The 69,778-nt window shown below is 58.5% G+C and overlaps 1 protein-coding gene across 2 annotated transcripts; it reads right to left on the bottom strand.

Annotated features, from left to right (window-relative positions):
* Window positions 1–5,954: 5,954 nt before the first annotated feature.
* On the bottom strand, window positions 5,955–58,525 carry ZNF469 (zinc finger protein 469). 2 transcript variants are annotated; one of them, XM_063109028.1, is made up of 3 exons: window positions 58,445–58,506; window positions 21,316–21,378; window positions 5,955–18,950 (listed from the first exon to the last, which is right to left on the bottom strand). In XM_063109028.1, the coding sequence occupies exon 3, from the start codon at window positions 18,821–18,823 to the stop codon at window positions 7,280–7,282; it is 11,544 nt and encodes a 3,847-aa protein (XP_062965098.1). In that variant the 5' UTR covers window positions 18,824–18,950; window positions 21,316–21,378; window positions 58,445–58,506; the 3' UTR covers window positions 5,955–7,279. The 2 variants fall into 2 exon arrangements, 1 of the variants encoding a protein (XP_062965098.1); XR_010024560.1 differs by lacking the exons at window positions 5,955–18,950; window positions 21,316–21,378 and adding exons at window positions 27,815–30,483; window positions 32,196–32,354 and having other exon boundaries at window positions 58,445–58,525.
* Between the last annotated feature and the right edge of the window lie 11,253 nt (window positions 58,526–69,778).

Below are 69,778 nucleotides of genomic sequence, written 5' to 3' on the forward strand. Positions count from 1 at the left end.
GGCTGGAAGATAAAACTGCCCCATGTGTCCAGTCTTTAGTCAGAAGAAGGTTCTCCAGAGGAGACATGACTTCAGCACAAAGACTAAGTCCAGGGTGTGGCAGTAAGCCCCTTCGTTAAGTTCTCAGAAAAAGGGTGGCCGAGAACCCTGTCGGCTGCAGGTACACAGAGGCCTCCTGGGATCCGCAGAGCTGTCGCCAGCATCGGCCAGCACCATGCAGAGGAAGACCTGTCTGTAAAGTTTTCAAGTGAATTGGTGCAACAGAAGCACCGTCGGATGACACAGAAGGCATGGGGGCTGCTGCTGCCTGCAGAGGAGCCCTTGACCAGCTCTGCGGAAGGAGGGGGACAGGGGCCCCGAGAACTAGAACTGCACTGCACCTGTGACTGCGCAGGCTGCTCTTCCTCTGCTTCCCGAGCAGGAGCATCAACAGTGCTGGTCCTGCGCCATGTGTCCTGCCCTCTCGAGAAGTCACCTGAGGGGCGTCCATCATCCACTCCTGCCCTCATCTGGAGGGGTGGGTGTGTTTTGCATGTAGGAGGAATATACATTTAAAACACGGTTTTAAAACACGGCCCCAGATTCCTTGCCACTCCTCTGGTAGAGAGGGGAAGCCCAGGTCCCTTCCTGAATCTGGGCTCTGTGACTGCAGTGCTGTGCTGCGCCCAGCCCAGCTCTCATGGGACCATGGCTGCCACATCCTGTCTCCTGAGACTCTTGCTTTTGGAACTTGTGCACCATGCTGCAAGGAAGCTCACGTCTGGCGAGGCCATGTGGGGGTCCTTGCCGACAGCCCCACTGATACTATGTGGGCAGATGAGTTGTCCCCCAAGCCCTGCCCACATTGTACATTCATGAGCAAGAGGTCTGACTGTGGTTTCAACCTACTGAGTGTTGGGGTGGTCTGTTATGCAGCATGGTGACCGGGACAGCAGGGCAGGAGACAGTGGCAACAGGACCCCGGTCACACCAGGTCATGGAGGATGGTGGGAGCATGTGTGGCTTTCACTCTGAGAGGCCTGGCAGTAGGGTCCAGGTCCGTGTGGAATGTACCAGCCCACTGCCATCTGCCCTCTCTCCTGGAGATAAAAGCGCCCGTTGCCAGCAGCTCACAGACCCCCTCTTATTCCATCTCTTAACAGTCCATGAGATCTATGGAACCCATTTACAGATGGGGAAACTGAGGCTGGGGGTGGTGGGGGAGGTGTGGAATCCAGCCTGGTCCAGCGAACACAGCGCGTTGCCTGGAGTTGCACCTTGAGGGGTTGTGGGTGTCAGGGACAGAGGATTTTTGGTGATTGTTGAGCCCATTTAATGGGCTGGAAAATGAGACCCAGAGGGACGGTGATTGGCCAGGAGTCTCCTGCCCCCCAGCGCAGAGCTCTGCCCTCCTGCGATGTCTCATCATGCCGGCAGAATGCACTGCCCTTCTCCCTGGGCCCCAGGAACACTTCTGGGCTCCCAGGCAGTGCAGTCTCTTCACCGCTAGCCAAACCCTGGCCTTGGGAAGGGCCTGCTCCTGCCTCCTCTCTCTGCCTGGGGGCCCTGGGGGGCGGGGAAGGCCAGTGGCCTTGAGCTGCAGTCCACAAGGCCATGCCACTGGTCAGCAAACCAGATACTGTGGAAAAGGGGCTGTGGCCTTGGGCACCCAGGCCTAGAGCAGGCCAGGGAAAGACGGCCCATGGGTATTGTCATGGCTACCCCTGGGGCTATGGTCCCTCAGCGATCGGGGACTGCAGCCCTGAGGGCCGACGCTGGCCATCTCTCTCACCTCTGCTTCCTGGCTGGAACCTGGAATGGCCTGTGCACTGCCCACCTCCTGGAAGGGCACAAACAGGAATGTAGGGACCTGGCCTCAGCGGGATCTCCATGGCACACATAGCATGTGGGCAGGTGCTGGAGGCCTCTATGTCCCATCACCTGATGGGAGCCCTTCCAGGAACCCTGATGTCAGAGTGACAGGGCACAGCCCCTTCTCCACTGGTTCCCCGAGGCCATCTCCTCGGGACCCTTCCCACTGGCTCTTCCTGCTGTGTGAGCGTAGCTGTCCTCACGCTCTCCTGGGGAGACAGATGGTCTGAGGTGCCTGTGGTCCAGGAGCCTAGGAAAGCCTGCTTTAAATGATGAACTCTCCAGCAGATCCTCCGCAAGTCAGCTCCCTGAGGAAGACGTGCCTGGAAGTCTCTGTCGGGGCTGCCGTGCACACCACCAGCTGTTCGGCCCACAGGCTGGAAGCTGGGAACCCCGCCGCGCACTCCCCCAGCCTGCATGTCCCCATGCCGTCTCTCCTACCTGTCTGCTTGGCAGGGCTGGGGTCAGGCTGTGGGCTCTGGCAGTGAATACTCTAGAACAACACAGCCATTTGTGTGACCTTTCTATAGACACACTGACTCCTCTATCCAACCCTGCCTGCCTTGGAGCAGTGCTGGCAGCCAGGAGGGACCCTTTAGTCTTGGGGGCAGAAGGGTCTCAGAGCCCTAGGGTGGGAGAAGTGGCCCTGCCTGAGGACAAGACCCCCCAGGAGGAGAGGGTTTGTGTGGACAGTGACCTTGACTGTCCATGGGATGAGACTTGGGGTCAGTCTCTCTGCAAGGAGCCCTCTCCCACCCTGCCCAGCTCAAGCCCACTGTCCCTGGCTCTCTGTGCAAAGGTGTGGCCTTCAGGGAAGCCTGCTAAGGACCCCTTGAGGGCCAGGCCACGACACCCAGACCAGATATGTTTTCTCATGGGTGTGTGTCCAGCTGTGGGCACTGCATGTGGGGCCTTGTGCCCTGGGTGTCCGAGAGGGTGAGTGTGCACGTGTGTGCAGCTGGGGTGCCCATGTGTCTGCATATGTGTGGCTGGGGCCGCAGGTGGAGGCCGTAGGTCTGCCCTGCCCAGGTACAAGGCCAGGTCCCCTGGCCTGGTGAATGCTGCCACCTGGTGGCCAGGCAGGGACTGTCCACACCGTGGGTCTGCCGGCTGCAGGGTGGTCTTAGGGTCACCAGGGAGGAGGGTGTGCGGGCAGAAGGCAGAGTGAACTTATCCCAGTGCCTGAGCGGGGGATGGCTTGGAGCAGCGGTCCTCAAATGCCAGCTCCCGATGACGTTTGGGAGCGCAGAATGCCTGCCCACCCCGAGCACCTGACCAGACCAGGTCTGGGGCAGGGCCTGCAACTCCCATCCCATTACCAGTGATGCAGGTGTGGCTGGCCTGGGGCAGAGCTGGATGGGGTGCACCCAGGACTGCAGACCCTGCAGGTCTCCACCTCAAAAGCCCACTAGACACTTCCTCAAACGTTGCTCAGATGCATCACTTCTCTGACCCACCCCAACCCCAAACCCTAACACACAGTTCCAGGCCCTGCCATCCCCTTTCCTGTTCCTGCTCTCAGCTATTCCCACCCCCGTATGAGGCCTTCCCATGGAGCCCCCCAAGATCCTGCACTGGAGACCAAAGGTCCCTAATCATGGCCCCAGACTCAAGCCCTCTACTCCATGCTCCAGAACAGACTCTGTTTGGAAGACCCCTGGGCAGGTGCCCGTCTGGCTCGGCTCCCAGTGCCAGCCTACAGCAGCTATGTGGACATGAGTGAACAGGCAGCTTGGTTGGGGCTGGTCACCCTGCAGGTGTGTGGACGTGAGTGAATGGGAGACCTGATCGGGGCTGGTCACCCTTGTGGAGTTCACTGCCGGGCTGAGATGACAGGTGACAGTGGCCTGTGATTTGTGCCAGGAGCGAAGGGGTGGCCCATGGCCAGCAGGGAGCAGCTGAGACGGGGGGGAAGAGGAGGCCTGCATGGGACTTGGGCAGGGCACTCCTGGCAGAAGGGACTGCCTGGGCAAGATCCTGGTGGGTGAGCAGGTGTGGGGTGTTGTAGTGGATTGAATTATGTCCCCCCAAAACTCACTGAAGCTTGAATCGTGTCCCCCAAGTTTTACGTATTAGAAAATTAGCCCTCACAGTGACTTTTGAGGGTGGGAAATCCTATTATGGTAATTGAAAGGTGGGACCTTGAAGAGGTGATTGGATTGTAGGGACCATGCAGTAGTGAATGGATTAAAAATGGTGGCCAGGGGAGAGGTTCTGAGGGCTTTAAAAGAAAAGAGAGGAAAGTCTCTCTCTTTCTCTGCTCTCTCTGCTTCTACCATCTTGCAATGTGAGATCCCTGGGTCACTGTCGCCACCACCAGATGGACTTTGGATTCCCCAGCCTCAGAAATTGTAAGCAATAAATTTCATTTTGTTTATAAATCACCCACTTCCAGGTATTTTGTCATAAGCAACAGGAACAGACTAATACAGGTGTGGAAGTGGTGGGTGGGGCGTGCCAGGTGCACTGCCATCCCAGGAAGAGGGCTCTGCGGGCTTGCATAGAAATGGGGACTCCAGTTATGGTCTCATGTTTAGGACCTCTCATCCCTAGAAAAGGGGAGGAAACTAAGGCTGGCGAGGCTCCCCTCCCCCAGCCCTGGGCAGCCCCCGCATCTGCCTAGGATGAGGCAGCCACTCAGGGGTCTGCTCTGACTTGCCCACTGTGGAGAGGGCCCTTTGTACCCGGACACTGGAGTCTTTGAGGGGTCTGAGTCTGGTGGGGGAGAGTCTCCTGGCTCCACCCCTCACATTGCCTAGGCCCCCTTCCCTATGGTCCCCTGGATTGAGCCATGCTAATTATTTCCTGACAGTTCACCTTTTCCTGCTCTGTTCCCCAAGGGCCACCACCCAGAGCTGGGAAGCTTCAGAAGGGAGCCGGGGCTGAGACTGAGGTTTCTGCTATGTGAACCAGCCTGGAGCGGCTGGTGGGACGTGGGTGTCTCAGCAGGGCCAGGTGGGCAGGGTGGGGGACTGAGCCAGTGGGTGGACTGCCCAGTGCTGCTCCCTGGGGAGGGGCCCAGAAGCAAGTCCCTGCTATGCCATCGTCCATATGCAGCCCTTTCCAGACTCTTCTCTGCCCAGGCCTCGGCTTCCCCACCTGCAAATGGGGGATGTACCAGAGCTTGGTTTCACAGGAGCATGTTAAAAACTCTAGTCCAGCCCCATCATTGCATCCAACAGGTGTCTGGTAAGTGGGGGTGTCGGCTGCCCCTGCTGGAACTCATTGTGAGACACGCCCCGCCAGCGTGCGTCTCGGTGTCTGAAAGTCCACCCTGCGGGCAGAACTTGGAGGCCCAGCATTGGCCCCTTCACAGGCGCCCTCCCGAGTGTGTTTTCCCAGCAGTGGAGGTCGCAGGTGGGTGGGTGGCAACGGGGAGGGAAGCTCAGCAGCTGCCTGGGGGGAGGTGGCTGAGAAGCCACAGTGAGCAGTAGCAAGTGCTTCTGCAGAATGTTCTGGATGATAGTGGTCTCACAAGAGGGTACAGTGAGTGTGCACAAGAGCAGTGCTCTGAGGTGTGGACATTCAGGCACTGCAGGGTGGGGAGCGGGTGTCCGGTGAGGCGGTCTGGGACAGCTGTGTCCAGGGCACCTTCGTTGGGGGGAGGCTGGCACAAGTGGCAGAGTTAGAGCGCCAAGAGCAGGACCCCTCCCCCATAGTCCGCCCTCCCTCTCCCCTCCCCTGTTCTCTCCACCTCCTTCCCTCCCTTCCTTTGCTTTTCCATGGATAAAGGCAAGCACCCCACCACTCCCTGGATCGCCAGAGCTGCTCCTGAAGGGGGCCAAATGCAGGTCTGGAGGAGTCTCCCCTCTTTTGCTGCATTCTCCCTCCTCCTCCTGGGGAGTTGGGTTGGGGGCTGCCAGCATGGACAGCCGGGAAACTGGCTGCTTTCTTGGAAACCTTCCCCATCTTCCCCCGCCGAGGGGGATTTTCTCAGGACCACACCACGGCCGTGCACTGGTGCTGCAGGTGACCCTGGCATGGCACCGGGCACACAGTGGCCCAGAAGTGACGGCCCAACTGGATGCCGATGAGCCAAGCCCAGGCTCTGGCAGGAGCCAGCGAGAGGCTGGCAGGAGCACAGATGCCACACAGCCATGAGGTTTTCTGCGAAAATAGTGGGAATATATTTGGAAAGATGAGTTAGCTATGACTTTTACAGTACAGCCTCAGGGTCCCTGCGATATACTGTGCACACGGCAGAGGCATTCCGAATGGCCCACAGCGCCTTCTAGACAGGCGATTTGGGCCCGATTTGGTCTCTTTGGAAACAGCAAAATAAAAACTTTAAACATACACATTGCACCCAAGGTAAAAACTATAAAACGGAACAAAATGAACTATGACTCTTGCAATACCTATGGAGAGAACGAAACCTCGCCCACCCTCCTGTCTCTCTGCGAGACGTGAGTCTGCAAACTTGAGCACTGGCCCCGGCCCGGAGTGTCCCTGTCTGGACCTCAGGCTGGAGCTGGCAGGGGAGGCTGGTGAGAGGCTCCCTTCGATGCTGGATCCTGTGACCTTGATGCAGCAAGCCTGACACCGTCTCCTCATCCAATGCCCCCGTTAAAAAAAAAAAATCAAGGAAGCTTGCATTCACATTACAATGTGGAGATAGCACCAGAAACTTCAGAGTAAAATTGCTGATACTTGGAGCTGGGAGGAAGGCCCCGGGGTGGTGATCGTAGAGGCTGGGGGGGTGGGGCTGGGGTTCTGGGGAGGGAGAGCGGGTGAGGGCCGGCAGATGAGCAGTTTTCTCCATGTTCCATATGGGAACCTGGTCCCGGGGGGTCAAGGTGTGCTAGAGATGGGCATGTCCACGGGCAGCGTGGACAGCGTGGGCACGACCCTGTGGTCAGAGGGAGAAGGCCCATTGTGCTCTTGGGACCAGGCGGCTCAGAAATGGCTCTTCTGAGTGGAGAGCCCTGCCCTACCCCCGTGATTTCTAAGGTCACTTTGGAATTCCAGCAACAGCAGCAACAAGACTAAGGAGGGAAACTGTCGCCGTCTGATCGGCTGCCTCAACTTACTTCCCTGCTAGATGGGAGGGGGGGGTCTGTGCAAATCTTCAGTTGTTGGGCTCTGCAGTGTATGGCACCATGCCAACAGGGCACACGGGGCTGGGGCAGGGGTGAGCTGTTCTCTCTTCAAGTACTTGGTACTGAGAAAACAGCTGGGTGGTCTCAGAGGGGCTGCAGCTGGCCTGACCCTCATGTGCAGTTTTCCAGCAAGAAAGAGAGTACTGTCCACCCCAGGCCCTGCTCAGAGTGCCACAGTCTCGGCTCTGACACCAAAGTCTGAGCACGTGCATGATAAGTCAGGGGAACTAAAGCAGGTGGATGGCCACACAGTGAGCCATCTCAGAGAACGGGAGCCCCCACTGGCTGGATTTGAACTGGCTCCGCTCACAGGCACTTGCTTGTATAAATTACTCAGCAGCGTCTTTCTTCAAAGGGATCTTGAAGCTAGTTAGTCTCTGCCCGAAGAGCTGGCTGAGGACGTCACTCTGGGACTCGGCGGTCCGGTAGTCGCGGGGGTCGGCAGGCTCAGCACCACGGACAGCGCTGCCCCTCTTAGGGGGCCTGAGCAGGGGTCTCGCCAAGGGGAAGGCCTTGCCCAGCCCCTCCTTCCTGTGTGTGTGGTTGGTCTCCCCCTTCCGCTGCTCTGAGGGCTGCAGCCTGGTCTTGCTGCTGTAGCTGCTGGGTCTGGGCTTGGCAGGTAGCAGGCGGCTGGGGGTCGCCTGCTTCCGAGGGGTCCGGGGGGGTTTCTCAGGGGCCAAGGGGGCATTCCCCAAGCTCCCCACAACCTCACTCCTGGCTGGGCCCAAGGCCTGGCCCCTTCTCCTCTTCTCACTGGTCTGTCCCTTTTCCCTGGGACCTGGGCTCCCTTGGAACTCCTTGGTGCAGACCCTGGCCTGGGCTTGAGGGGGGGGCTTGTCTGCTGCAGGGCTCCGTCTGGGGCAGCTGGGCTTGGCCAGGGTGGTGGCCATTTCACTCTGCAGCTGCCCGCTGGCTGGCTGGGGCTGGCTGCCTCCACCCATCTTGACACTGGTGCGTGAGCCCCCACTACCCTGGGAGCTGGGGCCTGGTGTGGCTTTGGGGGTGGTGGGCTTCATCCTGTCCTCAGTGCCATGGGGTGGCTTTCTGGGTGCCGGGCTCCCCACAGACTTCCTCGGGTGCACTGGGAACTTGGGCACTTTGTTGGGGGTGGATTCAGCTGACCTGTCCTTCCATGAACTCCGGCAGCCCCCGGGCTTGGTGGCATGGCCCTTGTGGGAGGGGCCCCTTGTGCCTCCCTCAGACAGCACGTGACATGTGGACACGAGCAGGGAGGAGCCTTCCGGGGAATGGTCAGGCGCACATTTGCCATGGGCGCTTGGGGTCCTGTGTTTCCCTGAGAACAGGTGAGGAGCCCTCTTTCCCTCTGCATCTTGGCCCCTGGTGCCTGACTGGGCCAGGGACGCCCGCGAAGGGAGAGCTTGTTGGAGAAGAGGCTCAGGGCTGCCTGGGGAGGCTGTGACTTCAGGCCTCTCCAAGGCTCCATCTGGCTGGTGGCCGCCTTCGCCATCAGCCAAAGCAGCTGGGAAAGAAGACAGAGACAGTGGAGGGAGCTCCTGGTGGTCAGCCGGTGGATTGGCCTCCCTGGCTGGGTGGTCCACTGGCTCCACGGGCTTCTCCTGGGTCTCAGGCCATCCCTGGGAGGTGCTGGGAGCCACCTCCAGGCAGAGCTGGAGCAGGGCTGGGAGGGACCCCTGGCCCAGGGCGGGGCTGCTGGGCATGGCCACCCTGCGCCGTTTGCGGGGCAGCACGCCCTCAAGGGCCGGGGCCTTCTGCCGGGGGGCTCCGGGCCTGCGCACGCCACGGAAGGGGAAGGGCTGCTGCCCCCTCCTCAGGTGTTTGTCCATGTGCCGGTCGAATTGCTCCTTCTTGGCGAAGGTGTAGTTGCAGGTGCTGCATATGAAGGACCTCCTGATGACACGCATGACGTTGGCGCAGAGCTCGCAGGTGTACAGCGGGGTGTGCGGCAGCTCCCGCTCCTCCTGCACCCGGTGCACTCTGCTCAGGTGTGCGCGCAGCTCGTGGGGCTCCGGGTAGACCCCGGGGCAGTGGGGGCACAGGTAGACGCGCTGCGGGCTGTGCACCGACAGGTGGCGCTGCAGCTTGAAGGGCTTGGGGAACTGCTTCCCGCAATGGTGGCAGTCGCGGGAGGGGTCCTTGCAGTCCTCATGCACCGGGATGGCTTGGAGGACGGGCTCGCTGCTACACCAGCGGTCTGGGGACAGGCTGGGGGATGTCTTGGTGGAGCCCGGGAGGGTGGCAGAGCCACTGGTTGGAGTGGGGTTCTCGCAGGGGGACAGGCTGCTGCAGTCGGCCAGGATGCTGTCTGGCGTCCAGGAGCCATCCTGGTTTGAGGACTCGGCCCACGCCCTGGGCTTGGCTCTCTCCCTGGCAGTCTCTCTCCCGGAACCCCTATCTTGCTTCCGTGTCTCTTCGGGGCTCCCTCCGGCCCTGCCTCTTGAGTGCTTGGCCCTGTGGGGTTTGGAGGCTTGCTCCACTATGCTGTTGAGGAAGTGCGTGACGGAGCTGTCCCCCTCCAAGCCCCCGGGCAGGTCCCCCAGGGATCTCCGTGCCTGCCCCTTGCGGGCAAACTGGACAGCGTGCTCTCGCAGGTGCTCATTGTACATCCAGATGTCGGCAACCTCCTTCAGGCACATGCCGCAGGCCCACGGCCCCGCCTTGCCTGGCAGGTGCTTCTCCTGCAGGTGCTCCCGGAGCAGCTCGCGCGAGCCGAACCTGCGCTCCACGCACAGGTGGCAGGTGGGCGGTGGCGAGGCGCTGTGGGCCAGCTTGTGCAGGTCCAGCTCGCCCAGGCCGTGGAAACGCTGGAAACATACCTTGCACTTATAGGGGGCCTGCCTGCCTTTAGCAGGCCGGTCTCTGCCCTGGGCCCTTCTTGCCTTGGCTGCCTCCTCTGTCCTTTTGTTTTGTGGCTCCTGTGCATTCATCGTGGCCTTGAAGTCTGAGAAGCTCTTGCTGGAGAGATCCACGAGGTCGTCACAGCGTCCCAGAAAGCACAAGTCTTGCACCTCAAACTTGGTGCTGAGCAGCTCAAAGTCCACAGCATGAAGCGGCAGCAGACCCGCATTCCCAGAGAGCCCACCATCATACCGTTCTCTCTCCAGGTTGGGGGGCTCTGGGCTCATGTCTCCAAGAGAAGAGGATGTCTCATCAGCAGGTGCCCGCAGCTCCAGACCTCGCCAAGCTGCCGGGACCATGTGCAGTTCAGGGATGGTCTCTGACCGATCGTCCTCGGAGCAGCAGGAGACTGCCTCCTCGGTTCCATCGGCTTCCCTGTTGGGCTCCAGGGTCCACAGGCACAGGCTGGGGGCCCAGGGGTCAATGCCCGGCACCTTGCTGTTGAGAAACCCATCCAGGAGGAAGGACTCTGGCAGTCCCGTGGCCTCGTCGTCCCACAGGTCCTCGTGGGAGAGGCAGAGGGAGCCAGAGTCACTGAGGTCTGTGGGCAGGCGGGTGGGGCACAGCGGGGGGCCACCCCCAACCCCCCTGCTTGGCTGGGGGGGCGGTCGCTTTGGCTCTTGACAGCGCTTCCCGTAGACGCGGAGGTTCTTCTTCTGAGTCAGGCGGCCGCTCAGAGGGAAGAGCTGGGAAAAGGAGGTCTCATCATCAAACAAGCCCAGAGGGTCCCTGGAACCCGGGCTGGGGGATTCAGGAGCAGTGCCTTCAGGCCCCTGGAGGCAGCTGCCTGCTTCAGAACTGGGAGTTTCAGGAGGATCCGGGGGGCCCGAGCGGGGCTCGTGCCCCTCCCAAATGCCTTCCCCTGACCCACTCTCAGCTCCTCTGCTGTCCTCTGTGGGCTTGCTCCCGGCTGCCTGCGATGGCTCTTTGCAAATGCCTGATGCCCTGTCCCCAGGAGATGCTCCCTCCATCCTCCCTGGACGGATCATCCAGCCTCTGGGCGACATCTCCATGGCATCCTCCACCACCCTGGGCCCCGGCATGGCTGAGCCAGGGGGCTGCCCCACATTGGCCTCACGCTCCCCCGCTGCTGGGAGGCAGCAGCTCGGAGGGGCCGTATAATTGGCAATTGCAGTTGATGGATTTGAGCAGCGCCTGTCTGAAATCACATCAGGAGAGGCCTGGGGAGTGCTCTGTTCCCGGAACCTTCTCACTCCCAGCTTTGCCACTTTCTTGTTTGATTTCCTGTTGCTGGGGGAGGTCGTGGGCACTCTGCTCTGCCTTTGACCTTCTCTGTTCTCTGCCTGTTTGGGATGGAGAGTATCCTCTTCTGCCTGGTCTGGTCTCCTGGGCTCTAAGCCTGTGGGCTTCACACATACCCCTTGCTGCATCAGGCCTGGGGGATGCAGTTGCTGGTTGGGTGGAGAGTCTGGGGTCCCGAGAATGCCAAGCGCCTGCTGACCCTCCTTTGAAGGCTCAGGACCCAGGGTGTCTCCAGGAGCTGCAGAGCCCTGGATGGGAGGGGGCCCAGTGGCACGGCTGGGGCCTGCTAGCCTGGGTCTCTCCTTCCCAGGCCCCTTGTGGCTTTTCTTCCCTGGGGGCTGGCACGTTTGGACTGTGGGTTCTGGGGGCTGGACTGGTGGGCTCGGCTTGGAGGTGGCCCTTCTGTGCGGTTGATGCTTTCTGGCTTTGTGCCGGCTGAGTCCTGGCCCAGAGCGGAAGGAGGCTGCACAGACCTCACAGGTGACAGGAGGCCCTCCCGGAGCACGACCCTTCCAGTGGCCATTCTCCATGGACACAGGCTTCTTTTTAAAGCCACAGGGCCTCTGTTTGAGATCTTGGGGACTGATGGGGTCCCCCTTGGGTGTCTGTTGGGGGACATTTTTGTGGCTTTGGGGGGAGTTGCACCTGAAGTCTCTTGCTGTGCTGCTTGGAGAGGTGGCTCTGCTCAAGTGGAGCTCTGCAGAAGGGCAGGGGACTATTGAGCCTGTGGAACCACCTCTGGTCACCTTTGTGATACCAGAGTGCCCGGCCTCAGGTGTCCCTGGGTCCTCCAGTCCTTTGCAGCCAGCCTCTGCCTCACTTTCCAGGCAGGCATGGGACTCTGGCCCTGCTGTCCCCAGTGTGGTAGGGTCAGTGGGCACTGTTGTGACCTTCTGGCCTTCCCTGTGGTCAAGGTTGGCAGTTTTGCTTGGGGGGTCTGAAGAGGGGCCCTTGGGCATCCTGCCTGGGCTAGAGTGGGGTGGGGCTCCCCTGCAGGGGGTGTCTGGTACCCGAGACCCTCTGACCGCCTCTGTCTCATCTTTGGCAGGAATGCTGGATGGGCCAGCAGTCTTGACGGCCACTTGTGGGGAGACGGCCCTCACTGAGGGAGGAGGGGCAGCACAGGCAGGAGACCCCCTCGGTCTCTCTTTTCTGGAATCTTCTGTAGTTCTTAACGTGCTCTCTTTAGGGCCATCCCCCCAACAGATGGAGGTTAAGACATTGACGAAGCGAGGCTGGCATGCAGGAGGATCTCCCAGCAGGCTGCTGTCCCCCAGGAGAGGGTGGCAAGCCAGGACAGCCACTGAAGGCCCCCAAACCACAGCATCTGGGGGGGCTTGGACACAGTTGGCCTCCTCCAGAGGTTCCCAGGCAGGGGAGCAGACTGGCAGATGCTGGGGGCTGGAGGCATCATTGCAGGATGGAGAAGCTGGCAGTTGCCCCCTCCGCTCACCTTTGGCATCCCTGGCACCGGAAGGTGGGATGGGAGGGTCTTCCTGGGGCAAGTGCTCGAGGCTGCAGAAAATGGGGGTGGCTGAAGAGGAGGGTAAGGGGGCACAGGCAGCCAGGTCCCCAGCAAGCAGCAGCTGCATGTTATGGCCTGTGCTGGACGCCTTCTGTGGACTCTGGTCCTTGGGCCCATTTTGGGAGGAGGCTGCTGTCAAGGCTGGCTCCGAGGATTCTCCATCAGGGGAGGTGGGGTTTGGGGTGGGCCGTGCCTCATTCTGAAGGCCCCGGGCCTCCCTGCCTTCCCCCAGTTCATGCTCACCCTCAGCGGGCCTGGCCCCTGCAGTCTCAGGATCAGCGCTGACTGAGGTGAAGTTGTCTTGCCCCCCTGGGCTCCCCCAGGTATCTGGCCGGAGCCCACTGGCTTTGCTGTAATCCTTGGGCTTCTCGGTTTGGCCAGGCGAGCCCATGTGTCCATCTGTCTCAGGCCCCAACTGACGTCCGGCCACTGCAGGGACAGCTGTCACCTGTGTACTTCCCTGGGAGCCCCGGCCAGGGCTGCCAGCCACCTTCCCACCATCTACACTCTCCTTTTCTGGGTCTGAGAGGTCTCCTTGCTGCAGGCCTTGGGTGTTGGCAGGTGGTGGCCCCTGCAAGTCTTGGGTGTCTTCTTTGCTCTCAGTTGCTCTGGCCCCCAGGAGCTGGGGTTGATCTAAGGGGCTCGAGGCTGGGTCCTGGAGCCTCCTGCCAGGGCCAGCGTCGGGCACGCAGGCAGGACTCAGCATGGGGACAAACCTTGCCTCCCCACCCTGGAGGGCGGTCAGTGGGGAGGCTCCTCCTGGTGAAAACCCTTTACACTCAAAGCCAGGCCCCTCTACCATGTGGTGGGGGAGCCTAGCTCCCCTGGGCCCACCTGCTCTACCTACAGAGCATCCCTGGGCAGCACCACTGTTGCTGAAACCAGGAGGTGGTGTGGCAGCCGGAGGCAGAGGCACATCACCCTGAAGCACCAAGCCAGGTGCCAGGGGGCCCACAGGGTTGCCGAAGGCTTCCAGTGCAGGGGAGTCTTGGCAGGGCCCATCTGCCTTGCGGGGTTCTGGGGAAAGCCCTCCTCTCTGTTCATAGGGCGGTGGCCACAGCGGGCTGTCCTGGCTTCCTTGTGCTCCGGCAGTCTCTTTACTTCTAGGAAGTAGAAGCTCACAGTTTGGGCTGCACTTTGCTGAACTCCCAGCATCCCGCAGGGGCTCTGGTGGCTTCCCAGGGTCAGGGAAACAGACACCTAGGGGGACCCTAGAGTCTCTTCCTGCCTTGGAGACTCTGAGGCTGGTCCCCAAGTGGCTGAAAGGAGCCCCAGAAGCCAGGTCTTCGTGGGTGCTGGGGGGCAGGGCTGCTTCTCCTGGGTGGAGTGAGGCTGGGCAGGGCCACTCTCCAGGGGGGCTCCCCAGAGTCCCTTCCGTGGTGGCCATAGCTGCTCCTGCACCTTCCTGATGTGGACTTGATTCCCCCAGACCCGTAAGGTTGACTGCTGAGAACGCATGCTCGTGGGGAGGGGTGGCCCGGGGGGCGGGCAGCGGGGAAGATGGTTCTGTGCCCATGTGCACCCTGCCCACGCTCTCAGTCCCTCCAGGCTCTCGTGGGGCCCCATGGCTGCTATGGCTGCTTTGCAGTTGACTTTCTAATTCAGTGACCAACCTTTTGATCTCTAATTCGTCCTCGGACAGATTGCTCACAAAAGGGACGTTACATTCACTTCCCTTTCCAGGGCCAGGGGGAGGGCTGGGGACTGCTGTCCCTTCGCGGGGACCCTTCTCACGGAATGCCTTTCCCCCTGCGAGGTCAGGAAAGTGGCTGGGCAGCATGGAGGATGCTTCCTCCAGCAGCAGAAACGAGGGGTACGGTGGCTCTGATGGGGGTTTCTTCGGGGGAAGGTTGGCACATGCCAAGGGCACGTGGGTGTCCCTGTTAGCAGACAGGCTGTCGTAGAGAGGCGGATCGAATCCGTCCGCGGGCAGCCCTGAAAAGAGGGACGTGGACTCCAAGGTCAGTGGTGATTCGGCTTTGCCTGGGTCTGCTTCAGCTGGGTAAGGTGGATTCTTAGGTGGTTTTGGCTCAAGGGCACTGGCATCCACACCATCCTGGCAAACGTAGGAGCTGCTGGCTGGCAGTGTGTCCACGGCTGAGGATTTGGAGTGCAAGTCCTCAGGGAAACAGCCAGCCAGGACTTTGGGTCCAAGGAACAATTCGCTGGGGGAGCTGCTATAGGACTGGGACCCTTTTTCGTCAAGAGGAACCTGCACAGAGTCTCCACTAAAACATGCAGGGTCACAGCTGAGATCAGAGTTCTTCAGAAACAGGAGGCTGGGTTCAGGGTAGGCAGCATCGGTGCTGTGAGCAGCGGGTGCCAGGAGTTCTCCTGGCTGGGAGGCAGGGAGATCCTCTCTGTCGCAGGACACCGGGAGCACTGTGGGTCTGCCAGAGTCCTCTGTGCCAGGCCGTGGCTGCTCTGAAGTTGGGAACCTGGGGCTTTCTGTCACACTCAGGGCTGGAGAAAGACTCAAACCCTGTCTGAGTTTTGTGGTGTTGGGGGGTGACTCTTCAGCAATTTCAGGCTTCTTGGTCTCTTGGGGGATGTCCAGCAACGGGTGGTTTTCCTCAGGGGTCTTGGTGTTGGTGGGAGCCTCTGGGGGATGCTGGGATGCCTCTGTGGGGTGATTGGCAGGTGTGGGGACTCTTTCCGTGGGGGTCACTCTAGCCTCTGGTCTTCGCGAAGGGCTGTGGGCCTCCGGACTCTTGCTGGGGTCTGGGCCAGGCCTGTGTGGCTCCCTGGTTTGCTGCCTCACTACTGTCCTGGGTTTCTGCTGTCCCTCATCCACTCGGGGACCCCGGGTCAAGTCTGCTTCCTTCCTCTTCTCGCTGCGGCACCACCGCCGGCACCCATGGCGGGGCCGGCCTCTGAAGCCAGGGCCCCGCTGCCGCGGACGCTCGTCCTCCTCGGACTCAGAGGCATAGTCGTACTCCTGGAATCTGGTGTCCTTGGCGCTGGGCAGGGGCCTTTCGGCTGCCAGGGAGCCATGTGGGCCGAGGCCAGGCTGCACCTGCCGTTTGTACAGCTGGTTCTTCTGCTGCACGATTTTGTGGATGAGCTCTTTGCTCCAGGTGCCACCCTGAGCCCTCCTCTTCCTGCCGTCCTTCCTGGGGGGCAGTCGGGGGCGCCTGGAGCTCTTGGTCTCCTTGGCGAGGGGGGTGGCTCTCAGGGCCCGGTTCTCAGGGTCCGCTTGGCTCTTGGGAGCCTGAGCTCTGAGGTCCCGGGGGCGGGGCGGGGGCCGCTGTGCCCGGGTGCCCTTCCTCCGTGGCCTCAGGCAGGCAGCTCTGGTGCCCCTGCTGGGCCCCTTGGCAGGACTGGCTGTGTCCAGCTCTTTCCGGAACAATTTAAACTGCTTCCCACGCCTCTGCCGCCTGACCAGGCTAGTTGGATCTGCCTCCGCTGGTGCCAGACCCAGGGAGCGGGTTTTGGGTCTGCTTTGGGCTGGGTAGCCCCTGTCCCCAGGGCAGGGGGCTTGGGGCTCTGGTGTGGCAGCCACGGCTGGGGGTGGGAGCTGGGCTTTGTCTTCTGGAGTCACCCCCACCCTGGTCTTGAGGGGCTGCCCAGCGCTGGGGCCTCTGGGGCCGGAGGGCTCCTCATCGGCGAAGACGTCAATGAAGCTGCTGTCGATCTCCGGGTTGTCTGACTGGTACTCCATGCCGTTGAGCGCCTCGGTGATGAGGCTGTCCAGCTTGGCGTCGTCCTCCATGTCCAGGTCTGAGGCAGGGAGCGGGAAGGGGGTGGCAGCCAGGCCGGGCAGGAAACTTGTCCTCAGGGGGTCGTCTTTGCCCTCTGCCTGGACGTCCCCGGCTAACAGGAAGGGGACAGGCTTGGTGTGGTTGAGCATGCCTGGGTGCACGTTAGTGGGTGCCATGGGGGTGGTGGTGGGTGCAGGGAGCCCTGGGGGGTTGGGGGGCTGTGGGGGGCCATCCTTGGCCCTGGCCAGGAGCAGGCTGCAGAACTGCCGGTGTGCCAGGAAGGCCGCCAGGCTGCTGTAGGTGCGGTCGCACTGCTTGCAGGTGAGCAGCACGTCCAGCTGGTCCAGGCTGGCACTGCTCAGGGAGAAGTGCTGGTCCGAGTATGGGGGAGGCTCCTGGGGGAAGCCCGACAGCCGCCCCCTGCCCGCCTCTGGGCCCTCTCCGGGGAACGGGGCCTCCTCCAGGCACTTGAAGGCACCCTCGGCCGCCAGCCTGTCTGCAGGGAAAGGGAAGGCCTTGGCCGGCTCTGGCTGGTAGTGGGTGGGGAGGGCGTGTGGGGGTTCGGGGGATGGGAAAGGGCTGCCGGTCTCCTGGGGATGAGTCGGGGGGTGGAAGAAGGCTGAAGGCCCGAGTGGGCCGGGGAGCTGGCTCTCCTCGGAGCTGGGGTTGGCTGGGCTGCTGGACAGCGGCGAGAGGGATGAGCAGGTGCTGCTGCCCGCGGTGTTGGTGGCGGGTGACGGCAGTGGAGACTCGCTGGGGGATGCTCCCATTGCCCTGGGTGGGGGCAGGCTGGGGGTCCCGCGGGGCGAAACCTGGGGCTGGGCCACCCCAAAGAACAGGGGCTGGGTTCCAGGGTCCTTCAGTCCGTTGTAGGAGAACAGACCAGGAGAGCTGCCCGGCTGGCTGGGGCTGCTTCTCATGACCGCCAGCTTCTCCCCAGGCGCGAGTGTCTTGCCGGCAGCAGCACTCGGGGCTCCCTGGCTGCCTCCAGGCCACTCAGGGACTCCCACGGGGAAAGGCAGCCGGCTCAGCATTTCCACTTGATGGGGGCTTGGTGTGGTGGGTGGGATCACATGGGGCCAAGGCAGGGGGGGACTTGGCGGGAGGCAGAGCCTTTGGCTGGGGCTGGTCTGGTCACCAAAGAACGTGGCCCTGGCGGCAGCCGCTGGAGGGCCCAGGGGAGGTATGGGGTAAGGGGCTGCTGTGGGGTCCCACAGCAGGGGCAGTCTGGTGGGTGGGGGCCCTGGGGGGGCCAGCTCGGTGTCCAGAGGCCCTGGGCTGGTGCCCACCCCACTGGTTCTGTACACCTGCCCTGCAAAGTGCCTCTGGGGTAGGGAGTTTGGGCTCCCCAGCCTATCAGGGGCTGAAGGTGGTCTTTCAGGAAGGGTGTTGGTCAGGCTCTTGTGCAAACCATCCGGGAAGGGGCTCGGGGCCGGGTGAGCAGCACCAGGTGGAGAGAGGGCACTGGTGAGGTCGCTGGGGGAGTTGAGGCTGCCCGGCTGGCCTGGGTAGCAGTGAGTGGGCCGGGTGGGCAGTGAGTAGGCTGGGCTGGCACCCACGGTGCCCTCCGGCCACGCTCCTGGGGGCCGGTGGAAGGCAAACGCCAGCGCCCCGTTGCCGTACTCCTGTCCAGCCGTGTCTGCAGGGAAGGACTTTGGGCCGGCCCTGGGCAGAGCCGGGAAGGGGTACTGGAAAGAGACCACACCAGGGCTGCTGGGTCTGCTGCCTTCAGGAAAGGGCTCTGGCTTAGTGGGGGGGACCCCGAAATTAGCACCTGGGAAGCTGTTCTCAGTAGCGGGAGGCCAGGAGTTGGTCCTGTCGGCCTGGAATTCTGGATAGGAGGCTGGCCTGCAGGGGCTGGCCCCGCTGCTCTGGGGGGCCCTCAGGGGTGGGGGCCCAGGGGTGGCATTTGGTGAGGTATAGTTGGTAGAGGTAAAGCTGGAGGGGGTCTCCTGGAAGCACCTTTGGAAACTGAGCTCTTCAGGGGTAGGAGGGGCCCCGACCTGTGGGAGGCTGGGCCTGAGGTGAGCTCCAGTCCCGTGGCCCTGGGGGGCTTCTGCCTCTGGGGCCTCGGGGGCCTTGAGCTGCGGGCTCTCAGGGGTCTCGTCTGGGGTGGGCTTGGCCCTTGAGCTGGCAATACTCAGACCGTAGAGCTGCTGGGCGCTGCTGTCGGCCCTGCCTGCCAGCCGCGTGTGACCCTGTGCCTGGCTTCTCCCTGGCGGGGCCCGGGGGCTGCCCTCCTTCCCAGGGGGGCTGATCAGGGCCTGGGTTCTCAGGAGTGAGGCCGTAGGCTTCCCCTCCCTGGTCTGCCTTGGCTGGGCTTCAGGGGACTCCACTGCTTGGGCCCCGCTGCCAGCCTCTCTCGTGCCCTTGGTGGCCCTGTTGGCTGGGGCGTGGTCCTCGTGGGGGGGCTGGGAGGGGCGCCCCAGGCCTCTGGCGACTTGGCAGGGCTGCAGGTCTCCCGTCATGGTTGGGGGTGGCGCTCCTCGGGGCTGCTCCCCAGGCATGGCCCCTCCGTCCTGGGTGCTAGGAGGAGGCAGAGGTCCGAGGGGGGCGGCGGGGCGTGGGCCGGGCAGCCATCCTCACCCCTTGGGGGGCCCCAGGGAAGCCTGCTCTCATGGTCCTGAGTGGAGCCTGCAAGGGAAGGGTGGAAGTGAGTAGGGGTATTGGGGGCTGGGACGGCCCCGCCCGGGCAGGGAGCCCACACTGGCTTTGTGGCCCTGGCCATAGGGGCCCGGCCGGGCTGGAAGCCGGAGCGGCTGGTGTGGCCATCACAGAAACTGCTGCACTTAGGAGAGGGAGATGCTCGGCTCAGACAACGCCTTGGAGAAACGAGAAGGGAGAGGAACTCCTGCCTGACTGTGCCAGGGGTTTTGCAGGGCAGGGAGAGGAGAGAGGAAGGGAGAGAGGCTCTAGCTAGGCTCTCAGGGTCTGGGAAGACTGCCCTGGCAGAGCTGCCCTGCTAGGAGAGGAGAGGCCCCAGGGGTGGTGGGCAAACTCCAGCCCTGCAGCTAGCACATGGGGCAGGATCAGGGAGGGGCAGAGGTGGACGCACACACCTGCTGGGGGAGGGCCCTGCATCAGAAGCCGAGCTGCTGGGCGTAAGGGAAGACATCCAGTGCACACTGAGTCCAGCCTGAGGTTCACACCCTCAGCCGCCAGATGGGGCCTCCCTGCCTCTGGCATTACACAGGAGGGGCTAAAGCCCCTTGCTCTGGGGAGCCCCCAGGCTCCAGAAGGTGCCAGCTCCTCACTTGGGCCTCTGGGCTGGGCTCCTGTTCTGGCCTGTCCTGTGACCCAGGCCTCTGGGGAAAAGCACCTGCCTGTGAACACTGGTGGCATGGCCTCTCCTGTCTGTGCAGCCCACTGCGCCCCCCCAGCAGCTCTGTTCTCATCTAGAGGCTGGAGAGGGGTCTCGGTCACAGTGACTCCTTTCCTAAGAGCAATCTTTGGGCCAGCTGTTATGATTTGCTCACTTTCCTGGTTGCTCCCAGATGAAGTTCAGAGCACTGAGCCCCAAGCCCAGGCCACACAGCTTGGATGTGGCAGGGGCCACCTGCCTGGGGAGCCTGGCTGAGGTGGGGGCTCCTCCTGGTCTTTGCTGGGCATCTGTCCTGAGGAGAAGCTGGGTGTCTTCTGACACAGGGAAAGAGGCAGGACTCAGCCTTCTGGGGTGTCATCCCTTCCACTGACCCCTGGGTCCTCATGACGGGCCCAGAGAGGCTGAGTGACTTGCCTGCAGTCACACAGCTAGCAGGCAGAGTAGCCGGAACTGAAAAGATCAGCCTCAAGCTCTTTTAGGGAGACCCTGCTGCCTCCTCAGGTGACGGGACCCTTGAGGGGGTCTGAACCAGCACTGGGTGTTTTTCACACATCCCCAGTGCTCCAAGGACTTCCCACACCATGGCCACCTGGGAGCTTGGAACGCAGGGATCCCAGGGCCCTCAGGGCGAACCCTACACCTGCACATCTACCTGGGGCTGCCTGCCTGTGGGGACCTGCCTCAGAACCACCCCCATGGAGAAGGGTGTTCTGCCTGATTGGGGGCACGATCGTCCCAGTAGTCTTGATTGGGGAGGCGCAGTTCCAGCATTCGCCAGCAGAGGGCACCACCACGCTCCACCCCCGCGGCCCAAGGAGATATGAGCTGGGTGGGGTGGGGCCCTTCCTCCTCTGCCGCCACCACCGAGTCCCTCCCCCGTCCCATCAGCCTGGGGGCCCCACTGCCAGGGAAGCAGAGGACTGGGAGTCCTTGGGGCAAGAGCTCGTGGGTAAAGTTTGCCGGGTGGATAAAGGATGATGCTGAGCTTCTGGGCACTCCTGGCGGCACCTGCCTTGTCCACACAGTGGCTCACGAGGTCAGAACTGTCACTGGCACCCTTAATTTGTGGGTGGGAATTGAGGCACAGAGAGGTGAGTGCGTCCCCAAGGCCTCACAGGGAGGGGAGTGGGACCCCTGGAGAAGGGGCGCCTCCTGGCCCCACAAGGCCTGTCTCTTGCCCTGTGCCAGGCGTGGCCATGTCACTCCCACTCCAGATACCCACTCAGGGCCAGGCTACTGGGTGTGGGGGCAGCAACAGCCAGAACCCACCACGAAGCCTCCACCTATCTCGTGGGTGAGACCCACTTTCCAAGGCCTTCAGCTGGGAGGCCTGAGAAAGGCTTCCTGGAGGAGATGTTCCACTGTGTCCTGGCTGGTAGAAAGGAGCGTTATTTTGAAAACAAGGAAAGGTGGTGGGACAATCTGAGGAGGGCTCCCAGCTTGGTGACACACTGCCGTGCCCACCACCCACCCCGGCTCAGAGCTATGGTTTAAGGTCTGAAGCCCCACATCGGCCCCTGACAGCCCAGGTCTTGGAGATGGCTCTTGGGGAGGCAGAACCCTCCCAAGCGAGAGGTGGAAGGCCGGGTGTGTGGGGTGGAGGGACTTTCGGGACAAGGGCATCTCTGGCCGAGTGGTGGCCTGCCAACTCCATGCTGGCTGCCTCCCTCTACGTACCTGGGGAGTCGGGGCCCTCAGCGGGGTCGCCGCACCACTTCCTGAGCAACGAGGATTTCTTGGCTGCAAAGAAAACAGAAAGCGCTTCAGAAGCGATGTGGTGCTTGGCTCTGGGTGACAGCCCCTGGGGGATCTGGACAGGAGGGGGTGGCTGTGGCACAGCAAGATGGACGAGGTCCCTTCAGGGCACCAGGAAGCCAACCTGGGGGCTGAGGGGATGTGGCTGAGCTTGCGGGTGCCAGGAGGCCGCTCAGCCTTGCCTGGGGGGCCTGAAGTGCTTGGGGTCAGCCCACAGGTTTGATGGTTATTTTACATTTCTTTTCATTTAGTTTTTATTTATGAATAGATTATGCATTCAGTGTTTCCAGAACTTAAGACACTATTAAAAGGTCACTCCTTCCACTGAGCGGCCGTCTCTGCAGTGCTGCTGGGAGCTCTCTGTGTTTCCTTCATGTCTCTGATGCAAACACAGATGGCTCTTCCCACTTGTCTCCTTTCCTGAGCAAGACAGTCACCTGCCCTCACCGTTCCACACCTTCTTTCATTTAACAATGCATCCTACAGATGATCCCACAGCAACCCACAAAAAAGGTCCATTTGTCCACCCACACATGGCTGCAGAAAGCCCCAACTACGTCTGTATGCATTCAGGTCCCTGTGGATGAACATAGGCCACTTCCCGTGTTGGCCCTCTACAAATAACACCACGAATGCCCGTGCTAACCAAACCTGTAGGATGAATGCCGGGAAGGGGTGGCCACATTGGAGGAGTGGCAGCCCAGGGAGAGAACACCAGGCAAGGAACCGAGGCCCCATTCATTCATTCATTCACATTTACAAATCTCTACATGTGTGCCAGATGCTGTGCTGGGCACTGGGCATGCAGTGGCGTGTGACTGATTCACAGCCTCAAACTCATCAGAAAGGACAGTGAGTCAACAATCTGCTGCAGATGAGAAAACTGAGGTTCAGAGAGGTGGTGTGACTTGTCCAAGGTCACACAGCAGGCACGTGGCTAAGCTGGGATTTGTGGGCAGCCTTGATTGTATCCATGCTTCTCCCACCCTGGACAAAGAAGGGCCCAGCCCCGTGGCCCCGTCCCTCTGTCCTTCCCACCCCCAACGACTGGTCCCAGGTTTCCTGGGGTGGCCCCACCTCCACCTGCCCAGCCGAGGACACAACCATCCATCCATCTCCCTTTGTCCTGGCCCCAGGCCTGCAGCACCCCAGGGTGCTCGGGTGCCGGCTGCGGCTCCCTGTCTAGGGGTGTGAGGACCTGTCTTTGGTGCTCAGACCATGGGGTGGGTGTGGGGGCAGGTGTGCCCCAGGTTTCGGGTTCCGGCCCCTGCCCAGGCCCTTGGCAAAGCTCCTTGTTGCCCCCTCATCGGTGTGAGTTTCAGCAGGCTGGGGGCCCCTTTGAAGTCGGGAGGTCCAATCCCTCAGACCCCAGGCTGCCCCAGGAGCCCCCAGGAGTGTGAGCGTCTCCTTCATCCTCAGAAACCCTAACAGCCCTCTAGTAACTGGCCCAGCCTGAGCACGCCGAGTAACTCAAGACCCCCACTGGGCTGGGCTGACTGGCTCTGGTGTGGGGTTGGCTGGCAGCGCCTGGCCTCTGCTCCCGACCCCTTCCCCTCTCCTCTGCCATCCACCTGTGCTGTGTCAGCTGTGGCCTCTCTGTCTTCCGGGAGGTGGGCTCTCCTCTCCCTTCCTCCCTGTCACCTTCCAAGCAGGCTCTGCTCAGGCCATCCCTTCCTGAGCCCCTCCCCAAGCCCCTCCTCAGGGCTTTGCTTGAACAGTTCCCCTGTGTGGGATGCCTCCTCCATCTCTTCCATCTTCCTGATCCCACTTGCTCGTGGGAGACCACGCAGGGTGGGCTTTGGGGCCAGCTACACCCAGGCTCCAGTCCTGGCTCTGGGCCAGCCCCAAGCCTGTAAAATGGGGCCTGTTTCTTCATCTGTAAAATGGGGACAAAATCCTGACCTTATAGGGCATCATCGGAAGATTAGACAGAACAACGCACCTAAGTCATTTCATGCAGACTGGCACACAGTGGGTGCCAGCTGGTGTTTGCTCTGAAGGTGGCCATAGCCCTTCCAGGCGCCTCTCGAGGCCCACCTCTTCTGAGAAGCCCTCCTGGACTGCCTGTAGTGTGAACTCCTCCTGTGCACATGTCCACCGTTTGGTGATTCACCCAGCAGTTATTGATGATCCCATAACCCTCGAGAGATAGACTATCCTTTCACATCCTGGTGGCTGTCCCCTGAGCACCTGACCTGGGGCAGCCCTGCACACTTGGCAATACTGTCCAATCAGAGCTGCATGCACGACCTTGGGCACCCTGGCCTCAGTTTCCCTAGCTGGGTCTGGTAAGTCCCTGGGCTTGACTGTGACATGCTGACATCAAAGCGACGTATGAAACTTCCCTCAGTGTGGGACTGCGGGAGACCAGCTCCTCTGCCCTGCACGCCCCTCGCCTCTCTCACTGCAGACCTCGCTGCACACCCCTTGCCTTTCCCCTGCAGACCTCCCTGCGCATCCCCCACCTCTCCTCTGCAGACCTCCCATCCTGGGGCCTTAATGTTCCTCTTGCTGTTTCTTTTCTCCTTGGGGCTCAGCTGTATCTTCTGAAGAAGCAGAGGCCGGGTTCTGTTTCCCACCCTCTCCCTCTGCCAGGGAGCACAGCGCTGGGCTCATGTGTGGTGCAGGGAGACGTGCTGGCCCTTCTTGCCTTGTCCTGGCTGAGCCCCTCACCCCAACCGGCCCCTACTGTTGCACACGTGCGTGATGTGTGCTTGGTGCACACATCCTGCCCCTCCTCTCCCCAGGGCTCCTGCGTGTGGCCCCGCCTTCCAGCGTGCAAGTCCTCTGGACCTGCAGCTGGGGTCTTTGTCTCCACCGCACCTGCCACCATGCGCTGTGTGGCCACAGATGAGCCCCTTCCCCTCTGTGTCTCCCTCCCCTCGGCAGAGGCGGTACTGGGCGAGGCCACACAGTCCCCTCCAGCCCTGCCCTGCTGCACGCTGAGCACAGAGAGGGAAATCAGGTGTGGCAGGTGGGCCGGGGAAAGCAGGTGAGGCACGGCCGCGTGTGCTCTGAGCCCACTCTGCGCTAGGAGACAGGCAGGAGTAAACCACCAGAACGAGGACCAGTGGCAGCTGGGATGTTACCCTCCCTGCTGCCGCCTGTCCACACACCTCAAGCTCATTCACTCACTAATCTCCACCACCACCCTACAGGGTCAAAGCCATTCTCCCTGTTTACAGACGAGGAAACTGAGGCACAGTGGGGAGAGGTCACCCACCCAGGTGTGCGTCCTGAGAGGGGCGGGGCTGGGAGGCAGCTGGCCCTTGACCACACCCACCCTCATTGGGCCTTCCAGGGGTGACCCGAGAGGCCACTCTAACAGTGTGACCCTCTAGTCACGGCTTGGCCTAGGGCAAGGGTCTCTCAGGCACAGGGCTGGGGGCTGGGGGTTCCTGGTTGCTGGAGGAACGTCAAGGTGGGGAGCTGTGGAGAGGGGCGGGCAGTGCTGGTGAGGGTCTGGGGCCAGTTTGGGTTTTACAGGCAGGTAACAAGAAGCCATGGAGGGTCAGGGATGCTGTGGACATCCATGGGGCCCTGTCCACACCCCACCCAGAGCCCGGATCCCTGGCCTCTCCCTTGGGTCCAACCTGTCCCCATCCTGGACCACAAACAGGAGGAAAGAAATATGTGCCTTTGGCGGACCCGGGCTGGGAAGGGCGGCTGGGGAAACTGAGGCTCAGAGAAGAACATGGTTTGTTCAAGACCACAGTGTGAGTTTGGAAAGCAGAGCTCAGAACAGAACGCTGCACCCCTTGCCCGACTCATCTTCCCTGGGACATCTGGGAGGCAGCAGCCCCGTCCTGGCCCTGCTTGGTCCACTTTGATGGTTGACTTCCTGCTCTGGCTCTGGCTGCCCACCCTGGCTGAGCCCATGTGAGTTGTGCTGCCCTGGCAACATCCTCTGCCATCAGCTCCCCTTAACCTGCACCACGACCGGCCGTCCGTGGCTTGTTATGGCCCCTCTGGCCGGCCAGCTGCTCCCTGGTAGGCATGGTGGGTGAAGCCACATGTCCTCTGCACCAGATCTGCCAGGCAGGGGCCTCTAGTCCCTGGTCCTCCTTGACGAGTGAGGAGCTCGGCCATGCCCACCGGCCTCCATTCCCGTCTCTGCCCAACACCCATCTCAGGACAAGCAGCCCAGGAGAAAAAGGCCGGGGTCTCTGGCTGCAGCCCCTGCTGTAAGGGGCTGTGGTCATGGTGCATTCTGACATTTATTTTATAAATACTCTCCTTTCCTTCTGTTTCAAAGGCTGCGGCTTTGCTTAAAAACTATCTGTTACCTGAGTGCTCAGATAAACCTTTGCAGGTAAAATTATATCTGAGATAGGGCCCAGAGGGTACGTTTAAGAATACGGTGCAATTATCAGCTGCATTTATCTTAATTACTTTGGGGGAAAGAGGAGGCTGGCTTGGAAGGGGCTGGGAAATGGCGTTTGTCCCACCTTATCGGGGTGCATATTTGAGATCCTTTAACAGGAGGGAGATAAGGGGGGAGCGGGGGAGAAAATGATGTCTTCAAAAATGACAGGGAGGCGGCTGGCGGGGTGGGGAGGATATGTGCTTAAAAACAGAGCCCTATCGCCCACCAAAACCACCGGGAGGTGGCACAGGCAAGGGGCAGGCGCCGGCCACTGCTCCTAAGTCCCTTTGAGCTACACAGACCAATATTCAGCTCTTGACATGATGGAAGCTGTTTGCTCACCCAGATTTCAGGTATCAACCATCCAGAAGAACACCAGAACCTCAATCAATGGCCCAACGATCCTAATGGAGCCCTGCCCAGGCTCCTCCTGAAACAATTCCCCACAGGCTCGCTGGGTCAGTCTTCAGATCTAGCTCCAGTGCCACTTCCTCCAGGAAGCCCTCCCTGACCATAGAGCTAGTGTAGATGCTGCCTGAGGACACTGGCCTCTCCAGGGCCTGTGGTCAGTCCTGGCTCTGTGCGTTGGTGTCTGTGTGTTTCCCACTTGCCGTCCACCCAGGCCTGGCATGGAGCTGGCACTCAGGCACATCTGCTTAGGCCCTGTCTACACTCCTTCCCCAGGCTGGAGGGGCTCTGAGTCTGCCCAGCCCTGCTGCCAACCTCTCTGGGTGCCCTGGGGAGCTCTGCAGGCCTCACGTTGCCTGTCAGTGAGGTGGGCATGCCCCCACTGCAACATCCCTTATAGAACAGGAGAAAATATCTTGGAACATTCTGGAACAGGAGCAGGCGATAAGGCCAGGCCCCTGCAGATGTTGTTACCTCCTGGGACTGCTCCCCAGTCCTGGGGCTCCAAGTTAGGGTCGGGGGCCAGCAGAAGTGGTGTGCAGGGCAGAGGATAGGTTTCCCTCCTAGTGCACATACCTGTGTGCATTTGCATGTGTGGGCACAAGCACGCACCTGCACATGCCCATCTGTGTGCACACACATACATATCTGTACACAGCACACAATGCACACCGCCCTGTGTGCACATTCATATACACATACGTGGGCACACACATGTGCACTCCCTCCACCAGGCTGCGGCAGGCTGCAGTGGCCTGCCACTGGGCCTCACTTCTAAAGGAAGCCTTCGTGATGCTGCTGTGCACAAGCCGCAGGCGGAGGCGCTGCCCTGCAGAGGTGGCCCTTGGCTTCCTCACCTCTCCACTGTAGCACCCGCCCCAGAAACATCTGAGGGAAGGCCCAGGCACATACTTTTGGAAACACAGTTTACCCCCTATATGTTAACACTGTACCATCTCGGCTCCAGCAAACGCTGGCTGCCTCTGTCACCCACATGTGTTTGAAACAAGGGGCTGTGGGGAGGTGGGGGATGCAGTTAGGGCCCTCTCTCCAAGGTGGGACCTGGCTATTGGAACATGTAACAGTGCCCACAGCAGCAGAACCCTGGGGTTCCGTGCAATCCACTTTGAAAACCAAAGACTGTGGTGCATTTTCCAGAATTCTAGAACTAGGATCTTTGGGGGTGCCTTGTTCAGTGTGCTCACTTGATGGGAACAGTGGCTCAGAGAGGGTGCTGGCCCGCCTGAGGCCACACAGTGGCAGAGCCCAGGTTCTCGTGCTCCTGGCATAGGTGCATCACGGTGGTGTTTGAGGCAGCTGTGAGCAAAAGCTGGGGGCTGGTGATCAGGGGCACAGGCCTGCCTTTCTTTCAGAGCTGCCAACTAGATAAGCCCCCAAGAGACGCAGAGAGGCCCCGGGAGAAAGCCCTGGGGAAGTGGGTGGAGCCCGAGCGCCCAGCAGAGGAGCAGGCAGAGCCCGCAGCCACGAGCCAGCGCAACTCTGTGGCTCGTGGTCACACTGAGAAAGCCCCCAGGGGGTGAAGGGTGTTTGAGGCTTTGTGTGATTCTGATTTTGTGGGAAAGACTGTTACCACCCCTCCCCTTAAACAGCCAATTGACATGTGACTGTTCATTACGGAAACCATAGTTATTTTCCATCACTTTAATCTTTCAGAGTGAAGCCCAAGTGCACTTTTTCATGAGAACGCTGGCCTCCTTTGAAGTGGTTCTTCCATGGCCTTTTCTGGGGCCCACCCTGACTCTCTGGGTCAGAAGCCCCGGCTGGGAATCCTGTGTGGTGTCACAGGCCACCCCGTGATCTCGACGTGTGACCGAGTGAGAGGCTGGCAGGATGGGAGGCTGGATGGGAAGGTGGAGGGGGTGAGAGGGGGCTGAGGCCTGGCTAGCCCTGGGGGGTTGTGTCAGACCCATTTCACAGATGAGGAAGCTGAGGCTGGAGGGTAAATTAACCTGGATTCAGCACCTGGACTCTCCCGTGCGTCCCGCGACGCCCTGAGAAGCAGCCCACCTCCTCTAGCTTTTGGAAAATGAGTTCATCTAGCCTCTGGTTAAGACTTGGGGACTGACGGGGCCCATGTGGAGGTCACTTGAGGCCTCTTGCTTCCTGAGCTCGGCAGCGGCAGTGGGGTTTAATGAGCTGTCTCTGAATAACAAGATTAATGAGCTTCCTGGAGGCCTGGTGGCTGTGTTAATTACTCTCCTGCACTGTTGGTTTCAGAATCACATCAGCCGTCTTTTTCAATTAAAAGTGATTATCATTAGGCTTCCTAAGGACAGGGGATTAGTAAGAGGCCTGGGGGTTGGGGGGGTGTGCTATCACCATTCTGCTGAGCTGGGGAGTGAGCCATCACATAGGGGCCGGGCTGCGCACCTGCTGCCCCGGCTTGAGTAAAGACCCTGAGCACCGATTGTGTGCTAGGGGAGGCATTCCCAGGCAGTCGGTCTGATGAGCATGTATGAGGTGCCTGCTGTACACCAGGCTTAGGGCTACACTCCCAGGGGCAGGCACTTGGCCCCAGTTTACAGATGAGGAAACCAAGGCTTGGAGAGTGTAGGTGCTAGGTACCAGGTCAAGTGGCCCGTGTGTGGCGGCTGGGACTTGCACCCAGCTCTGGCTACTGCCCAGCTCTGTCCATCCTTCTAATGCCTCTCATCAGCTCATAGGCAAGCTGAGTCTGTGTCCTCCTGTCCCCAGAAGACTGTCCTGGGTGGCAGTCCTGGAATGCTGGCTGTGATCCCGCAGATGCCCTGCAGAGGGAGCCCGAGGAGCCGGAATTCCCACTGCTGGTCAGTAGGGGGGTGGGGGCCCTGAGGAGGGTCAGGGGCTGCTTTGGGCTCCACCCCAGCTCTGGCCCTGGCTGGACCCCCAAGGGCCTGACTACATCCCGTGTGGACCCCCCTCTCCAATGGCAGTGGCCTCACAGGGAGGTGGAGGTTCCATGGTGCCCTCCCTAGTGAGCGTTCTCAGCCTCAGTGTGCTCAGCTGTGAAATGGGCACAGCAGCCCCTCCACAGTACGCGGCCTGTGAGGATGCCCTGAGCAGATGTGGCATCTCCCGGACACATGATGGATGCAGGCGCCATCCTTCCCTGCTCTGGGGCGGTGGGGCTGGAGTCTTGCTGAGGTTTGAGGAGGGGGTGGGAAAGGGCCCTGGCTCCTGAGTGGGGGTGGGGAGTGGGCTACAGGCTGGGGGTGTGGGTGGTCCCTGTCTCCCTCTGAGGCCCCTGCTCAGCTGTAACCAGCACTGGCCTGGCTGAGTCTGGGAGGGTCTCCGACTTCCAGGGCTCACTTGGTTGGCGCTGCCTCGTGAATCCTCTCAAGGCCCCGTGAAGTGGTTCGGTTGTTCCCCATGGCTCAGAAGAGAAACTAAGGCTCAGAGAGGAGAAGCGACTTTTCCAAGGCCACACAGCCTGGCGCCTGGTGACAGGAGTCTCCTCATGGGTGGCGACCTTCCCAATAGTGAGCGACTGTCTTGTGCAGGGCTGCCCGGGGTCATGGGGCGGCTGGCCCTGCTGTGATCACTCGCAGTATGGCCTCGGCCAGTCTCTGGGCAGCTGGACTCAGAGGCCTGGCAATGCTCCCCTTGGACCTGCCCTCATCTGGCTGACCCATCTCCTCTGAGAAGTGTCACAAGGACGCCCTTTCCTGTGGCCGGGCGACCCTGGCTGGGGAGGGCCAGGCTGGGTGGTGCGTGGACCTCTGGCCGCAGCAGCCAGGCCAGGGGTGGCCCTGCACCACTCTGGCTCTGAAGAGCCAGGTTCCTGGTGAGGGGGCCGCTTCCCTGCCGCTGGGGCGTCCTCCTGGGTTTGGCCTATTCTTGAGGGCAGGAGGCCACTGCCTGGGAGGGCAGAGGAGGTTTTTACAGAGCCCAGCCCAAGGCTGCAGGAGCCTGGCGGCTCACAGCCCTGCAGGCTCGCCTTTTCCTCTCCCTCTGGCCTCCTTGGCGTTGGATCCTGCTTCCAGTCACATGGGCCTTGTTCCCAGCCCTCGAAGGGTGCACTGCTCCGACTGGCCACAGGGTCTTTGCCCCACTGTCCTCTTCCTTGAAGCTGCACCTTTTAGATCCTGGCTCTTGTGGCTGCTCCCGTGGCCCCTCCGCAGCCTCCCTGGGTCTCTGGCAACTGGAGTCGGTGGCCCCTGGCTTTTCTGTGCAGAGGTGACGAGTGCTGCACTCCCTGCCAGGCTGTCCGCTGGCAACGTGTGTCTGTGCTCTGACCCTGTGCGCTCCCAGCTCCTGGTGCACAGCAGGTGCTGACGGTGGGGGAGCGGGGGCACCCGACGTCTTGGAGGTGAAGCCTGTAGGTAACGGGGAGCCGTGGTGGGTGTCAGATCTCAGAGGCCCCTGTGGCCTGGGGAGAGGTGGGTGGGTGTGGAGAGGCTGGACCAGGGCAGCTTGGACACAGGCAGGGCCTTCTGGCCCCTGAGCCAGCCCCTCTCTGTCTTCCTGGGGCTTCAGGATCTAGGCCCTGAGGGGTGCCGGGGTGTGGACTAGCTGCAGGGTGCTCATCCCAAGGGGCTGGCAGCCTCCCCCTGGCCTTGTCCTTTAGGGAGGCCCTGACCCGAGGGTGCAGCAACTGCCAGAAGGCTGAGGGGTCCCAGGACATCTCCACAGCACCATCTCCCGGGGGTTTCACTGACCACGTGGTGGCAGCAGCTGCACGGCTCCCCCCACCCCTGGTCTGCCCCTGTTTGGCCGAGGCTTGGGGTCTCCATGTCCAGAGATGAACACAATCCCCGGGGCAGGTCTGGCCTCCCTCCCTACTGTCCCCAGAGCCTGCCCAGGCCCTTGCTGCTGCTGAGCACTGATGCACAGAGCCAAGCAGGTGGGGCCACTGGTTCCCACCCCTCCCGAACACATTGCAGCTGGCACCTCCACCGTCACCCCATTTCACAGATGAGAACACTGAACTCCGGCCCACAGCCAGAGGCAGTGGTGGGCCAGACTGAACCCACATCTACAAAGACCCCCCCACCTCTGCAGGACACCCTGTTCGTGACCTCGCCTCTGGACAGAACCACTTTTCCAGAGGCCAGGGTCCCCCAGGCAGACAGGACAGGCAGCTAGTGCATCTCTCCTCCTGGGACCTGGGGCAGGGGTGCCCATTCAGCCCGGGGCTCCTCGTTTCATAAAAAACCAGAAAACATGTCCGTGGAAAGCACAGGCTGCCAGGGCCCGGGGCCTGCTGCGATAGCCCTGTTCCAGTGCCACGCCTGTCTGTTTACTTGGGTGTCTGCCCGCCCTCTCCGCCACCTCGGCCTCTGCTGCCAAAAGCCACAGATGGCTTTTTTGGGGGTATGGGGGAGCGGAAGGGAGAGGTTGCAGGGGAGGCAAGGTGGGTCTGCGCAGACGCGGTCCTGCCTCCTACCTCCCACGCCTGCAGGCAGCACCCCCCACCTGCCCACGAGGCCCACCTGGTCCCTCCACCTGGCTGCACCTCCCACGGCGCCAGCCTTCTCCTGGCTTGAGTACCATCCTTGGTCCCCTCCTCTTGGAATTACCACAGTTTACCTATTTACCCTGTTTACCACTCGTACTCCCAAGGATGGAGCTTTGATGAGTTTCATGAGTGCTGTGTCACTGGGCCAAGAACCGTGCCTGGGTGAGGCTGGGGACACCATGCTGCTGAGGCCTGGCCTGCGACAGCCTTGGTGTCTCTGTGTCCTCCCCTCTCACCTGGGGGTCGTGGGACCACTGTGCCCACAGCTGGGTAAGTGGGCACTGTGGCCTGGGCCCGGCTGACGGGCAGATGCTCCGAGCCTCGGCCGAGGCTGCCAGAACGTGCAGCACAGCAGCAAGCTTTCTGATTCCTCGGACACAGCCAGAGTCCAGGTTTTAAAGTGAAATCTCATTTCCAAACATTGGGAACGAGTTCACAGAACAAAATAACTGCTGTGTGGGCTGAAGTTGTCGGGCTGGATCCCGCCTCTGGTCTGTGGTGTGTGACCTTCCCCTGGGTGGTACACATTCCAAGCTGTTCCGCCCGACAAAATCCCCCCCCCTCACTCACTCATTCATTCAGTGAATATTGACCGAATGCTGAGACATCGCTGTGGATGAGGCGCACAGACGCCACCTCGCAGGACAGATGTCCCGGTGGGCCCAGTTTGGGCAACTTCAGGATGTGACCAAGGCTGCTCCCAGGAAGTTCTAGAGATTTCCAAAACCCCTATGGGAACAGGAAAATCATTCATGGCAAAGGGCCCTGTGAGCTCCCTGTGCAGCAGGGCTCAGAGAGGTTAAGCAACACACCAAGGTCACACAGTGGGCTATGGAGAGGGCACGAGAACGCGTGTGCTGGGGAGGCCAAGCGAAGCTGGGGCAAAGAGACCCATGTGGCCGTGGGGGCCGTGCAGATGCACTGTGCTCTGGGCCTGGGGACTGGATAGGGGCCAGTGGGGTAGTGTGGGCCCAGGTAGGGAAACTGGCTGGTTCCCAACGGAGGGCAGTTGGGTGTCCCAGGCCCCCACCTGGGTGCCTCCCTGGTCTCAGGCTAAAGTTGTTTTCAGCAGGGGACAGAAGCGAGACCCCAAGGGGAACAGGAAGTCCAGCATGGAGGCCGGGTCCCTAGCTCTCTCCCAAACCCCTTGACCTCTCCCCTGGGTGGTGGAGGCCGGAGGATGTGCAGTCACCCTGACTGTCCACACAGGCACGCAGACCTGCCCCTGGCTGACCCACTGTCACCTGCACGAGCTTGCAAGGGTTTCACAAGCACAGAGTTGAGTCTCTCTCCAGGGAAGGAGGGGAAGGCTGGTAGCTGGGCCCTGAGAAGTTCCCAGGACACTGGAAGGGGTGGAGGGGGCCCAAAACTCTAGATGACACTGGGGTCCCATCCAGCTGTGCAACAGGGAGGGAAACTTCAGGTGGGGATGTCACATGCACTCCACAGATAAGAAAACCGAGCTCAGAGAGTTTGATACACTTGCCATAAACACACAGCAAACAGGCCATAGGCCTGTCCTGCTCCCTCTGGGTGCCCCTCTGTTGCTGGTCCAGGCCACGAGCGTCTCCCACCCAGATGACTTCCACACCCATCTCTGGCTTCCCCTGGGGCTCCCTGTCCCCACTCTCCCTGAGGCAGTCAGAGGAGTTTGTCCCAGAACCAATAAGCCTATGCCCCTGCACACATGGCACTCTAGTGGCACTGAATCAAATCCTGCCTGGCCCACAAGCCCTGCACCTCCCCAAGCTCACGCAGGACTCGGGGACTTTGCACCGGATGTTCTCTCTGCTGGATGCGCCTCCTGGACCATCCATGTTTGGCTGCATCTTTCTCTGGAGGTCTTGGCTCAAGTGTCACCTCCTTGGAGAGTCCTACCCTCCCTTGCATGATGGAGCCACTCACTTGCAAGTCTGTTTTGTGGTCTTTGTGGTGCCTCCACCCTCTGAACTTGCCTTTGCTGAGGTTGTACGGAGGGTGGGAGCTAGTGATCTGTGGGTCAAATTGTCTCTCTCCAAAAGACACGTTTGAGTCCCAACCCCTGTATGTGTGAATGTGACCTTATTTGGAAATCAGTTAATTTGAGGTCATGCTGGATTAGGGTGGGCCCTAAACCCAGTGACTGGTGTCATGAGAAGGCCATGTGCAGATGAGACACACACAGACACCGAGGAGGCCACGTGAAGATGGAACAGAGACTGGAGTGATGAGGCCCCAAGACAAGGGACTCCTGGAGCCACCAGGAGCTGGAAGAGGCTGGAAGGATCCTCCCCTGGAGCCTCCAGAGGGAGCACGGCTCTGCCACACCTTGAGGGTCCTCCACTTCTCCATGAATGGTCCACTCTTCCCCCATGTGCCCTGGCCCAGACCCCCGCCTCCTCTTCTCTCTGCCTCCAATCCTGCAGCTCCATGGGCTCTGCCTTCAGCTCGCAGCTCCCGCCTCCCATCTCCCGCTAGACCACAGCAGTTGCCCTTCCCGTGCTCCTCCCGCCTGCCCTTCTGCTCCCCACATGGCAGCCGGAGCTGGCGGGAAGAGCTGTGCAGGGCCACGGCTGTTGGCATTGTCCAGCCTCTGCTCACGAGACACCTCACGCTACTTGAGCGGCTCCTGTCTCTGCCGGATTTCGCTTACGTTTTCATTGTGCAGCACTGAGCCCGTACAAAAGCATCTGCTTTGGACCTCTATCCAGAAAGCACCTATATATATACATTCATGCAGCACATACATGTGGTTATGCATGTACATGTGTGTATATGCGTGTACACACACACAGAGCATATGGGGGGACATTGCTCCTGGAGAGCCGTGTACCCTGCCTCCCTCCCCCTCCCCACCACAAGGGTCTCTTTCTGTCCCCTCCCTGCTGTGGTGGCAGGTGCATCGTAGCTGCTGCTGCTGCCTGCTTTCATGTTTTGTACAACAGAGCTCAGACCCCGGCATCTCACACACCCCACTCTCATCTGCCCTGTCTGCAAGTGTCACCAAGGGGAGGCATGGGACCACATCCCACTTTTCACAGCTGGCTCTGGGCTGTTCCTCGAGGCCCTGTCATCATCTCCACCATGCAGTTGAGGAAACTGAGTCACGGAGAGGTCAGGGATTTACTCTCCCAGCATGCTGACCTGAGCCTGGGTACCCTTGGGAGATGCCAGGGGCAGGAGCCCCTGGCTCCAGGCCGCACTGCTGGGGTGTCTGGCCGCACAACCCATGCTGTAGCAGAGGACTCACGGAGAGAAGCCCCCTCACCAGCGCCAGCCCCAGGCCCTCCCCCGACTCCCGCCTCCCCACTGCCCGCAGTAGACGGGTCCCCACGCGGGCCGCAGGCACAGCTGAGTAGCACCGACATTCATCCCAGACAAGCCCGGGTTCTGTTGGCTTCAGAAGGTGGCGCTGGCGGAGACCCCACAGAAGGTCCCTCCCTTCCTCCCCCGCAGGTGTTATTCTTTCATCAGTTGGAGAAAAAGTCGGGAGGAAAGGAAGAAAATGGGATACTTTGCCAGACACTAGAGAAGGCACCATGGCACGTTCTCCTTTGATGGCACTGGGCTGAGGGGCTCCAGCGGCCCCGCCCTCTGCCCATGGGGACTGTGCTGGAGCCAGCAAGGCTATGTGGGGTCCAGGCAGGAGGGCCAAGAGGCCATGTGAGCCGTGGGGACCAGAAGTGGGTGTGAGAGAGATGGAGGAGAGAGAAGGTTCTGGGAGGGCAAGTGAAGAGATGATTTGGCTGTGTGCATAGTCAGTGCTTGATAAATCCTTGCTGGATGGACTTATGGGTGTCCGGGAAAGCCACTCTGGGCCTCACGTGGTCTGCTGACCCTAGGTTCTCATCAGGGCCATCCCTTCATGCTGACCTGAGGTTGACACGGCCCCCCATTCTCCAGTCTTTAATTTTTCTTCTCTAACTTTGTTTCTTCAAAACGTGCACTCCATTTGCTCCAAAAAGTACTGAGGGGACTTAGAGAAAATGATGCCCACACTGCACGGTGCTCAAGATACAGAGCAGAAGCTGAAAACCTCAGGGGGAGTCCAAGCTTTGAGCTTCCTGGCCACCCAGGCAAAAAGGGAACAGCACACAGCCCTCTTGTCTCTCCACTACCTGACCATAGCGGAGCAGCGCGGCTGGAGAGGCTTCCTGGAGCTCTTCTAGCCCATCTCTACCTCACAGCACTGTGGTGACATCAGAGGCACCAAGTGCTGTGTACGGCAATGTGGAGTGGCCTGGCCCGGGTCTAAGGTCGCCCTGCCTCAAGGGGTTTGCAGGATTACATCAGACAGTGGATGTCATACTCTGCTCCCATGAGTGTCAGCTGTTATCATTTCATCGTTATTATTTTTATATCAATCCATCCATCCCGCCCTGCGGATGCACAGACAGCCTGGAAATGGTTAGCAGGATTTAAATATTTAAAGAGCAATGTTCTAAAAATATCTTTCTGGGACTCCATTTCCCCGCCAGAAAAATGGGTGATATCACCTGTCACCTCTCTTCCTGCCCCAGCCCTGGGCTCTGCCTGGGAGGGTGGAGCCTCATCTGAGGGGCTATGGAAGACCTGGGGTCTCGTGGCTGTGTCCTTCCCCGCCCCCCTCCACTGTCCAGCAGGTGGTGCCTGTCACAAGGTTCCTGACCCAGGCAGGCTGTGAAGAAGGCAGGAGTTAGGGCAGGGTGTGCGGGCGTGTGTGTACACGTGCTCATGCACACACAGGCACACGCAGAGGGCATACACATGCGTGTGTGCATGTGGTGTTTCTTCCGTCCTATTCTTCATACTGTTCCCTTGCACAAAGCAGAGGCGGAGTGGACACCAGCAGTGGCTCGGACAGGAGGCCTCACCCTGACTCCCAGCTCACAGCCAGCTGCAGTGCAGGGCTGTCGCCATCCCAGGTTAATTTAAACCTGGGGTCCATGGGTGGGACTCTGGGGGTCCTGGGAACCTTCTTAAAAGGCATGAAAAACTTTTGGTGCGAGCCTGGAATTCAGTCTCTGCCACAGGCCAACTTTATGGGCAAATGACTTACCCTCTGTGCCTGCCTCAGTTTCCCCCTGCCTAACATGGGGGCCATGGTGGTACCTACAGCACGGCAAGGGGTTGCAGTGAAGAGTAGATAAGATCATAGATGAAACACGCTTCCTTCAGGGTCAGAACCCTGGAGACTCCTCACTAACAATGATCAATAATGATACAGATTAACGCCTTGTTAGCCACACCACAGGTGCTGAGAGTGACGGTAATGCCCCATTCCTCGCCGTCCTGTGCCTTCCCCAGCCTGGCCTCTCCTCTGCCTCCCCTCCCCCAGCGCCGGGCTCTGCACAGCGGGGTCCTGGAGATGGTTCAGATGGACCCTGGGTGCGTGTGGATGCAGAGCTGAGACAGCTCCTCAAGTGAGCAAGCCGCTTCCACTTTGGGACCCCAGCCCACCCTTGCCCCTTTGGAAGCTCCAGGCAGCACCAGTGTGGGGCCCCTGCCGCAGTTCCCAGGCCCCAGGGAGTGGCCAACTATTCAGGTAATCACCATCTCCAACATCGTAAACACAGCCTGTTTGTCTTCTTTTAAAAAAAATGTTTATGCTAATTTTCAATTAAGAGAAATATCATAGGAAATAAAAGAAAATGCCCATGATGGGGGCAAGGTGCGCCAACAGCTGCTGGGGACAGACACCCACACGCCGTCCCCAGCTGAGACGGTGTGCATGTGTGGCCCCGACCCCACGCAGCAGCACACAGAAGCCACCGGGGCGCGGCACGTGCACGTGGAGGGGACTCTGACCCTGGAGGCCCGGCCTCACTCGCGCGGCTCACGTGTAAAATGTCAGTGTCTGAGTTTCCGACACTGAGCTGGGTCGTTTTATGAGGAAAAGAACCAAGAGCGGCACCTTCTGAAGAACCTCGGGCGCCTCCTGAGCACGGGGCAGCTCCCTCTGAGGGAGTAGGGACGCAGACACCAGGGGCGGGGAGGGAGGGTCCTGCAGAGCCCCTCAGACCGGCAGGTAAAATGAGGCACGCACACAGGGCCACCCTGAGACACCCACATGTGAACATGCACAGCACACACGCATGCACACAGCTGCTCTGATGCACACATGTGCACGTGCATGCACGCACACGGGCACACATACACGGCCACCCTGAGACACACCACATTTCTGTTCTTCCGCCTCATTTCCTATACTCAGCCCTGGGCCCCATGGAAGGGCGGTTTCCCGGCCGGTCCCACCTCTGGCCAGGCCGGGCTGGGTCGTCGGGCCTGGCTGGACGCCGTTGCTCGTGGCAGCAGCAGTGGCGTGATCAGCTCTGGGCTGCTCCCTCCCGAGCCCTGTGGAAAGTCCTCCCTGGCTCCCGCCACCTTCCAGCTTTCACATGTCAGCTGGTTTTAATTAGTTTCCTTCAAAGTCCCCAAAAGCAATTCAGCCACGTTAGCGCTCACTGGCTGCCAAGATGCTCTAGTGTGTGTGTGTGTGTGTGTGTGTGTGTGTCTCTTTTGGGGGCGGGGGTCAGGAGAATGCAGAAACCATCTTGAGTTGCTAAACTGCAGGGGATTTTCTGCTCCTGGGGCCAAGAGCTGAAGGGCTGGAGGGTGTTTCTGGCTTGGCTGTGGGGCGGGCTAGGCAGGGCTTAGCTGGGCGGGCTATGACCAGGGTGGATGCAGCAGCCCCACCATGGTGGCTCAGAGGGGCTGGCCTTGAGTGCCTGGAAACTGCAAATCCTGTCTTCATTTCCTGGGGGCCTCTGAGTACCCACAGGGGCCGCAGGGCCCAGCTACACCCTCTGCTCTGCTCCCATTAACATGTAGCAAAGTCTTGCTCGTGCCCCCCCCCCAGTGTTTCCCGGCCACAGTCCTCTCTGGACCTCGAGGCACAGATGTAAATGCCCAAAGTGGCTGGATGAGGACATGAGTGAGATGGGTGGCAACAGGGAGTGCTGGGGACTGCAGCTAATGGGAGAGCTCATGACCCATTCCCAGGGGCAGTGGTGCTGACTGCACCCCCCTATTGCCCAGGAGCATCACGGGCCACTTCTCTCTGGTTTTCAACAGAAGCTTGGATATTCTTGTGCATACTTCTAATATTTTAAAAACAGCTGTGGCCCAACCAAGCACACATGCTGGGTAGATGTGGCCTGGCAGCTACCAGTTTGCAACCCCATCCTGCACACGGCTACACCCCCAGGTTCAGGACTTGGGTCATGTGGTGCCTCACGTCTACCCCAGCCCATCCTCGCAGTTGCAAACGTCCCCTGAGCAGACATCTGTTTCTTGCCTGCCCCCAACGTGTTTCCCTGTTGCTGGCAACTGTACCTTGCGTTCCCTCTGGGGAAGTGTGCCCCTGATCCCCGCGCCCTGTTAGACTGAACCCTGATGCCTCTGTTGGGGCCCCTGGATCCAGCCACGCTTGGAGGCTCCTCTGCACCACCTGCTGTGTGAGTAAACAGCGCCCCCTTTCTGCTAAACCTATTTTGAGTTGGACTCTGTTCCCTGTGGCTGAAAGGTGTACTGACCAACACGGTCTACCTGGGCACTCGCAGGTGACGCTGCTGGGTCCGATCTTGTCCTGGGCCTGCTGTGGATCTGCCCTGGCTGTCCTGAGGGAGGCTCAGGTCTGACACTGTCACTACCGTCCTCCTGACTGGGTCCCTGGACTCGCCTGCCCTCAGTGGTCTGGGCCTCCTTTGCGCAGCACCCCTGGGACCCCCTACCCACCAGCTCAGAAGGGACGCGCTTCCCAGTGAGCTTGTTCCTTCGCGCATGGAGACTCCTGATCACCTGAGGCCTCCCAGTCCTTCCCGTGTGACCCAGGCATGGGCGACATCCCCACCACGGTTCAGTTACGAAGGCTGATCCTTCCTCTCCGTGTCACGTGGGCCTAACGAAACGTGACCCAAGAAAGGATGTGGGACGGGGTGACCTCAAACCCACCCTTGTTAAAATTACAGAGGTAAACACCTCGCCCGTGCTGGCCACTTGTTCACATGCCACACGAAACGCCGGCCCGCCCACGCCTGGGAAGAGCTGACTGCTGTTCTTTTTGAGTCCTCAGAGGTGAAATGACCTGGCATCTGGGATTTGCTTTAAAAAACACACAAGAAGGGCCAGCCCATGGCTCACTTGGGAGAGCGTGGTGCTGCTAACACCAAGGCCATGGGTTCGGATCCCTATGTAGGGATGGCTGGTTTGCTCACTTGGAAGAGCATGGTGCTGACAACACCAAGTCAAGGGTTAAGATCCCCTTACTGGTCACCTTTTTAAAAAACAAAAACAAAAACAACAAAAACAAAAAAAACACAAGAATAAGGGGGGGGGCAGAGACAGGTGGAGCCAGATGACCCACTTGTTAGTAACTATTGTCATCGAGGGCTGGGGCTGTATATTCACAAAGTCCACAATAAACACGCAAACACAATTATAGCCGCCACCACAAAAATTCCAGTTGTTCCTAAGGACCCCAGAATTCCAAAGGGGCCAAGGAGAGGATGGGGCTTTGGGCCTCTTGACGGCCCGAGGGGATCCCCACCCCCGAGACAGAAAGGAGCCTCTGCCCTGCATTTCATGCGCCATCCCGAGAGAGAGTGCTGTTCTGTGGCATCTGCGAGAGATGGGTCCTCGCCCCTCACGTCTGACCTCAGCACTGGAGAAGCAACAGGCACGAGACCGACCCAGGGCTACCAAACCACCGGAGCACTTTAACACAGCCGTTCTCAGTGCTGTGTTAGAAATGAAAAGTCCAGGGCAGATGCTTAACAGGATGGGATGTGGGACAGCAGGGACTGTTCTGGGAAAACCAGGACTTGGGGTCACCCTGCCTATCTGGGCCCTGCTACAGACACAGAGTGGGCAGCCACTCACGGTCACTGGCCGTGACCTCCTGACTCCGCCTCCACTGAAGACTCTCCCCTGGGATCATTGATGCTTCTTCCTCTGTCCCCACATCCCCTGAGCTTCTGGGCCTTGGAAAAGTTAAAAGCGTCTTGATCTACACATCTCTCCCATGTGTCTGACTCTGGTACCTGTGGCTGAGTGTCGGCATTTACTGCTTTATCTTCCTAGGGCAAGCTGGGCTTTATGGCATGGGTCTTCCTGTTCCCAGGGGGCTTGCCAGCTAAATGTCAGCACAGCCAAGGGAAAGTCTAACTGGCTGAGTGACCCTGGGCTGGTCGCCTGGCTGCCCTGCCTCAGTTTCTCCACTGATAAGGTGAACTGTTTGAGGAAGTCCAGTGGGAGAGAGGCTCAGCTTGGACAAAGGCTCCAGGAACAGGAGGGAAGGTGGCCAGAGGTAGGCATGGGGCCCAGCCACCCTGGCACCCCAAGAGGGCTCAGAGAAGGCAGGTGAGAGTGGAGGTCCCAGGCACAGGTACAGACCCAGATCAACTGCAAAGGACTCAGAGCTGGGGCCGGGGCCAGAACAATTCTCTACTTACAGAAGGGAAACCAAGGCCCCTGCAGAGACACAGTGTCCCTCTCCATGGGGCCTTTCAATCCCAACATGACCCACATAGTATCCTTTCCCTACCCTGGTGACCCCAGACTGTTTTCTACCCACCCCCCTCCACCCCCATTGTGCTCCTATGCTCAGAGTCCTCAGCACGGTCAGGGTCAAATCCTGATCCACCTGGTCACCTGGGTGAATCTGCACAGGATTCTTCTGGAGGAAGCTCCTGGAGGACAGGGACTAGTTTGACTTCACCACTGTGTTTCTGGTACTTGGCACAATGCCTGGCAAATGGCAGTAACTCATCCATCCGCCTACGTACCCACTTATCCACCCATTCATATCCATCTGTCTGTTCACCATCCATCCATCCACTCACCCACCCATCCATCATCCACCATCCATCATCCATCCATCCACTCACCCACCCATCCATCTATCATCCACCATCCATCATCCATCCATCCACTCACCCACCCATCCATCTATCATCCACCATCCATCATCCCTCCATCCACTCACCCACCCATCCATCTATCATCTACCATCCATCATCCATCCATCCACTCACCCACCCATCCATCATCCACCATCCATCATCCATCCATCCACTCACCCACCCATCCATCTATCATCCACCATCCATCATCCATCCACCCAACCATCATCCACCCACCCACCACCCATCCGCCACCCATCATCCACCTACCCAAGCATCATCCATCCCTGCATCATGCATCCACCCCTTGCCAGGACTAGAATTTGGGTCTTAGGCCCCAAGTGCTATACTCCAGTCCCCGGCTTGCTGCAGGGCTGAGGGTGCCGCAGTGTTCTGGAGAAAGCACCTGCCCCACTGCCTCCTGGTGCCCTCTTCCTCAGCCGGGGGACCTGACACTACTGGAGCTGGAGGGCACGATGCCTACAGTGTTGTCTGCAGCTGCTCTGTCGCAAGGCCGGGAAAAGGGTTCACTTCCGGTCAGCTCTGGGGTCCTGTTGTGGGAGGGACCTTACCCAGCCCTCTGGGGTCTGGATTCTCGTTTCCGCTTGAGACTACGGAGGGTCCCAGGGCCTCTTGGGCCAAAGAGCTGGTGAGGGGCTGGGATGAGCGAGCCAGGCTTGACTGAGAACAGTGGCCTGTCCTTTTCCCTACAGTGGATGCTCCTACCCGCCTCCTCCATTCCCCAGAGGGAGACCCTGGCCTGGTGTTCAGCAGGGGCCATTTTGGGACCCTTCCCCTGCCTCGTCCCTGGCCACCTTCCCTGGCCCTCTCTCAGTCCCTGGCAGCAGTAACCACTGTGCTGGGGTCATTGAAGACGCCCTCACTCAGCCCCACGGGCAGGGCTGATTCTGCCCATTTTGTGCAGCAGCCCAGAGACAGCAAGGGACACAGATGGACCTGGGCTGTAATCCCAGCTCACCCTCAGCCTCTCTGAGGGGCCCCTGCACATCCGTCACCCGCTGACCCATGGATGTGGGACCGAGCCACCCGCCCTCCATTGCTGCTGCTCTGTTTTCACAGCTGAGAGGAGGGACTGATCCGGAGCGGCCGGGCTGGCCCCAAGGAGGCACTGGGCTTGCCCGTGATGGAGGTTCCGGAAAGCAGGGTGAGCTGAGAGCTTCCACACCCACAGCAGCCGGGACGGTGCTCCTCCCAGCTGGGCCAGCTCCGGGGGTGGCAGAGGGTTCCTAAAGGCCTGAGCGTGGGCTGCTCCGCCTGCAGGCTGGGCCTCAGTACTCCCATCTGGAGAATGGAGCCATCATCCCTGCAGAAGATTTTGCGGCAGGCCTGGATGTGCGGCGGATCTCACGGGGTGGCTCAGGGTCACGCCTGGAGCTGGGGTGGAACTGGAACTTGGAGTCGGGTCTGCCAACTCAGAAGCCAGGTCCTTCCACTGGGCACCCATCCCCTCCTGCCGTGAGGGCCATGGGCTCTGTGCTCCCTCAATGACGCTGTGATGACAGGAGTGATGACGAGGCTCCCCTGACCGCGTGTCCCTTCACCCGATGTTACCTCCACATCTCGGCTGATTCTCACACTAATTCCATGAGGCAGGCACGATGACACAATCTGCGTTTTCCCAATGAGGAACCCAAGGTCCAGAGAGGTGCAGGGACTTGCCCGGGGTCACACAGCTCGGTTGGCCAGGGATCTGCTGTGCTTATCACCCGAGGCCAAAGTGGAGGCCGGAAGAGTGGCCCCCGTCTCCTTACTGTGCCCTGCTGGGGACAACTGGGGTGGGGCTGCCCAGAGCACTGTTCCTGGTGGCCATGCCAGGTGTCCACTCATGCACCCCTGCAGGAGAAAACCCGACTGGCTGAGAGAGAGCAGAGAGGGGCAGGGTGGCGGGCCCCGGGCCATGGCTGAGACGCTGGGTGTGGGCAGCTCAGACACGAATGTCTGTGGCCCCAGCAAGGGGTGATCTACTGAAACTGTTTAAAGTTGAATTAGTTGTCAAGGTCGAGCAGCCAGGAGGCATCACAGACGGCGCAGATTTCTGGCTCCTGTGATGATGCTGCCCCCCACCCTATGATGTCCCCCACACCTGTGCTTCTCAGTATCCCCTCCTCCCTGGCCCCAAGGGCCTTCACATTTGCGACTCCAGGCTGAGGACATGCAGGGCACCAGACAGGCCTGGCTCAACCCCCAGCTCTGTCACCTTCCAGCTGGGGGACGCCGGGCAAAGACCACAACATGGCTACAGAACCTCTGCAGCACCTCCCATCAGATGTGGGGTCCAGCCCCACAAGCAGGGCTGCTGGCCTCACCCTGCTTTGACCAATGGGATGTGCAGGAAGTGATGTCACGTGAGTTCAGGGCATCTTCCGCCATCATGAGGAAGCAGAGGGAGCATCACCCGGACAGCTCAGATGACTGTCACCAGGTGAGCAAGGCCATCTGGGACCCGCCAGCACCCGCCAAACAACCAACCAGCCCTGGGTGGCATGGGCAAGGCCAGCAGAAGCGTCGCTGCCCACCACGGATGCCGAGACCCACGCGACCCTGCTGCTGGGAGCCCTGGCTGGAGCCACCTGCTCCCAGTGAGAGGTAGTTCAAGCCCAGGCACCCCAGCCTTCATTCTCCCGCCTACCAAATGGGGACAAATGAGGAGCTGCCTCACGGGGCTGTCGGGGGAAGCAAGGCGAGTGCAGACGGACATTACTGTCTGCCTTGTCCCTGGACCCACAAAACTGGGGTTTTCCTGCAGGAAAGCGGCACGGATTCAACCCGACCGTCAGTCACAAATCCCATCCTGGGGGCTCTGGGCTGCTGCAATGATCCAAGTCCACGTCCATCCTGTGAAACTCACGTGTCCCTTCCTCCGCAGCTCATGGGATGGGTGCGGGGGCCTACATATCTGTGGTCTGAACACAGGACTGGCAGTGAGCAGCTGAGAGGAGGGAGGTCACCGCTTCCCCTGTGGTCGCTATCAGGAGCTGGACGTCACAGAGCGAGGGCCTCCGACGCCGCAGGTGGAGGCAGGGATCGAAGGCCCCTCTAATGAAGGAGGGGATTGCTTCCTCGCTTCCTGGGCACTTGCTTTATTTACCGACAGACAGCACTTTCTGAGGCTTCTGTTTTGTTTTCTCAACCAGCTTTGTCCAGAGGGCAGATGGAGGCCTCCCCTGCCAGGTCGAAGGGGAGCCCTGGCCCTCTTCTGACATCCAGGAGCCCAGGTGCCCTAACACCCAGGAGCCTATGTCCCAAATGGGAGGTGGGGGGCGAGCACGGGGTGCCTCTCTCGACCTCGACTCTCACTCCTGGGTCTGGGGGTGTCGAAGATGGGGATTTCCAACTTTTTTAGGCACTAAAACCTTTGTTCAAATGTCCAAAAGAAATCTTACAGGGGAGAATCTACTTCTCTCTCTCTCTCCATATTTATCTATCATATCTATCTCTGTATCTATCTTTCTACCCACCTGTCAATCATCTACATCTATTTATTCATCAACCTATCTCTGGACCTATTTTATCTTTATCTTTCTATCATCCATCTGTCTCACATATATATACATACATACCTATATAAATATTCAGGTATATTTTTATATGATGGGACAAAGATTGTTAACATCGAAAATGCACAACCTTGCCCTCAACTCCCTGAGAATCCTGGAACTCACCAGCCCAATCTCTCTCCTACCTTCCCCAACAGTCTTCTCAGCTGGGAGAGAGGCCTGGTGGATCCACACGACAAAGGCACCGAGAAGGGAAGGAAGGGAATGTCTCAGACCTGGCCCTGGGGCACCACGCCTATCCCCAGGCCCAGGTGACTGGTTGAGGGGCAGACACAGGATCCACCAATGTGAGGCTTCCTGGGACTTCTGATGGGGCTCCTGGAAGGAGGTGCTTTTGGTGGGCTGGCTGAGCCCTCAGGGCCACTCTGCCACCTATCAGGAGTTTGGGGCCAATGGGGAGGAACTCAGAGCCAAGAGGCGAAAGGGGCATATTTCTGATGGCACTGTTTGAGAAACTGGATCCAGCTCTGCCAAAGCCCATTTATTCCATGGACTTCTCAACCTTACATGCCAACAAGTTCCTTTTTTGTGTTGTATGTGTTTTGTTTCTGTCTCTTGCACTCCAGAGACTCAAAGTACAAGGACATGTGAAATGCAGCTTGACAGCCAGACTAAGGGTGGGGTCACAGGGAGAAAGGACACAGAGTGGGATGTACAACAGGACCTAGAAACGTTGGACAAGCATAGAGCTACCCAGGAGACCTCTGACTCTGCTACGTGCGGGAAAACTGAGCACATGGATGGGTGCGGGGGCCTCATCTGCCTGCAGCAGAGATGATGCCCAGGGTCACGACCTTCAGGAACAGGTATAGAAGCCAAGCACGGAACCTGCCTGATCGCAGCACATGCTTTTGATTGATCTGGACTAGAATCATGGTCTGACATATGCCAACGACCAGGGCCAGGTGTACCACATGTGTCTTCAGCGCTCACTGGGCTGCATTGTGACCCTGCACAGAGTGAAGGAGACAGATCTTAGCATTTACACATACAGGTGACGATCCTGTCTCCTTGAGGATAATGCAACCTCAGACAAGTCATTTTAGTCTCGGAGCCTTAAATGGGAATGATAGTATTATATATAATGTTACCTACCCAAAGGGTTACAATAGGGACCACTGACACCAAAGAACATGGGCAAAGTCTTAGCATGTTGTACCCTAACCCAATAACCCAGTAGCATATGGTATACATAATATTACATATGCACATATTAACAGCTGTATATATTTATACAATATATGTTACACACAATGTTATATATATACATATATGCACGATATACCTATGCATACATGTACGTATTACCTCTGGGTCCACCTACCTACAGAGCTCCCTAACTGGCTGTCCATGACCATAAGAGGAACCTCCTCCTGGCTGAAACGTCCTGCCTACAGAGTTCACTCCCAGGAGAAGGGTCCTCAGGGCTGATTCACTCCTGGGAGGCCACTTGAGGCTGCACGGCTGAGATATGGCAGCAAAGCCCAGATCCCAGGGTGGGGAGGCCGACGCAGGCGGAGCTGTCACTGGGGAGAAGGCACAGCAAAGTCGTCATCCAGGGAGCGAGAAGGGGTGGGACGGGGGTGCAGATGGTTGAGAGGTTAGGGTGCACTGTCGTGGGCACAGGTGCCTGCGGGGACCACAGGGAGAGGGACTACGTGAAAGCCACAGTGACAAGACCCTGATGTGCCCACAGGGACTCCACATGCTATCGCTGTCATGCTCTGGAAGACCCTGAGCCCCATGTCCCTGGGGCACATGCTCCTCGTTCATCTACTCTCTGAACATCTAGATGCTTCCTGGCCTCTGGGAACAAGAAAATGACAAGACACAGCTGGTGCTCCATAAGTGCACCAATCAGCAGAGGAAACACCGGGCACGACCCTTCCTTACACCCCACAGGCCCAGCCCCAATGCAGCAGGTGTGACTGAGTCCAAAGGAATATGAAATGTCTCACTGATAATTTTTTTTTTTTTTTTTTTTTAAAAGATGACCGGTAAGGGGATCTTAACCCTTGACTTGGTGTAGTCAGCACCACACTCAGCCAGTGAGCGAACCGGCCATCCGTATATGGGATCCGAACCCGGGGCCTCGGTGTTATCAGCACCGCACTCTCCCGAGCGAGCCACGGGCCGGCCCGTCTCACTGATAATTTTTAAAATCCACATTCCATGTTGAAATGAAAGTGTCTTGTTATGCTGTGTTAAATGAAATATATCATTGAAGTTCATCTCACCTGTTTTTCTCAAGCACCCACTAGGACATAGGAAAGTAGACTATGACTGCCACCCATTTCTCCCGGACAGCACAGGTGTGGACATGGTCCCCCTTCCTGAGGCCCCAGCTCTGCTCTGTGCTCTGGGCCCTGACAATACTTCCTGGGCACACATGTCCAAGATGACGCTGGCCAGAGTCCACTTTCAACAGCTACTGGACACCAGTCCTGGCTTGCAAAGCACTTCCAGACCAACTGCTGGCCACACTGGTTGTCACCCCTGGCCTGGGAGGCAGGACTTGGAATACCAGGGTACAGTTGGGGAAACCAAGGCTCAAGGAGATGACATACCTTGACAAAGCCCATAGCTCCATGGCTGGCCCAACCCTGAGACCCTCCCTGCCTGATGCAACAGCTCAGCCCCTGGGTCAAGCCCACCTTCACTCTTTCCTCTGCAGGTGGCTAACAGGGAATAGGAAGGCCTCAGGTCCTAGGCACCCACTGCCTACAGCAGGCAGGTCCCTTCAGGAGCCCTCTGGAGACTCTAATTATTCCCTAGGCACCAGCCTGGCTTAAATACAGTCCAGACATCCAAGAAAAGCATGTTGCCCGCATGGGGAGCCTTTCCCAGAGCTAAATGCAGCCTCTGGCGCTGGGCAGGCGGCAAGCTCACTCAGATAACAATTGGATGCTTTGGGCCCTGAGCTGACCCCGGAATGGGTACCTTCCCACTCCCAGGGAGTGACCGGTGTGCCAGGCGCAGAGGGCTGCCGGCTGTCTTTCTTCCGCTGGGAGGGCACTCTGGGTGGGTGAGGCGGGAATGCATGTGGGCTGGTCTGAGTTTAGAAGGTATTTATAGACAGGCCTGACTGCCAGCCGAGTGGTACCCGCGAGGTCAGCTTCCTGCCAAACCCTGTGGCCAGATGTTTACCGAGATTGCAGAGACCAACCCACCCACACATGCCCAGATTTATCCCACATCCATGCTCCGAGGCCCCTCTGCACCAGGGCCTGGCTGGGCTGCAGGACTCAGAGAGGAGGCGATGGTCTTGACCCTCATCTGTGCTCCAGGGATGTGAGACACGGGACCATCGTGCAAACAGCAGATTCAAAAAGGAGCAGCTGAGGTCCAGGGGAAGGGACGTGTGCAGGAGTCTTCCGAGCACACCGAGACTAACAGCGTGTGCAATGGTGTGGAGGTGCCGTCCAGGTGCCCAGAGCACAGCATCTAGGGACAAGGAGACGAGGGCTTCTGAGAGCCTCCAGTCCCACGTGGGTAACAATCACCAGCAGAGCCTGTTATGATGCAGATCCCAGGGCCCTGCCCAATGATTCCGATTCAGTAGAACTGGGGGAGGCAGGGAATTTGTAGTTTAACCGGCCTCCGAGGTAGTCTTATCCAGGGCCACCAACCCCGTTTTAAAAAAACGAGTTTCAGAGAAGGGAGAGGTCCATGATGGCCACAAAAGTCTGGTGTTGCTTCCGGGAGAAATCAGATGAGACAGCCCTCCAGTGTGCGGCAGTCTTGGACGATGCGGAGGGTGCTTATGCGAGGGGTTCGGCGTCAGGACTGCACAGCTGAAGGGCGCTCAGAGGCTCGTGCAGGCTGAGCTGTGAATGCGCAGCCACAGACACACGTGGCCGCCACTTGCATGCAGCTGGACACAACTGAGATGCGATGTGAGGGGAGCACACACGCCGGCCTCAAGACAGAGCAGCCAAGAGCATGCAAACTGCCTCACTGACGTCTTAGTGGTCAATCAATTACTTCATATTGATTAGAATGATGATATTTTGTATGAACTTTGTTAAATAAGGTTAATACCACCTGTTTCTTTTCATATTTTTAGGCTACTAGAACATTAAAAATTACCTACGTAGCTTGCATGATACTACATTGTATCATGTTGTACCATATTGACACATCACCTTATACTATAGTTCACACCATATATTTTACATTATATCATATTTATAACATCAATATCATATAATACATCATATTATGTCTTTATATTATACCTTATTTTTAAAAATTAATTTATTTTATTATTTTACATTCTATATTATACTTTATATATTATGTTGCTATATATTATATCATATCATACTATATTTTTTATATATTTCTATCAGACAGGTCTGACCCAGAAGATGCAAACCCAGTCTGCATAGGATTCAAAACACTCTTTTTAAAATTAAAAAGATTAGTTGCCAGTATTTGAAAACTGAAGACTTTATATAAAAATCCAGATTTCCACCTTCTCTTGAAAGTCTACCAAATGTGGCAGAGCTGAGCCTGCCTCCCTGCAGGTGGCAAATCTTTAGGAGGCGAGCGATATGCACTCACCATGGGCCGCAGATCTCACTGCTCCCTGCTACCTCCTGTCCCTTGGGCCCCCCCATCCTGCAGCCTTCTCATCCACAGCAGCGTGGGTCATGGCTCTCGATCTCTGGAGGCTTTGAGTCTGTGCCTCCTGGAATGACCCAGCCCTTCTGGATCTGGGATGGGATTTGGGGCCAATCATCAGGTCAAATCCATGTCGCTTTCCCACCGGAATGCAGTCATCTTCAAAGGTCTGCTGGGAGCTGAGTTCCCGGAGACTCTGCACGCGTCACCTCTGCACCTCCGCACTATTAGGTACTCTCTCATTTTTTCATGACTGCATTTTGCTGATGAGGAAACCTCAGCTCTGAGGCAAGTGTCGCTTGGCTTCCATCTCACAGGTTGCAGGTGGCAGAGCGGGGAGTCTACAGCCCACCTCCCAACTGCTATTCCGTGACAATGGACAGCGGGCAGCAGCCTGGTCTGGAGAGGCTGACTGCAGCTGACTTGCTTGGGCCTGGGCAATGGGGCCGGGAACCTGGGTGTTCCAGAGTTGCTGATGAGGAGTCGCCGGAGTTTTAGGTTCAGCCAGTGGGGATGTGTCTCTGCGTACACGCTGCTTCCTTTGCCTGGGATGTCCTTTTCCATCCCGAATGCTTGGTGAACTCCTAGTCATCCCTCAAGACCTAGCTCGGAGACTCCTTGCTCTAGGGAGCTTTTCTTGGACCCTCATGCACAGAACTGTCCCTCTGGTCTCATCCGCTGGCTTCCTCCCTCCAGAAGGCAACTTGGGGGCAGCGCCCACATCTCACCCCTACAGCAGCCCCTGGCTGCGTCAGCTGGGACCTGGCCAGCAGTCTGGGCTGCTCCTGAGGGAAAGCGTGCAGTCACAGAACAGTGTGGGTGCAGCTAAACCCCACTTGTGTTTTAGGAAACTGTATACGTGGAAAGACCTGTAACATGTACCTTACGTGCCATATCTACACATACAGTGCTATGTCTACATCCTGTCGTGGGTTTTATGCACACATGTAAGTATTCAAATGTGCTGGAGAAGGCTGGCATGGCAGCAAGGAGCCCCGGTGGGGTAAGACTGGTAAAGGCAATGATGGTTTTATCCTAAAAAATGAGCTCATTTATCTAAAGTAAATATTAAACATTTTTACAATAACATAAGTCAAAATTGACAGTGAATAAATCTTTGTAAGTATGTATTTATGTACTACTTCTATAATGAATAATAACTATTTTAAAATTGTTTTCACAACGCTGTATGACTAGCTTGAGTCCACACGGATTTTGTCAGTAAGAATGGGTGCAGGTGCTCGCTCAGCCAAGGGCGCATCCTCCTCTCGGGAGGGGTGCAGGCGGCTGCTCTGGCCCGGCCCTGCCAGCTGCTGACCAGCCACTCTGGGTGACCACTCACACCAGGGCCAGGGGCTGGGTTTCTGAGCAGCAATCAGGGCCTGCATGGAAGAATTTAAATGCAAGCTGCTGAGAAAATCTGGGCCCTTCAGCTGTCCCTTGGGCAAGCACAGGCCCTAGGGCTCCCAGTGACAGGGTAGCATTATAGTCACCAGTTGAGTCCCTTCACCACTCTGTGCCTCGGCTGCTTCCTGGGTGAGAGGAGACACAGGGACGGAGCTGAGTGGGGAGGAAGTGACTGTCTCAGGGCTGGGGACCCCACTGTGCCCTGCAGACCCTGGCCGTAGGTCCCACCTGGCCGTGGCTCCCGTCAGCTGCCCCCTGTGGGCTGTCGGGTGCCTGAGTCAATAATCCAGTATGGGTTTGAATCCTGACGCTGGCTCGCACCGTGATGAGGGCAGACTGCTTCTCGTCCTTTTCTGACCAGGAGAAGGGGCTGCCTGTGCTCGCCGTCTCCCTGGCCCCCTGCTGCCCACTCCCTCTGTCTAGGACCAGACTCCACTCGCTCCCTGCCTCTGGGTTTGGACCACGCCTGTCCTCTTCCCAGCCTCACATGCCCCTCCTCGGGGTGGTGCCTCCTAACCCAGCACCCCCAGGTGTGTCTCCCCACTGCGTCCTCCCAGCTTTCCTACAGTTATGATGAGCCCATTCCTCGGCTGCCCCTGGCCAGACTGTGTGCTCATGGGTGGTGTGGGGGGTGCTGACCTCTTCACAGAGGCCCCTGACACCTGGAATGCAGCCTGGCCCTGCAGCCCTCCCCAAATGTTTGCAAGATGCGTTCATGGAGCAGAAAGTGTGTCCAGAGCTGTGCGGGGTCCAGATGTTAGTGCTGTGGCTGTCCCTGCAAGGAGACTATTTCCTCCGGCTCCAGGCATAGGCCACAGTAGAAGCCAGCCTGCTCAGAGAGAAACTTAGCCAAAGCGCCTGTCTCCCACTGAGGTGCATGCTGGCAGGAGCAGCCTGGGAGTGCCAGGGCAGAGTGGCCACCTCCAGCTTGGGCTGGAGAACGCAGAGGTCACTCATGGGCTCCATGTGGGGTCAGGCATCCTGGCCTCAGTCCCCCTGACCCCTCTGACTGCTTCCCACTGGGTGGGCTTTCGGCAAGTGCCTTCACCTGTCTGAGGCAAGCGTTGTAGGGACTTGGCCAGTTGGTGGGTACGTCTGTTCAAATTGTGCCTTCTGGAATTGGGGAAATAGCCAGGACAGGCTCGGGGACCCACTGGGCCTCATGAGACAAACCTGACCTAAAACCCATGGGTCTCCGACCTCAGCAAGCCCTTACTCTGACAGGAGGGCCACTGGGATGTTTCGGGTCCCCTGGAATCAGTGTCGGTTCAGGGCCAGTGCCTAGTAGTCCCTGGAAGGTCTGATGATTTGGTTTTCCCCAATGCACAGTCACCCTGGAAAAAGGTCATAGGTCCCTTCAGAGGAGACTGGGAGGAAGATCAACAGTGCACATTCTGGCAGTGGTGGGGCTCTTTTCAGATAAACCGGGTCTTGCTTGGGAGCTCACTCAGTGGGGGCTATGGGGGAGACGCCTGGTTCTCGCCTGGGGGGTGAGCACAGCCAGTGCAGCACTTGGAAGTGCTCGGGAAACGGTGGCTGTGTGGGGTACAGTAGGACAGAGCCTCCTGCAGGACAGAACTGTCCCTAAAGACATGGTCTCAGGGTTGTGACAGCAACTCTCTGCCTCAATTTCCCCATCTGGGGCAGAGTTTGAACCCTGGCTCCAACTCCTAGCTATGTGACCCTGAGCCAGTGCCTCACCCTCTCTGTGCTTGCTTCCCTCACCCAGGGAAAGGGGCAAAAGGGTTCCTGCCCCCCAGCCCCACTTCCGTGCATGACAGAAGGAGCAGGGCTGCCACCGTGGGAAGCAGTCTGGCAGCTCCTCAGAACGTTAGGGTAACCATGTGACCCAGCAATTCCACTCCCAGGAATCTACCCAAGAGAAAAGAAAACACACACCCACACAAGAACTTGCTCATGAATGCTCATGCAGCATGATTCATGATAGCCAAACAGTGGAAACAACCCAAGTGTCCATCGGTGGGTGAAAGGATACACAAGACGTGTAGATCCACACGATGGAAAACTATCCAGCCGTAAGTAGGGATGAGGTTCTAATCCTTGCTATGACATGGATGAGCCTTGAAGACGCTACACTGAATGAAAGAAGCCAGACACAAGAGGTCGCATGCCATGTGATTCCATTTAGATGAAACGTCCAGAACAGGCAAATCCAGAGACAGAAAGAAGATTAGTGGTTGCTGGGGGCTGTGGGAGGGAGGAATAGGGAGGGTCTGCTAGTAAGTATGGGGTTTCTTTTGGGATGATGGAAATGTTCTAGAACTAGACGGTGGTGATGTTTGTGAATATACTAAAAACCACTGAACTGGACCCTTTAAAAGGGTGAACTGTGTGGTATGTGAACTGTATCTCCCCAAAAGTAAACAAGGTTCCTACCCTGAAGGTCTGATGGAGGACGCAGAGGGTGTCCACCAGTGCCCGGCACCCCAGCCTTGACTCCAGGGCCATGTCCTCTGGCATCAGGACCTGGGCGTCCTGCCCCCCTCACCCCACCTGGCCATGGTCTTAGCACCTCCACACTCCTGCTTGCAGAAGAGGGCAGTGCCTGGCGTCCTCATCCAGGCCTGGAGGAGCAGGCCCTGTTTATACACGGCCACCTTGGCCCGGCAGCCCTGGAGGAATGCGGAAAATGCTGCTCGGGGACGCTCCCAACGGTCACATTCTGTAGGCGGCTGCCGTGCCCAGGCTGGTCGGAAAGCCTCAGTGTCCGCTCATGAATGTGGGCTCTGTTTGGTTGTTGGCTGGGGTGCTGGCTCTATGAGCAGCCCAGAGACAGGACAGACGCTGTTTGCAGGCAGCCAGGGGACGGAATGTCCCCCATCCTGCTGCTGGCTCTGGCCCCGCCCGCAGGAAGAGGGGAGGGACCGCAGCTCTGGGCACAGCTCGTTGTGCATGGTGCCCACTCCATCCACACATGCCGGACCATCTCTCTTCTCCCCACCTGTCCACTCACTCACTCATTCATTCATTCATGCTCACTCAGCCTCCTTCCCTGGGCACGCTCTGCAGCGGCTCTGAGGTCACAAGGAGGGATCCAGGTGGAGAGGCCACAAAAGAGGCTTCCCCTGGCCCACCACAGAATGCACACCAAGGCTCAAAACCTGTCACAGCCTGTCCTGGTCTTTTGGACGATGGGGCAGAGTGGAACTTGACCCCAGGGCTCTGAGGCCCCCAAGCCCATGTTTCACCCTCCCTCACCCCAGAGGAGCAGAGCTTGGGGGTTGGGAAGCCTCCCTGGGGGGAGGAGAGGAGACCTTTGCTCCCAGCTCCTCAGCAGCAGGCAGCAGGGGCCCTCTTGCTTCAAGTGCTGGCTGATGGGGAACTAGGTGGGGAGGGTGGGCCAGGTGGGTCCTCAGCGTCCCCTAGACAAGCCCTGCCTTCTAACCTCTGCCTTCAGACTCTCCCCACTAGCGCATAAGCGGAGCTTATATTTGGAATTCTCCTCCCCAAAGCCAGCTCTATTTAAACAACAATGTAATTCTCAGAGACCACTTCAATCGGGGCTAGAGTTTGGATGAGTAATGAGCAGGAAGCCTATAGTTTGACGCCGGGGTCACAGCCCCCAAACTCTTGCCAACATAGTCGCTGATCTCACTTTCTGGTCGTTGGGACTCAGGACAAGGAACCGCAAGCCAGCCAGCCTGTGAGGGGGTGGGGCCATGGGCTTTGAAGAACATCTGGAGGCAGGAACTCACAGTGCTGACCGCAGCCAGGCCCAGTCCCCCAGCACCCCCGGGGTGGGTCCCTGCTGCCCTGCTGTCCTGCCTCCCAGCCCTCCCCAAAGTTGGCCAAGGGGGAAGCTATGAGAGTGATGCTGACCCAGAAGAATGCTGGGGGGCCTGGGTGGTTGACAGCACCTAATGAGGGAGGAGGGAATCCCAAGTCGGAAATGACAGATGCCTCAGCTCTCCGAAGCACATGATGGGGTTGTGCGTAAGGCCTTCAGGAACAACGACAGTGGTCCACATACAGCACACACACATCTAAATTGGGGCCACCACTGGTGTTTTGGATGCGTTTGAGTGTATAGGACAAGACGCTTCCCTGGACAGTCCTGGGGTGTGTGGAAGCCTGGTAAGCAGAGTACAGGCTAGGTGCCCTCGCGCAGTGAACAACCTGCCCAACTGTACCAGCCCACCTTTCCTGGTACTCAGGGAAATGGTAGGTCCTTAGCTGACTTCATGGTGGGACTAAAGTACAAGTTTACAGTCGGTCCCTGAGAACAGCCTCTGCCACCCCAGCCATAGCGGCCAAGGTGAATGGTGATGAAAAACTAGGGAGAGGCCAAAAACATAGATCCTGGGCAACTCCAAGGCCATCTCACAGAGCCCAGTCCTGTCCTGGCCATCCTTTGCCCCTACCATGCTCAGTCCCGCTCCCTGCGTAGCAGGTCAACTCCATCACAGCATGCAGTTGACTTATCTGGGGCTCAGTCATGGGCCTGGGAGTACAAAGCTCTTTGTAGATGGGCTCGACTACTGAGTGATTGGTCTGTCTGGTGCACGGATGAGGCTGAGTCTGGGCAGAAATTCTTAAAGGGCACTGGCTGGGCTGGTAGGGGATGTGACAGAATCCTGAAAGTCCACCAGCCAGTGTCTACTGAGCATGCTCAGAGGGAATGGGGCTCCAAGCAGGGCCTCTGCTTCCGGGGGGACAGACTAGTGGGAGATGGGAATATACCAGTGACAAAAGGTGGGACAGGAGGGGGAGTAGGTCATGACATCAGGGAAAGCAGCACACGGCAGCTGGCAACCAGAGATGGGGACAGGATGGGGTGTCCCAGTCAGGAGGTGGGAAGGGAGAATGTACCCACGAGGCCTGGTGTGGGACAGGAGAATGGGGCAGGGCTGTGGCCGGCCTCAAATTTAGGAACCAAGCTCGGTCTCCATCCACAGAGAGCAAGAGAGTGGGCCGGTCACACCTGCTCAATTCTACCAAAGTGTGGATGGGCCAGCCAGTCCGGCGTGCTGCTTGCTGGGGAAGACGGGAGATGGCGGCATCCAGAGGACCGGCTATGTAACCGGTGCCCACAACCTGCCTCCACCCGGACTTTCAGCAGGCACTGTGCACCTTTAAGGTCGTTCGTACCTTCAAAGCCCTTTCCACAGACCCCATGGACTCTCCCCCAAACTGGTGCACAGTGAACCGCAGCAGCTAACATCAACCAAGCACCTACAGTGTGCCAGGCCCACGCTACGGGCATTCTACACATCCTGTGAATCCTTGTGAGGGTGCCCCATTTTTCTGAAGGGAAAATCAAGCCTCAGAGAGGTTTGGTGACTTGCACAAGACCACATAGCCCCTGCGTAGTTGTTTCCAAAGCCCACGCTCTTAACCACTACACTGCCTCCCCCACATTCTCAGCCCCCAGTTTTGGAAGAGGAAGTAGAAAGGGTAACTGAATTCTTAGTAAGAGTCAAAACCAGAAGGGGAGCGGGTAGCAGGGCTTAGCTTGGAAGCCTCAGGGCTCCAGATGACTCTCTCGTGAACTGATGTCTTTGGCACCACCAGTGGTGGCAAGATTCCAGAAGGAAGGTGAGAGCGTCTCTGTGTCAGGCCACCCTGGAGCTCAGGTTTACTTCTGTTCAGCAAACGTGAGGAAGGGGCACAGATCCCCTGAGTTCCTCCCAGGAAAAGGCAGCGGGATAGTGCGTGGCCTGCGATGTCAAGTCAGAGAAGGTGCACAATCCGAGAAGACCGGGCTTAAAGGGGACATGATCTCTACTAAAATTCTCCAAAGGTAACGGTGTGTGTAACAGTTAACCTGATGAGTTGCGTGTTGCCAGGATGACGGTACTGGGATGGACAGAAACCACAGGCAGGAGGCTTTTGGCTCAACCTGAAGCAGAGTTTTCTCACAACCCTTCAGCATGTTCCAGTGTGGGACAGCCGGAATGACTGGAACGTGCTGCTGTGATAGGAAGTGAGTTCCCCGCCTCTGGAGGAGTTCAAGCAGCCAGTAGCCTGGAGGTGGGGTCTGGTGAAGATTGAAGCCTCGACGAGGGGCTTGAAATTCTGACCTCTACGCTTCCTTTGGCCCTGAAATCCTGGGACTTTCTCGTTTCTACACTGCCCAGGGCTGTGGCCAGCCTGGCCTGGGTTTCCCTCCAGCCTACCCGAGGCTGCTCAATTGCCTTAGATACCCTCCTCCTCCTCCCAACACACTGGAGGAACGACTGGCTCTCAGCAAGCTCTGCCCTGTGGTCTGAGACCTGCCAGGCTGGGCACATGGCACGAGAAGGCACGTCCCTCCCAGGCCACCTTCCCTGAGGCCGCCCTGGCTGCCCTTCCTAAAACTGCAAGCCCACTCCAGCTGATCCCTCACTGTCTAATAGTGTCCAGGCATTTTATCTGTTTCTATAGTTTATTTTCGGGAAGGCAGGGATGTTGGCTGTGTCGGGAGCACCTAGGACAGTGCCAGGCACAGATGGCCTCAATACACACTCGTCTAAGCAACAGGCAGAAGCCGACTAGCCGCTGTCTTGGCAGAACGGGGAGAGGCTGTCAGCGACTGTGCTGCTCACCGCTCTGCAGCACCGGCCCACTCTCACTCTCCCTTTCTTCATCGAGCAGGCGGCACCACCTATCTCTGAAGGGAGGTTTAAATGCTATACCACGTGGCACAGTCCCTACGTGGTACCTGGTGCCGGCTCAAGGCTGGCAGCGAAGCAGCCAACGCCTCAGCCGGGCCAGGGCCGCAGCCGGGCTGCCGGGCAGTCCCCACTGCCCACTGTGGGCCTGTCCCTCCCCGTCAGGCCCCGGGTGGAGGGACAGGGTCTGGGTGACCGCGGGCAGTCCCTGTGAGCCTGGCTGGCCTTCCCTTCCGGCCACTGCCGCGCGGGGCGCCGCGTCCCCACGGGTGTCTCCGGTCGACTCCGGCCGGGGGCGCAGGGCTGGGGAGGGGCGCGGCGCTGTCTCCCCGGGCAGAAGCCCAGCGCCGTCAAGCCCCTGGGTCGGCCCGAAAGACTCCGCCTCGCCCGGGGCACTGCCCGCGCCGCCGCCCCACGAGCCAGCGCCCGGCCCGCACGCCCGGAGGCGGCGGCGGCCCCGCGTGGGGACGAACCGGGGCCCGTTCCCCGCGTCCTGCCCCGCGGCCCCGCTCCCCGGAGCGCTTTTCCCGGCGGCGCCGGCGCTCGGGCCGCACTGCGCGCACCGCTCGGGGCAGCCGGCCCCGCCGAGCCCCGCACGCGCCCGCTCCCCGCGCCCGCAGCCCGCACGTCCGGCCGGGGACACCCCCTCCCCGGGCCCGGTCCCCCCACCCCGCCCCGGCGCCGCGCGCTCCGGCCGCCCTGCCCCGGTCCCCCCGGCGCCGCGGGCCCGCACTCACCGCGTCCTCCGCCGGCCCCTCCGCTCGCCGCGCTGGCGGCTGCACACGCGCTCCCGGCCCGCGCGGCCCTGCGCTCTGCGGCGCGGGGGCGCCGTCCTCATCGCCGGCCGCGGGCCCGCCCGGGCCGCGCACACGGGCCGCCCGCCCGCCCGCCGGGCACCGAGCCGCCCCGCCGCGCGGCGCCTCGGGGCGGGGCGGGCGCAGAGCGCGGCCACCTCCACCCTGCCCAGGTCGGCGCGGGCCGGCCCGTCCCCTGCGCCCAGCCCCGCAGCCCGCCGGGTGCTCGCGAAGGCCGGACGCCGGCCGCGGCCACGGGGTCTGCCCCCGGGAGCTCCCGGCCCGGCTTAGGTTACAGATTCCGCCGCCCCCCGCCCCCACCCCCAGCTATTTTTAGCGCGGCTTCTGCTTTTCCTAGGTGTTTGTTTCGCGCGATCCACCGTGGCGATGGGGGCCCTGATGGGGAAGGTCTTTCTCCAGGAACCCCCACTCCGGCTCCCTGGCCAGCCCACCCCCAAACTGGCAGCGCTGTGCTGCTGCTTAGATGGAAACGCTGGATTTAGCACAGCTTTTAAAACTGCTGCCACAATTCTACCCATGTGGTTTCCAATTGCTACTCTATCTCCGTCCCCTCCTGGCCTCCTCTCCAGCCCTCTCTAGGTACCAACACAGGAAACATTTCCCCTGTGCTTCTGGCTGGGGTGTGTGTGTGTGTGGGGGGGGAGGTAGGGGTGGGGTGGCATGTCACAACTGTCACTTGGCACCTGCATGGGGAACTTTGGTTTGTGGTCTCCCGGGTTGGCACCTCAAAGGCATTGTGAGAAGAGGTACCCATGGGACATATTCTTGAAGCTGGATACAAACAGCCCCCCAGTCGTTAGTGCCTTCATTCTGGGTCCTCTTGTCCAGCCTGTGGGCTGCCTACACTGGCCACTGAGTCCTGGGACATAGAGGGTGGGGAGCTGGAACCATCCACACACCTGGAGAAGGGGGGGCCCTTATGGACCATCAATACTTCATTTGCAGGTAAGGAAACTGAGGCCCAGAGAAGGCGAGGGATCTGCTCAAGGCCACACAGCCAGAAATGGCTTTGTCAGGACTTGAGCCAGGCAGACGCCTCCCAACCCAGGGTGTGACATGGGCTGTCCCAGACAGGCCAGTCCCAGATGGAGACATGTCGGCCTCTTCCAAGGCTGGGACTGCAGCACTCATGGGAGGTGTCCACGACAGATCACCCCTTCCTCACTTTAGATGAACCGGAGTGGTGGACTCGGTGGGCTTCCAAGAAGCAAAACTGAGGGTTGGAGGTGTTCTCCCCAGAAACAAATCCTTTCAGAATTAGTCCATCAAACAAAGGTCCCCCTGAGAGCATGTCTAGCATGCTTTAACTTAACAAGTTCAAGTTTCACACCCTTTTAGGAACAACCCTTTATTATGTAAAGCAGTGGGCTGCCTCCTGGGCCATTGTGGCCTGTACCCCTTTGCACGATTGACAGTGACCTAAAGGAAACTGTGAATCAAAGCCCATGTCCCCGCAGCTGTTCGTGATAGTGTGTGAAGCAGGGCCCAGACATTCCTGCCATTCGACTCGAAAACTTGAATCCAACGAGAGGCCAAGGGGCTCAGAGGCCCCCGTGCCCCGCTTTGTGCCCTAGAGGCTCCAAGCTCGGCTCCCATTTCCATGGCATCATTCGAGGCCTCTGTGTCCCAGGATCTCCCTCTCCATGGAAAACAGTGCTGGAAGGTTCTAAGAAGCCCTCTCGGGTTGATTGGCATTTCCATCAAGTGCGTTTCCTAAAGTTTCTGGTGCCAGGGGTCCCCTGGCTCTGGAAAAAGATCTCAGAAGGTGTTTCCTTCCTTATCCTTTTTACCATGTCTGTTTTTATTTCTAAAAAAGGCCAGTCTCAGAACCCACTAGTGTGTGTGTATGTGTGTGTGTGTGTGTGTGTTTCCCCAGCCCTGGGGCACGTGAACACTCCTGGGCGTGAGAAGCATCCCTCACCTAGTGCCCACCCCACGACCACAGTCCTAACAGCTGATTGGCTCTTGCCCAGCCTGGGTCAGGCACCATGTGAAGGATGCGGGCCTCTTCCCATTTTGCAGGAGTTTAGCAACATGCCTGAACTCACACACATGGCATGCCTCCCCAGCCCCAGGGCCACCATGCCACCCCTGTGCTCCGGTCCCAGTCCTCCAGACCCACCTGCTTTGAGGAACCCAGCCCTTCTCAACATCTGGCAGCATCTGGAGACATTTTTTGCTGCCACAACTGGGCCACTCCTGGCATCTAGCAGGTGGAGACAGGGATGCTGCTAAACTTCCTACAACGCACAGGCCACACCTCCTGATGGTCATCCAGCCCCAGTGTAAATTGTGGTGTCAGGTGTCCTGGGGGTGGCTGGCGGTCCAGGCTGGTCTCTGGACCCCCACTGTCCCCCTGGCCTAGCCCTTGCAGCACCTCCTCCCCCTTTTCACAGTCCCCAGAGCCTCTGGAGTGCAGGTCAATGGAGCAGCATTGACCCCTCCTGAGAGGAGCTGTCCAATATGGGGCACTTGCATGGGGTGCTCTGGAGGGAGAAAGGGCTGGAAAGGGCTTTTCCGTGTGTGTGTGAGCCCAGCTCTGGCCCTTTGCTCTGAGGCATGGAAAGAGCTGGAAGGTGCCCTGGTGTTCTCAGCCCTTGCCCTCCTGGAGGAAACCAGCCCAGCCAGGGCTTTGACTCAACTTACAGCCACTGAGCCCAGGTCTCCCACCCTGGCCAAGCCCCCATTCTGCCAGGACTCCAGGCCTGCTACTGGCCACCCTCAAGGGGAGAGGTTTCCTAGGCCCCCAGGGGACAGCAGTCAGGGCTCCTGAGTCATCCCCTGGCTTTTGCCTGATGCAAAAATGAAACCGCGTAACCAACACCAGCGGAGCAGGGAGGGAGGAATGAGAAACCTCCGGCAAATTCCAGGGGCATATTGTCACATGGCTCTCAAGCTTGACACTGGCAGCCTTGGCGTATGGGCACCCGTTCATCCAGACAGCCACGCACCTCAAAAACAATGTCTCACCCCCGCTCTGCAGGTCCACACCTGACCCAGATGGAGCCCACGAGCACCACAACCCTTGTCCCAGAGAGACAACCTCAGGCCGGAGGGCACGATGTGGTGTCTGGAATGTTTAAATGTCTCTTGGGGTTTTCAAAGCCAGTTTTGCCTGTGATCTCATGGGCTTCTGCAGGCTCCTTAACCCCAGTAGCCGGATAGAGGAAACTGAGGCAGGAGGATGCAAAGAGCCCATCCCAGAGTCATGGGAATCAGTGGCAGAGCCCATCCTAGGCACTGACCACCGTGTTATTCTGCTTCTTGCCACCTTGTCACTGAGACCAGGGCGAAGGCCTCTGAGCACTGGGGCCACAGGGCATGCATCAGCTCTGAGTATGGGCTGGCAAAGGTGCAGACCCAGTGCCCCGCAGGTGGCAGAGAAGCCAACCCAGATGGCTGCTGCTGTGCTCCCGCCTCACAGGACGGGCCTCTGGGTGGACCCTGCACGTTCTTCCCCAGGTCCTGGCTGGTGGATGAGGGTGTGTGGATTTGGAAACTCTGTGGCCCCTCCCCATCGCAAGGCACACGTGTGCACAGATGACGGCAATTACAGGAGGCCTGTCCAAGAACATGCTACATGGCCGATGCAGAGCTCATCTGGGAGTAGGCTTCAGAAACACGTTAGAAACAATGTCTATGGATTTTGTTGGTTAGCCCATGAATTCAGGTCTGGGGGCTTCAGAGAGAAGGGCACAGGCAGGCCTGGGCTCCCTTCTCTCCTCTGCTCCCTGCCAGCTGTGCATCCTCAGACAGGTGAGCAGCCTCTTGGCTTGCTCGCCTGGGAGGCAGCGGTATGATGCCCACCTGACAGGCAGGCAGAGCCAGCCCCCCAAGGCCTGAACTCCCTGGCAGTGGGTTGGGGGTCTCTGGGGGTCTGGAGCCATTGGATGAACAGTGGTGTCCAAGGCAGGAGGAGCAGGGGCTGCATTGACATGGCCCCCATCCCGAGGGCTGACTTTCTCTGACCATGAGGTCCCCCTGCCACCCCCAGTGCTCCTCAGGCACCCGGCCAGGCCTGAGGCCAAAAAGCATTTCTTTCCTGGCATCAGAGGGGAAAAAAAAATACAGGCTCTAGAGTACGAAAAGGAAACTGTAAAACAGAGCTGAATAAATCTTTATCTACAAAGCACGGCGTCGCTTTGCTGTTCGTCTGCAGCTCCGCTCACACAGCTATGCGCAGAGCCTCTGTTGCAGCCTGTGGGGAACGTTCAAAGAGGCTGATATGACTGGATGGAACGAGGCTCCCTCAGCGGGGATTTGGCAAAGGGGAGGGGAGGGAGCGAGGAAGGGGGAGATGGGGGAGGGAGGGAGGGAAGGAAGGAGACAGGAGAGGGAGGGAAGGATGAGGAGCTCAGAAGGGAGGAGGCAGAGAAAGAAGGAGCCACGTCCAAGGAGACATTCCAGACAGACGGTGGCGCAGGACTAAGACGCCCAAAGCAGGACTGTTTCTGCCCTGTCTTCAAATGGCCCCATTTGCGAGTAAAAAGAGAGGGTGGAAAGGGTTACCTTGCTGAGGGCATCTCACCCTTCCACCAGGTGCCACACACACTCGGCCCTCACATGCAGGTGCTGGCCTGTGCCCTGGAGGGCCCAGCAGTGGCCCACAGGCTGGCAGAGGGTCTGGACGTGCAGGACCCATCTCCTCCCCCTCCTCTGTGAGGCTGAGAGCACCAGTGCCTCCTCCTCCAGGAAGCCCTCCCTGCCCAGCACACTCATGGCTTCCACCTTTTGAGCTCCTTCCAGCACTGCCTCTTGAGAGCACATGGTCTATGTCCTCTAACCCACTGGGAACATTCCCCGTGGCCTGACTGGCGTGGAAAAGACACAGGAGCAGTGGGTGGTGACTAGGGTCCTGGGTTCGAGTGCCAACTCTGCCTCCAACTCTGGCATAGTCCCTTCCCAGGAGGTGCCGAAGCTATTGCTGAGAGCTAGGCCTGTGCTAGGGTCCCCTGCCGTCTCCTTGGCCCTCCAAGCAGCCTGAGCAAGCACTACCCCTCTCCTGGCTTCACAGATGAGGAGGCTGGGCCTTCGGGCCCTGCCCAGTCTGAGCACATGCGCCTTCTGGCTGCCCTGGGAACCCCTCTGGGTGTCTGAGGTGTAGCAGGCAGCTGGTGGTCCAGGTCCAACCCCAGCTCTGTCATCTGCCAGCCACGTGTCTGGGTTGCCTCCCTGAGCCTCAGTTTCCCCATCTGCTGTGGTAAACCAGTGAATGTGTTAGGGCCCGTGGGCAGTCATTCCCTCCAGACATCTTCCGCTCCGGAGCATCCCCGACTCAGCCCCTTGCAGACTTTCAATACGGGAGTCCTTCTAATGAAAAGAAAACAGGCGGCAGAAAACGGCCTGGCCACGGTAACCCAAGCCAGAGGGCTGGCCATGAATGGGCCCTTTCATGGGCGTCCACAGAGAAAGGCCTGGGGTAGAGGCGTCCCGGACTGGGCCCAAAGAATGGCGGTGCCCGGGGCAGGCCTGGGGCAGGGGAGGAGAGGGCTGCGGGCTTCCTCGGGGCTCTGGGCCAAGCCTCCCTCCTCCCCTGCTCCCCCTCACACCAAGCCTGGCTACAGGAGAGGAGTCAGACATCCCCTGTTCAAGCTGCCACTGTCCTTATTTTTTTCCTGTAATTATGTCTCCAGGGGATAACTACGAATTTACATTTTGCCCAGCTCAGTCATTTATCCAGAGCCTGCGGGGAAGGCCTAGGCAGTAAAAGGCACATTGATGTGTGTTTTCGTGGGGCTGGGGTGCGGGCAAGGGCGGGCGCACACACTGGCCCTTTTAGCTGTCCGCCCGTGCTGTGAACAGCGGGGCCTTCTCTCCACCGCCTGGGCCTGTAAGCGCTCTGGCTCCTGACTCGCCATGAATGGCTTCAGTGTACGCAGCTTTTCCTTTCCTGTACCTGGCCACCAGATCTTCCAACATTCCTCCAGAAAAAAATGTGGCAAGGTTCCCTGGGATCTTTTTCTCTCCAAATTGCTTATCCATCCTGGTCTGGCCCCGGCGTCAGCCAGCTCTTCCTCCCTTCGGTGACATTAAAGAAAAATCTTGCTTCTGATTTTGCCACCTGCTGCCAGAGCCCAAACAACAGTTCCCTTCTGATTTCAGCGGGGCTGACTTTAGCTATCAGATGGTTTCCTCCCGTAAATCTTTGAGGAGATGCTGACAGGCTGACAGTGTAGCTTGGTGTTCCTACTGAGACCTGGATGTCACCAGGCCTTGAGCCACGGGCAGCGAGCCACAGTGCCGGGCACACAGCAGAGCTCATCTCTGGTGAAGGAATGAATGGACAAGGAGATTGGAGGATGGTAGAAGGACACCGTGACTGATGAGCCACAGTCCCATCCGGGGCAATGTCTGGTGTACCGGTGGCAGTGATACCAGGTGTGACGATGCAGCCGGACCCACAGGTCTCGCAGTCCTGGTGGGACTTTACTATGTTGATGTGTTTGGTTCTTGCTGCTACGTTGTCTGGATGCTTGTAGAAATGCAGCACGGTGCAGTTCTGGGTTCGAATTCTAGCTCTGGCTCTTCTTTTGGGCAAGTGGCCTTGGCCTCTCTGTGCCTCAGGTTGCCCTCCCTGTCCTGGGGGAGGGCCGTGGGGTTAATGACGGCCTGCATCCAGTGCTCGGAGCAGTCAGTTTCGTCCTAGTGAATGTCATCTCTCACCACTGGTCCTGTCAGTGTCTTTTCGGGGTGACTTGTTTCCTTCACACTTCCCCAAATTTCCACAATGGTCATGAGTTATTTTTATAATCAGGAAAAAACCAACCATGATAATCTCTCACCCCATCTCCAGCATGTGCAGCGCCAGGGCCGGTCCTTGCAAGGACACGTCTCGACTGTGCATGTTGTCCTGGTGCTTTTGCACATGGGAGGTTTCTGTGAATGCAGCCGATTCCTGTTTCCTGAGTTGTTCAGCAGCCCTGTGCTGTCTGGACGCTTCATGCGTAGACTCCACCACACGAAACACTGCCAGGCGTGCACTTAGAGCAGATAAAACAGTCACATCAAACAGTAGGGCTCCCCGTCACTGCTCCGTCTGCAGTGTGTGGACACAGCGCTTGGCTCTCGGCAGCACTCTGATCCCTCGCACACACCATCATGTGCCAAAGACGCTCTAGTTGTGCACCAATCACAAAAGTGGGTCAGTGCCTGTAATAAAACAACGTCCTTTCCATCACAAAAATGTCCCTGAGCATAGGCGGTGGTCTTTCTACAACATGACTTTGTCATGCCCCTGCTCACAGCCTTGCATGACTCCCTGGGACCCACGGGGTGAGTGCACACTCAGCCGGGGACTCACAGCCTTTCCCCGTCAGGCTCACGCTGCATCCCAGTCTCAGTGCTGCTTCCCCCTCGCCACGCCTCTCCCACCCCCGCTCAGGCCACATTGAGGTACTGTGCGTTATCCTAAAAACCCCTTATTCTCCCACTCCTCACTGATTCTGTATTTGAGGTTCCTTCTTCCTGGAAATTTCCCTCCCTTCCTGCCAACCTCAACAGCCTAGCAAACATTGCTATTCATCCTTTGAGACCCACTAAGAAGTCACCTCCTCCATGAAGCCTTCAAGAAGACACTTCGAATGTGATATATGTCACACTGCATGTTACACTTGCTTATGCATTGGTCTCCTCTGCCGGACCCCAGGGTGCTGAGTGTTACTCATTTTTGCATGCCCTACGGTGTAGCTAGTTCCTGACTCAAACAATGCTCCATGCATTTGGGATGGTCTGAATTCATTCTTTCACTCCTTGCCACCCACCATGCCCATTTTCAGCCTGGAATGCTCTCATCTCTGGCACTTGAAATTCTTTCTCTCTTTTAAAAGTTGCTCAAGATGCCTCCACCTCCAGGGAGCCCTCTGTGCTTAAGCCAGAGTGACTGGCTTACATAATGTGAGCAATTATATGGTGTGTCTGAAAATACTAGGGCCAGAGAGTCTCTTGGGGATAGTCTGGTCGAGGCTTTGTGTTCTGTACCAAGACCAAGGAGCCCTCTGCATGGCTCCTGGGCACCTCACACAGGGACAGCACAGCCACCTTATCCTGCTGACAGGTTCAACACCACCATCCTCATATGGCTTCATAGTACACCCCCGACCCCCAACTTCCTCATACATCCCATTGCCACAATGAGATACCTCTGCAATCTGCACACCAGGGAGCGGCTGCATCTCTAGCAGAGCATGGCTGTGGCTGGTGGACGGTGGCCCTGCCAGTTGCTAGGTGTGCGACTTTCGGCAAGTTGCATTTCCTACTGGAACCCCTGTTCTCTCTTTTGGAAAATGGAAATAATATATAAAATCCCCTAAACTGGTTGTCATGATGATGCAGTGAAATAAGGTAATGTGCTTAAAAGAGTGTCTGACATAGAGCCTGTGGCCTGTGATTATTGTTATGATATGATGAAGATGGTGCTGACAGTGGTGATGATGGTGATGGTGATGGTGGTGATGGTGATGATGGTGGTGATGGTGATGGTGATGGTGGTGATGATGGTGATGATGATGTGGTGATGGTGGTGATGGTAATGTTGATGATGGTGATGGTGGTGATGGTGATGATGGTGATGATGATGGTGATGATGGTGATGATGATGGTGATGATGATGATGATGATGGTGATGATGGTGATGGTGGTGATGGTGATGATGATGATGATGATGGTGATGGTGATGATGATGATGATGGTGATGATGGTGATGATGGTGATGATGATGATGGTGATGATGATGGTGATGGTGATGGTGATGATGGTGATGATGGTGATGATGATGGTGATGATGGTGATGATGATGATGATGGTGATGATGATGGTGATGGTGATGATGGTGATGATGATGATGATGATGGTGATGGTGATGATGATGATGGTGATGATGGTGATGGTGATGATGGTGATGATGATGGTGATGTGATGGTGATGATGGTGATGGTGATGGTGGTGATGATAATGATGGTGATGGTGGTGATGATGATGATGGTGATTGTGATGATGATGATGGTGATGATTATGATGTCCATAGTAATACACCAAAACTTCCAAGAACCTCAAATTAATCATAGCAAATGCATTGATGTCACTGATGACAAGAAAGCAAGCTGTGGTGTGGGGACTGGGTGGCTGGATCAATAGTTACACAACTGAGGAAGAAGTGGAACCAGGAATGCCAAGTGCCCAATGTCATGCCTGCTCTGAGCGTGAGTAAGAATGCATTTCACCCACAGTGTGATTTTCTGACTTAGATCTAGAGGACCTGGATTTGAGCTCTGCCTTCACAAAGAATGACTGGCAATCTTGAGCAAGCACCTCACCTCTCAGAGCTTTGTTTTTCTCATCCCTCACATGGGAATGATTGACCTGCCTGTCTTCTGCCATGAGATTATTATGAGGATTGAACTACTGGACAGGTATGGAGCCCTTTGTCAGTTGTCATGTCCTATGTAAGTGTGAGAGACTGATTACACATGTGTATGGCTATATGTGTATTTTAGGATAATTAGCAACTCCCATCCTGGACTTCCCTGATTATTCAACTATTAGAGTATTGTGCATACTTACTACTAACCATCTCCTCTTCCTGTCTCAGAAGCAGGCTGGGTTCTCAGACAGAGGAGGCTGCCATGTCTGTGAGCTGCTGTATCATTAGCCTTTGCTGCGTAACAGCCAGCCCCAAAGTCCGTGGCTTGAACAGAAACATTGATTATTTCTAGTGAGTTGGAGGGGTGCCTGGGCGGTTTTCTGGCTTGGGTCATCTTGGCTACTTGGCTAGAGCTGGGTGCTCTGGAGGTGGCTTGCTGTCAGACAGGAATGGCGGGGCCACATGCCTCTCATCCTCCAGCAGTCAGTGTGGCTTGCCCACAGAGCAAGGACTGCGGTACGCCCAATGCCAGCGAGAAGGCAAGCCCTGCGAGCAGAGCATTTCAAGCCTTTCCTACCTGCCTCATGTTTGTCACACCCATTGCCAAAGCCCAAGTCAGGGGTGGGAGAATGTCTCTATTCATGAAGGGAGGAGCTGCTGAGGAACACGGCACAGGGCTGCGGAGAATTTGTGGCTCCTTTTCCAACCGACCTCCAGGGCTGTGGAGTACAGGGGTTCAGGCTGGACTCTGCGGCCAGGTCTGGGTCAAAGGTGAGGCCGCTGTGACCACTGATAGACCCGGTTTGCTGATCCATCACACGAGGGGGGAGAGAGAACCTTCCTCCTTGGTTGTGTAAGGCATGGAAGGTAGAGAACGTTGCCCAGCACCTGGCAGGTCACCAGAGCTGTATAAATGCTTACTCTTATTATTATTAATTGTTATTCTACAGAGAGCAAAGAACGTGCTTCTCTTAAAAAATAGCAAGGGACAGTGACATCTTCAAAGGGATGTACACAGCTGTTGGCTTACTCCAGAGCAGATGCTTCCAGAACCATCTAACTCCCAGCCAGCAGGCTGCCGTCTGGATGTGTTAGTGGTTAGGGGCTGAGGGTACCAAGTGGGCTGTCCTCAGGGAAGCTCCTCTGTCTCAGCCTGTCTCCTGGGGACCCAAGTGAGTTGGACCTGCAGAAGAGGTGTGTTGGTTGGATGCCCACAATGCACAGAGGCCTGATCTGTCACAGGGGCCTCCTGGGGCTGGACATAGGGGGCACTATGTTGAGCTGGCTCCAGCCCCAGGCTGAATGTAGCTTTTGCCTTTTTTTTTTTTTTTAAGTAGGGGACTAAATATCTTCCCATGTGCAGACACCCGTGATCGGAGAGGCCACAGGGGCTGTGAGTGGGAGGTTAGGGATGCCCAGGGAGGACTACGTGGCATTCCACTTCTTGTTAGCCGGGCTATGCCAGGGGCCATCAGGAGAGGCTGCAGATGCTGTAGGGCTAGCCAGAGCCCAGGGGACATCAGAAGGACTGGCTTGCGGAGTGGATGTGTTTCCAGTTGCTGGTTGTAGGTCACTGGGTTTGGAGCGAAAAAAATTTCCCCGGCACCTGTGGGCAGAGAAAGGGCCCTAGGGTCTCTTTGTGTCTACGTGGACGCTTCCCTTTCCACTCACCCCGGGACAAACATGCTGTGGCAGGTTGAATTGTGCTTACCCCCCCCCCAAATGTGTCCACATTCTAACTCTTGGGCCCTACGAGTGTGACCTTGCCGGGAAATAGAGTCTCCTTAGATGTGAAAGGGTGAGGTCATGACAGGAAGAGAGAAAGCTGGACACAGACACAGGGAACCCCTCGTGAACATGGAGGCAGAGACTGGAGCCATGTGGCCACAAGCCAGGGA

Source organism: Cynocephalus volans, chromosome 10, assembly GCF_027409185.1.
Source record: "Cynocephalus volans isolate mCynVol1 chromosome 10, mCynVol1.pri, whole genome shotgun sequence".
Classification (NCBI taxonomy): domain Eukaryota; kingdom Metazoa; phylum Chordata; class Mammalia; order Dermoptera; family Cynocephalidae; genus Cynocephalus; species Cynocephalus volans.

What these genes read in the sequence shown, in the direction of transcription:
- ZNF469 (XM_063109028.1), bottom strand. Translation starts at nt 18,823, where the DNA reads ATGCCTGGGGAGCAGCCCCGAGGAGCGCCACCCCCAACCATGACGGGA.